This window comes from Bidens hawaiensis, unplaced genomic scaffold, assembly GCF_021521415.1.
Source record: "Bidens hawaiensis isolate Kalapana, Puna unplaced genomic scaffold, B.hawaiensis_p1.1 tig00011610_1, whole genome shotgun sequence".
NCBI classification, from domain to species: Eukaryota; Viridiplantae; Streptophyta; class Magnoliopsida; order Asterales; family Asteraceae; genus Bidens; species Bidens hawaiensis.
Genome location: NW_027491906.1, coordinates 80,669 through 151,834, shown reverse-complemented (window position 1 = coordinate 151,834; position 71,166 = coordinate 80,669). Strand labels below are relative to the sequence as shown.

Here is a 71,166-nt window from a genome sequence, read left to right as displayed (position 1 = left end):
AAACATGACCTTTGGGTTCAAACTCGAGCATTTGGTCTTTATTTTCAAACTCGAGAAGCTGCTCGCTTTCGTTTTCGTGATCATCGGTTTCAATATCGAGGACCAGCTCACTGTCGTTTTCCATGTCGTCAGGTTCAATCCCGAATAATGACTTGGGTTCGAGTCCTTCGTTTTCAATATTAAACACTTGCTCATTGTTGATGTCATGACCGCCACCATCGTCCTCGAGAAGCTCTTCGCCTTTATCAGAGCTGTCTTTCATCTTGAATGGGAGTTAACCCAAACAAGCAATAGCTGATTATTTTGATTAGAAAAACGTAATATGAAGTTCCATATAATGGTAATGTGTATCAGGTAAACTATTTCAAGCTCTTAAATTGGAATCTACTCTTATTAATTAAAACAAAAAAAAACAAACTGAAGTTTGACAGCTTTCAAAAGCCCAACAAATTGACTAATTTACGCGTTCAAATCTAATGATTGAGCAAATGGATGAAAAAACATAACCTAAATGCCAATAGATTAGCAAAACATAAATTAGGCGTTAGCAATTAAACAGGCATAAAAAGTAGATCTTTGTAATCAGGTGAGAATGAGAAATTGCAGCAGGTGATTGTCGTATATAATACAAGCGATGATGAAATCAAAAGACAGAGTAAGCAAAAGAAAGAATATGGAAGTAAAATAAAGATAAAGAAGCATACTTGAATGCGTAGATCTAGGGTTCGACGGACAAACGGTATACCGACAGAATTTGGGAGAACGGGTCTGTGGGAGTGACTCCTTACTTTGAAGCTTTACGGTTTACCCTAATAATATCCGACCATTATATTTGGGGTCTCAGGGAAGTGGACACGTGGTAATAATATAATATAATGTCCCCCTTAAATTCTAACTGCCTTTTGAGATAATCTCAGCCGTTTAAACTCTTTAACTTTAAATCATCACCATTCAAATTGCTAAAATAGCTTTTAGAAGGGGAAGTTGAGAGAGGTTTTACGCCCTCTCTCCTAAACCCTAGATTCACGCGTAAATCTACCCCACTTCCCTGTTTACTCGGCTTCTCTTTCTCTCCTGTTGATTACAAATCAATTGGTTCTTCATCTTCTTCAATTAATATCATCAATCATGAGTTTTGTCTTAAAAAAAAACCCACCTTTTCATACACCCATCGTCCCACGCACCCGTGTTCATCTCACATCAATCTGTGACATCGTTCATTCATCATGAACATCACCGTTTCATTCACACATCAACAACTATGATTTCTGCACTGGTATTGTTATATAATCGTCTCTGTAATGTCCTTAATTGGATTAAGGATAGTATTTGTATAACAATCTAACCCAAATTTAATATGGTGATTTTGTGGGTTCAGGAGGGGAGTGCACACCAGTTGTTTTTTAAATAAAAGTTCACTCCTTTATTTAACAATTCGCTGGAGTTAATGTTGCTTAAAGGTACAAAGCCATATTTCCCTAAATCGTATACAATAATTACATGTAGACAATGATTACACCAAGAAGTAGCCACTTCGAACACAAAATTTATTCTAGTAGAAACCGGGAATCTAAGGTACTAGAATAGCTAACTAGGTACAGTAAGCATCACATCCTCATTGCAAAAGTTATTTTTTGTGCAATTATGCTCTTAAGTAACTTGTAGTTTCTTTGTTGTGTGCAGAACAGAATTGGAGCATACATTACTACAGCTCTTGATGCTATAGTGAAAACCACAATTACAGGTCTTTGTTTTGAGGAAGTTATGTGTCGTCGTACGCATTGGATGGACAAATGCATATCAGGTAAAGATTTTAAAGTTACATTTTTATTAGTACGTAGAAAAGGAAATAGCAAAAAGCTTAAACTGAGATGCTTTAATATTAGTGTTATGCTATATTCATTACATGTTATATGTTTTAAAGCATTACGATTATTGCGTGTAACAATTTTTATACTGCACCTGTATCAAAAAGGACTTACCAGCAATTCCTAATCCTAGGATCAGGGGTATCATCAGGGGCGGACCCACATAGGTCTGATCGGGGTCCCGGGACACCGATGTTTTTTAAAAATTACTTAGAGACGGTATATTAAATTTTGTAAGGACCCCATAAAAATTAATACTTGGAACCCATACTATTAGGATTGAACTGGTACAGTGGAAAGTCCCTTGTTTTACTTGTGAGAGGTTGTAGGTTCAAGCCCCACCATACTCCTTTTTTTGTTGTTTTTTTAATATCCTAGTCTTAGTTATTCAGTTAGGGTATTTGTGCTTTTTGTTAGTTTCTCTCATATAGTCATTATCACCATGCAACATATATAATGTTAACATGGATTTTGCATATTATTTTATTATTTACCTTGTGTATGTATATTATAATTAATCATTTATTTGTGTTAGAGTTATTTTTCATGTTTTGGTCAATTATGTAAAACCATATATATAGATTACGTTCATGTTTTTCGGGTATGAATTAAAAGTGTATGTTTCATCTAGTTTCTAATTTAGATTATTTCTACTTACTCGTTTCCAATGACACCATAGTTCCGTGTTTTATTATGTTCCTCGCCTCGACCCGACCCGAATAACGACCGACCCGAAAAATTTTGTAAACCGAAAAAATTGGGACCCCATTGACAAAAAATCCTGGGTCCGCCACTGGGTATCATACATGAGTGCGGTGGACTGGTGGCAACATGCACATGGAAGAACAACAATGGGCAAGAGCAACTACCAACTTTTTAAAGCTTTGAGAATCTATGACGAAGCTGAAAATTATAGAAGAAATCAGTCTATTAAATATTTTATGTTTTAAGCCTTTTTGTGTTTCTGTAATTATTATTTAGATAACTTGGCCTATATGTTGTGTTATACAAATAATTGATACTGTTAGCATGCTTGTGCAATCGAAGGTTGATCCATTTGATGGCAAGAGGTTATTATTTATTTATTTTATTTTATTTTTTACATATGGTATTAAACTACCCGTCCGGTAGTTATTTTAGGCTTAACGAAAAAAAACATGGTTTCGTTGGTGGAAACCATGAAATCATATTGATGGTAACGGTTCGGTTTAGTTCAGTTTCAAAATTTAATGGTTCGGTTTCAGTTTTCAATAACAAAAAGAACGTAGCCAATAGTTTGGCTCGCTGTTTGACCTAAAAACCATAAAAAAAAACGTACCTTAAACACCCTTAAATTTTAGTTTTAGAGTAAAGCATTCACAATTTTTTATATTTTAGTTGTTTGTTTCAAAAATAACATTTTTTAAAAAAATATATTACTTTTATTGAGAAAAAAACATTTGTTATTAAATTAGATCTTTAATTTTTTCTCGTTTTTAAAAAGTCGTAGATCTGTCTATATTATATCATGTCAAGCTTATCGCGTTTAAATGGGTCAAGTTAAAATAAGAAGTATGATATTTGTAGGAAGGATAAGAAGTAATCTTATCCATTGATTTTAGATTTGAAGGGTTAATATTAGTTTGTGAGAAAACTAAAGATAAAATAAAGAAAAGGGCAAAAAAGGAATACCACATATTGTTAGCTTTCTCTCTCCACATGCAAATTCCCCCATCATTTTAAAACGCCCATAACTATTTTATATGACATTGTTTTTTTTAAAAAAAAACCCACCATAATAACGAGTGTTTTTGTATCTTTAATATGAATATCATATTACTATATAAAAATAAAAAAAAAATTAGTGGGTTTTTATGCATTGTGTTGTAGGTGTTGACTATTGTGTTTTTACTTCATTGTGTTTTACATTGTTTTTTTATTGTGTTTTTTTTTTCATTACCAAAAATGTGTTTATTCATTGTGTTTTACTATAGTCTGTTTTTTTTAATTATGTCTTAGCATTGTGTTTTACCATGATATTTTTTTATTGTGTTTTTTAATATTGTGTTTTAGAATAATGGTTTTTTCGTTGTGTTTTAACATTGTGTTCTTGTTAATTGTGTTTAAACATAATCATTTGTATATTGTGTTTTAACAAATTAATTTATTTTCTTCGTTATTTTTTACATAATATATTTTTATTTTGTTTCTTTATTTCAATCAACCCAAGCATTCCATCAATTCTTTACAAATTTTCATTTTCAACACAGCCACTACTTTCAACTCTCTCTCTCTCTCTCTCTCTCTCTCTCTCCCTTTCCCTCCCTCTCTCTCTCTCTACATCTTCTCATTGCAACGTACTATTATAAAAAACACACTATAAAATAAAAGACACAATAGAGTTTTAACAGAAGAGGGAGGAGTTGATGTCGCCATTGGAAGTAACCGGAGTCTGAACAGTCGTCGGATTTGGATCTGCAGCTGAAGGCGGGGAGAGGACGACCTGAGTTGGAGCGGAAAGACAAAATGGTGTTGGTGGTTTCTGGCAACATGGCCTGAGTCGCCGTATTTGGATCCGCAACCGTCGACTTTTGCTGCTGCCGGAGCAGTAGCGCTCTTCTGTTATTACGCCGAATGCCGGAAAATCGAGGTAGCGGCGGTGGCCGGTTAGTTATGGTGGTGTTTGTTTGTGTTTAGGGTTGAAGGTTTGGCTGGAATTACAGGGTGAGGGTGGTGGGCGACAGTGGCGAGCAACAAAGTTGGGTGATGGAGGTTGCATGTGATAGCGGTGGGAGAAAGGTAGAGGATAGGGAGAGTTATGTGTTTTTTTTAACGAATGCTGGGTTTTAATTTTTATGGACAAAAATGACGTCCTTCTTAGACTTCTTAGGAAAATGAAACTTCTTATTTGAATTCAACCCTACATACTAATAAAACCAAAAATAATTACATATCAAATAAACATGTTAATGACTTTCCTATAAAATGATGTTCAAAGTTCATCCCGAGACTAATCTTGATTAAACGTCAATTTGCGTAGTCTTTGTTTGAAAGTATGTATCACACAGTGAAAGTACGTATCGTTATTCACATGCACACGGGAATTCATACCACGTTCACCTACTTATGGTGATGCAAATTTTTATTCACCTATACATGGTGATTTAACGGTGCTCACCCCATGCTAATTAATATTCACTTGTCTACAATGGCTTACAACTATGGTCACTTACCCACTGTGATTCATAACTATGGTCACTTACCCACACTGATACACTTAACATTCACCTTACCCACAACGATTCATGTTTGTGTCCACCTACCCACATTGACACACGCTATGGTTATCATTAGACACGTTTAAATTTAACAAATAATAAACCCAAGATATGTAATCTACAAAGTCCTAACACTTTATTAACCCAACAAATTGCCCTCACTATTTAGCTTCGGCGGCATTTAGCTATGAGGGGATACTATGCGTGTAGGCAACGATCACTAGTTCAGCCCTTAGCTGAACGGATTTTATCTCACTGCACTGTCATGCCTTTGAATGAATGTTCACGAGCGCGTTGGCCTTAGATGAGAGATTTCCTCAATTTAAAGACAAGTGTATCCTGATTTGGGTTTGTTTGTTGTTCAAATAATGATAAAAGGGAAAATTCCTAAAATAGCCTTTTTAGAGAGAGAAAGCCCAAAATAACCCTTTTTTTCAAAAATTTTTAGAATTTGGACTGTCAAGACACATTGGGAAAAAATAAAATTAAAGAGGGAGCAGGCCAAATTTCGAAGGAAAGTTAGGGAGGGGACGAGATTTGGAAAATAATGAAGATAAAGTCCAAATTTTTTTGAATCTTGAGAAAAAGTTCAATTTTTTCCAAAACTTTTTTTCTCAAAATACTGTCTTGAAGACTATTTTTTTATGTTTCATACATTTTTCGTCCATATTTTTCAAATTCTAGGAAAAAGAGATTTTCAAATCTCGTCTTGAGAGACGAGATTCTACCACCACCACAATTTTTTAGAATTTGGACTGTCAAGACACATTGGGAAAAGATAAAAATAAAGAGGGAGCAGATCAAATTTCAAAGGAAAGTTAAGGAGGAGACGAGATTTGGGAAATAATGAAGATAAAGTCCAAATTTTTTTTGAAATCTTGGAGAAAAAGTTCAATTTTTTTCAAAACTTTTTTTTCTCAAAATACCTCTTGAGAGACTGTTTTTTTCATGTTTCATACTTTTTCCGTCCATATTTTTTCAAATTCTAGGAAAAAGAGATTTTTAAATCTCGTCTTGAGAGACGAGATTCTACCACCACCCACCGTTCGCCTTCTACCACCCCACCACCCACCCACCATCCGCCACCGCCATCGTCCGCCACCACCATTCGTCACCACCCACCACCATCGTCCGCCACCACCATCCGTCACCACCCACCACTATCGTCCGCCACCACCATTAGTCACCACCACCCACCGTCCTCCACCACCACCGTCTTCTCTATCATCTTAATCTTCATCATCATCATCATCTTTTTCATCTTCATCTTCACGGTGGTGGTGGAGGACGGTGGGTGATGGTGACGGATGGTGGTGGCGGACGGTGGGTGGTGGGGGTGGATGGTGGTGGTGGCGAACAGTGGGTGGTGGTGGATGGTGGCGGTGGTGGTGGTGGTAGAATGTAACATTCATTAATTTTCAAACCCAAAACCTGACCCGTTTAAAATGTTTGATGTAATTCGGACCTTCAGTTATTATTAAAGATGGTAAATATATTGAATATGATCATTATGTTTATGATTTTCATGATGTTTTATTAATATTATTATCTCAAGCATTAAATTTAAATCAAGATCAATTCAATTCGTTTAAGTTTTGATTACATTTCAACTATTATTCTTTCATTAATTATGATTAATTGCATATTTTGAATATTCAACTATATTTATTTATTTTGACCAATTCCATGACTTTTACCCATAAGACTTGTCTGTTGACTTGGTTTAGAAGATTTTTAATTCACCTAAACTATATAATGTATAACATCTTTACCTTCATCAATTCTTGGTCAAATCATTTAATTTCATCATTAACTTTTACTTAAGACTTGGCTAAAGACTAGCTTGACCAATTAATATGGTCAAGCATTGTTATTAACGACTCTTGCACTATAAATTCATGTCCTACCTTTGCAAATCCTTCGCCACAACCCAATTAACTCTCACTCATGCTCTAGCTCTCTTTTGGTGTTAAAGTCCAAGTTTGACCAAGAAAGTCAAACCGTTCAAGTTCTTTTTCTTTGTTATTCCATCCTCGGGTAATTCATTATTTTATGTAAAACACATCATGTTGTCATCACCACGTTGTCACCTTATGTCGACAGTCATGGTTGTGTTTCACTATCGCTTGTTGGCTCGTTTAATGTTCGGTTAAAAAAAAGTTTTATGTTTAAAAAAAAAACTAACCTTTGCAAAACTAATAAAACCAGGCCAAACATTTTCAACATGTCACTTCATCTTATCATTTCAAATATGTTAGACATAAACCCGACTCAAAACCGAGTTCATGTTTGACCAAAAATGAACCACTCGATTAACTTGTTTGCTTAACTAATAATCGGTTCGACAACAAACCGAACTCATTAAAATTAACTAATAAATATTATAACATATATTTTCCCAAAAATTAAAATAGATTGACTAAAAGTTAAGAAACTAACTTGTTTTTCTCTTAACTTACAAAAATATAATAAAATTTTATTTTTAACAAACTTTTTATTCATGAATTTATAAACCGAACATATCGGCCATCTTTTTTTTTTTTTATCTTTTCTCAAACTCATTTTTGACCCTAGTTATTTTATTATCTAAGGTCGCTCATTGAACCGAACTTTGTCGGTTCACTCGCTTAAGACATCTTCGCTTATTTTCTCTTTTCCCGCTAAGTAACAAGCGAGTTTTCATAACCCCTTTTTACCTTTACACGTTTTGGGGTGTAGCACGTCCAAACTTGGTTTTCTTGTGTCAAACTACAATTCACATGTGTGTCTTGTATGTGTTTGTTTTGTATCATATTGCTTGTAAACCGTGTGATTATGTGCTAGTTGTTTACTGTTTTTGTTGGTGGATACACATACTCATAGTGGGAGTGTCCGACGGGACGTACCTACGCTGTCCATTTGTTAATGGCGGTATCATACACATACTCATAGTGGAGGGTCTGACGGGGCGTACATGCGCCGTCCATTTTTAAATGGCAGTATCATTATCATTATTCTATACTCCAAGTGGCTCGGCGAACGTGGGTTCCTTAGTAGATTTGACTTATGTCAAACGAACGGTAATATCATGTATTTACTTTTCTTTTGTTTTATGATTGAGATGACACATCTTGACTTGTGAATTTTTACTCTTTTCGTATTATATATATGCAAAACTTATGAATTCTCACCAACATTATTATTGACAAAATATATTATTTTAAACGTGCTGCAGGTTAAAATTTAAGGATTGAAGACTAGATTAGTTGGACCATTAGGTTGTTAGAAACATATTATAATGAAATTTCAAAGTTATTGTATTTTGTATTTGTGATGTAATGAAATGAAATGAATATAATTATTGTCGCTTTAATAGCGTAACGAGCTTATGAGTGATCTGTACGTTATACCCAGGCGTATTCCGCTTAAAGCCGAGGTGTTACATAGAAGGCGAACGGTGGGTGGTGGTGGTAGAATCTCGTTTGTCAAGACGAGATTTGAAAATCCCTTTTTCCTAGAATTTGAAAATATGGACGGAAAAGGTAGGAAACATAAAAAAACAGTCTCTCAAGACGATATTTTGAGAAAAAAAGTTTTGGAAAAATTTGAAATTTTGCTCCAAGATTTTAAAAAAATTTGGACTTTACCTTCATTATTTCCTCAAATCTCATCTCCTCCCTAACTTTTCTTCGAAATTTGGCCTGCTCTCTCTTTATATTTATTTTTTTCCGATACGCCTTTCATTCCAAATCCTAAAAAATTTTGAGAAAAAAAAGCTACTATGACAAAAACAAAAAAACAAAAAAACAAAAATATAGAAAGAATAATAAATAGCGAAAAAATGCGCGTAAGCGCGCGTGAAGAGTTTGATTCACAAACAGAAGTTGTAACTGAATCTGGTGGTTGATGGCTCTCTCTCTTTCCTCCCAACCACTTCATTTTCCGGCCTCATATTCTTCATCCACCGGCAACAGCCGCACCGTCGCAACCACAACCAGGAGACTATCACTCACACGAAAACTCGTCGCAAAAGCTTCCGAAAAGGACGATGAAGCTCCGTCGTTTAATCCTTTCGGTTTCGTAACGGATAATCCTTCGAGCCGGAGCGCTATTCAACTTCCAGAAGTGCCTGCTGAGGACGGAAACGTAGGCCAGATGCTCTATGTAAGTTCTATTATATGATATATGCACTTTGAGATTAATTCAAGCTGATTCAGGTCAATCGTTTATGTTATCTAATTAGTTAGATTCAGAGAAGTGATTTTTCATTAACTGCTTATATTGACATTAACAAACTAATCTTCAACTAACTAATACAAGCTTCCACATCAGCATCGGTGGTACACGTCATCACTGAGTATAATATCAACAAAACCGGAGCTCAATTGTTACTGTTTTGTGTTAGTGATCTGTGCACTTTGATATTAGGTCAGATTTTAGGTAAATCGTTTCTGTTTTGTAGTTATTTAGAAATCGGAGCTCAATTCCTACTAATGTGTGGTTTGTTGAGTTGCTTAATGATCTAGCCACTTAGAGATTAGGCCAAATTGATTCAGGAAAATCTTCATTTAGAGATTGGAGCTGAGTTCTTACTATTCTGTAGTTTTTAAGTTGCTTAATTATATATGCACTTTGTGATTAGGTCAAACTGATTCAGGAATATTGTTTATGGTTTGTAATTATTTAGAGATCGGAGTTCAATTCTTACTATTTTGTGGTTTGTTGAGTTGCTAATGATCTATGCACTTTGAGATTAGGTTAAATTTACGCTGGAAAATAACAGAATTCGGATACTTTTGTTAGAAATTAAGCATCTATCGAATAGTGAACCTCTGGATAATGATCTGAAATCTGCTTACACTGATGTTGCGTATAAAGTGCATTAGGTTAATTCTGTTTTTATGTGAGCATCTACTGAAATTTTGCACAAATTATTCATAACTGAATCGCAATTGCAAAGCCTTCAAAGGCTAGCTCATTCAACACTGAAACTGGATTAACACAACGATCGGAATGTGTAGATAATCAAGAAGTCATTTGTGTTTAGGTTAACACTGGATTTCTTTTCTTCATAATGTGATTTCTTATAAGTTATCTATATCAGCAAAGATGCTACGACTTCTGTTAATAGTATGCGATTATGATTGTATAGAGAATAGAAGATAAGGGAAAGGAATATGGTAAAACCATCAAATCTGGAGGCTTTAGATGGTTTGTGAGAGAAACAGGTATAAACTGTTAGGTAGCGTTTGGTATAAGAGAATGAGAGGCGGAATGGAATGTGTCATTCCAAAGGAATGAAAAAAACCATGTTTGGTTGTCATGTGGTAATGGAATGAACCATTCCATAGTGAATGAAATTCCTTCTAAATATAGGATTTTCATTCCTTAAGGAGTAGGTGCTTTTTTTTCATTCCTTCAAGGAATGGAATCAACAACAACAACAACAATAATAATAATAATATTATGATTATTATTATATTATAATTATTATTACATTATCGGATTATTATATTATTGCTATTAATTTTATTATATTATCATTATTTTTTATATTATAATATAACAAATATTAGAGTTATTATCACATTATCAATATTATTAAAATTATTTGACAAGTCAACGATTCATAACACGCATACGTGATTCAACATTTTTATGATTATTTTTATTCGTTTTTGTGGTCTCGTTGAAACGCGCAGGTCTTAAAAATGAGTTAATACGAATATTCATATTATTAATATTATTTATTACTATTACTACTGGAATAATAATAATAATAATAATAATAATAATAATAATAAAGGGATGTTCATTCCATTCCTATATAGTAATCAAACATGACAATGAAATGGTAATGGTCCATTTCATTCCTTGGTCCATTCCATTCCCACATCCATTCCATTCTCTCATCCATTCCATTACGTCATACCAAACATACCCTTAGATAAAAAAAAATCTTATAATATTTCTGGTATTTTATTTTTGAATTTTACAGGTTCATCTGATGCTCGGCTTGGTTCACGTGGAACTGTTGTTTTCCTGCATGGTGCTCCAACACAGTCGTTCAGTTATCGGGTTGTGATGTCTCAGGTTCTGTTTCTGATTCTTCCATGTAAATGTTTGATTATTCAACTTTTATTCAGAGATAATTACAGGTTCTGTTTCTGATTCTTCCGTGTAAATGTTTGATTATTTCAACTTTTATTCAGGGATAATTACAGATAACATGTTAGCATAATTTGAATTGAATATGTCTATTCTCTAGTAATTATTGATATCTTTCGTATGAACATTTAGTTGGCGGATGCTGGTTTCCATTGTTTCGCGCCTGATTGGATAGGATTTGGTTTCAGTGACAAGCCACAGGCAGGATATGGCTTTGACTACACTGGTGTGTGATTTTCTCAGAGGAGAATTAATATTTTAAGATAAATTCATATTGTATGATGTGTCATAAATCTAACCAAGTTTTTGTTGACAGAGCGAGAGTACCATGAACAACTGGATAAATTGTTTGATGTGCTGGAGATCAATTCTCCTTTCACATTAGTGGTTCAGGTTTGAACTAATTTCACACGTTGGTTTATACATGATGTGTGTATGTGAATTTGAATTTTTTGGGCTCATGCTGACTTTTTTACTTCAAATCTTTATACACCTATTTAGGACATCAAATAATTTCATATTTATCTATTGGAAATATATCCCCTTAGACCACCAATATACAGAATATATCAAACAAACCAATTTTGTAACAACTATGAACTATGGGTAGACCCCATATACTGAATGTTGTCAGTTTAAAGAAATAAAGGTCTTTTTGTTTGGATAAATTTGAGAAAATGTAGTTAAAAATAGATAGAGTGCAACTATTTGCATTTATTATATCAAACCTTTACATAGGTATTGGGAGTTAGTGTAGTTATTGGAATCTAATTATTTTCTTAAGAGAAAATGAGTAGTTTATTTTTAAAATTGTTTGCTGTATATACTACTTATTACTTAAGAATCTATCAATAAATCTTTACTCATATGTTTAAGTGACAAATTCTTAAGTTTTAGTCAATTAAGGTCTAATTTTTCTTTACGCCGTTATGGCTTTATGCACCACAAAGTATAGCTTCTTAATGCCGCACCTTTTTAATTGACAATACATTCCCTTCTAACAACTCAAAAAAGGATACATAGACATGGCAATATCAGGCATAAAATTAACTGATAAGGCCTTGTTATGTTTGTAAGCCATTCATATCATGCCACATCATCAGATAGTCAACTAATTTCATATAGATGATCTGCCAGACAGTCGTCATACTGTTTATCTCGTTGTCTATGTTTTGAAGAGTGATATTTTCTTTATTTTATACGTGTTAGTCCTTACCTATCTGTTAATCTAAAGTTTTTACACTTTTATTCTAGGGATTTCTTGTAGGTTCCTTTGGATTAACATGGGCCTTAAAAAATCCAAGCAGGATATCCAAACTTGTAATAATGAACACTCCTTTGACAGCTTCATCTCCTATTCCAGGACTGTTCCAACAACTCAGGTGCAACTTCTGTGACAGTTTTTTATTTTTATTTATGTAGCATCAGTAAGTATATTAATAAGACTTTTTAATTAAAACATGCATCCTCATTTCAACTTATCATACCTTTCATCCTGCTTTCTTACTTTGACACATCAGTAAATAAAATGTTGCATCAGATATAAAACACTGACAATATTATTATGACTCTTATTTATTTACAGAATTCCGCTGCTTGGTGAATTCACTTGCCAAAATGCAATAATGGCTGAGCGGTTTATTGAAGCAGGTAGCGCGTACGTATCCAATAGTGCATTTTATTTATTATGGACTTATTTTTAGTTATTTAAAATGGTTAAAATATACAAAAATAAGACAGGGGAGTGCTCAATTAACTTTTAGCATATTTGAGCAAGTGTAAGTTATGTTAAAAAATGTGGAAAACACATTGATTATCAATCTTTATGAATGCTGCTTCACAAAACTAAATCAGCACTTTTTTTTATTTTTTTTTATTGGGCTTGACAATTTAAGTTTGCTATTTTCTTATGTTTACTGTTTCTTGACAGTTATGTCCTGAAGACTGAAAAGGCTGATGTTTATCGGCTACCATATCTGAGAAGCAGTGGACCTGGATTTGGTTTGTAATTTGCCTTCTTCCTTTTCTTCTAGTCGAAGTATCATAATGGGCAGGCTGGGCATGTTGGGTAACTCATCAAAATAGGTTTTTGATGAATATAGGTCGACCTACAAACACTTTTTTTTCTTCGTGAATCTTATTATTATCAGTTGGTTAAATAAGAGGTTTTAACTTTTATGCATTTGAACTCATATGGATGATTGTCAAACCATTTGACCTGTTTTCTTTCTACATTTTAGCTTGAGCAAATTTGAACCCTTAAAGATATTACTGTATTAAAAAAAATCCTTCTTTTTTTCTTTTTTTTCTTTTTTTATGTTTTAGCTTTGCTTGAAGCTGCCAAAAGAATCAACTTCAGAGGGACCGCAAGCCAGATAGCCGATGGCTTTGCATCTGGGAGGTAAAACTATATTTCAAATATCCAAGTATTAATATTATTTTGTTATAGATACCCATTGTACTTCCCCAATTTTGCAGATAAGTCCCTAAATAAAAGCTTGCATGATTCCGGTCCCCAAACTAGTGTTTTTGTCAGATAAACCATCGTACTTTCCCGTCTTTTGCAGATCAATCCTTGAACAAAACCTCAGGGGCTTAACTGCGCAAGACGGGGAAGTACAATTATTTTTGTTCAGAAACTTACCTGCAAAATTTATACAAAGATTATGGTTTTTTGTAATAGAAACATCATGTATTTCAAGTTATAAAAAATTAGCTTTTTTGGAGATAGGTGGGATAAACCGATATTAGTTGCTTGGGGTATATCGGACAAATATCTTCCTCAATCAATTGCAGAGGAATTTCAAAAAGGAAACCCGTCTGCAGTAACTCTGAAGTTAATTGAAGGGGCTGGTCATATGCCTCAAGAAGACTGGTAAATTATTTAAACGCTTTTCTGCTAATCCATTCATACTGAAATGGGTCAAGTCGGTTTATAAATTGTTATAACAAGTTAAACGGGGCCAAAAATGCCTAATGTGTTTTATAAAATGTTTACAATGTCCAAATTGTTTTATTAACAAGATACTATATTATTATATTAGTAATATAGATTTATAATCACTTTACTTAGAAGATATCAATAATATATTGTTTTATAGTGTTTATTTTAGTATTTGTTAAACCAGTTTATTTGCTTAGCAGTTAAGGTGGCAGTCTCTGTGTATTTTTGTAGAAACGTCGATGACATGACAATACAAACTAAAAAAATATTTATTTTTTTCAAATTTTTGCTCAACCGTACACATGGACTGCCACCTCAATTTCCATCACAGAATTCTCCTTGTAACACGGTGTGTGTCTGTGTGTGCACCGGCATAGCTCTGACAATAGATTGAATTTGTTTCAGGCCTGAGAAAGTTGTTGATGCTCTCAAATACTTCCTCTGATTATGACATGTAGATGAGGGTATGGGTATATATTTCACCTGATACTGGAGATTGTTTTGTAAGGGAATGCATATTAATAGTCACTATATGTATAGTTTCTGCATTTATTTTATATATATGATGTCTTATTGCAAAGCAGATGAGGGCAAACAATTCACATGAAAAACTATAGGGGTATTTAAAAACAATTCAAATTTATCGAATCGTCCAAACCAAAGCAATTTCTGCTTTTCATTCAAAATGTGTAGTCTTAATCTTGTGTCTGCTGTAAATTACATTCATTAACTACCATTTTCATTTTTTTATTTTGAATACAATCTAGTTTTTAAGAAATGTATAAAAAAAACCAAATTCAGAGTGTCAAAATCTAACCCTAACACAAACAAAATGGCCAATCTGGCTTTGTCGTTTTTTGACACAACACTAAGCAATGAAACCTGAAATCTTCATGAAAACAACCTAGACATAAACACCACTTAAAAAGTTAAAACTGGTTCCCCGTGGTACAAAAACAAGGTTACAAGTTCCTTAGCTGGCAACAAACATAATGGTTACAAAAAATAGAAGTCAACACATGCTCCCTTGCCGTTTCACATGTTTTTCCCCAACCTAAAAACCGAAGCAGTTAAAAGACTATTTTGCCCTCTTCCTAGTCGGCCTACCAGTCTGCGCTTTCTTAGCGACCGTCACTTCCACCACCTCATACTCATCCTCATCACCATCATCGCTCTCACTTTCCTTTGACTTCTTTCTAGCAGTTGACTTTTTATTTCCCATACCACCCTTTGACTTTTTTTTCGTTGCAGGTTTTTCCTCATCATCGGCATCATCATTATCCTCATCACTCGTGTCAGTCTTGCGTTTTGCAGGAGGCTTCTTAGCTTTACTTTGGGTCGTTTTCTTCCCTCCTTTCGGTTTTGCAACTTCATCCTCACTACCGCCTTCATCATTGTTCTTCTTATTGCTAGACTTCTTCTGTAGTTTGGCCACCGCTTTGACTGCTTGGTCTCCACTTAGCTTTTGTAACTCGGGTACATATGCAGTTGTCTACCAAACCAAAAAAAATAGCATATGCTCCAATAATCAATCAAAGCGTCATGAAAAAGTAAAACTGATTTGGAACAGACATACCCTGCCTCCAGCATTGATAAAGTCAATCGCCTTTCCTGCCATAGAATTTAAAAAGTAAAATCTTCAGTTGAAAATTTTGACCGGCTTTATCAAAGCTAGTTTGGCGCAGAAAAAACCATCAACTGAAACAAGAAAACTAACAGCTGCTTAAGAATTTTGACTGCCTTTTTTAAAGCTAGTCATGAAAATACCAAGCAAAAACATGGTAGGGGTGGCACGATAGTAGAGTATTAGAGCGGGTGACTTATGTTAACCCGCAAAAACTTTCGTGTGCACTCCAATAATGATTACAAAAATATATTATTGCATTAATATTCTAAATCTGCGAATGATAATTGATCAAAAAGATTATCTTTAAGCATAAAAAATTAACATAATGTGACTTTCAACTTGCAACTCACAATTTGCTTGACCTAGTTGACGGTTATGATGCAGGTTAGTTCAGGATGATCAACGGTTAGGAGTGTTCATGAAGCCAAAATAACCGAACTGAAACAATAACCAACGATTTGGTTTTATGTTTTCGTAAAGATTGAACTTTCGACTCAGTTTGGTTCTGCATGTAACTAAAAACCAAAATTTCGGTTTGAGCCTAAAACAGCCCATGCACACCTATCGACGGTTAATTATGATTCAAAACAACTTTTTTTACAATAATAACCTAGACACAAACTATTTTAAAAGGCTGTTTGCATACAAGATTTTTGGCCCGTACCCCTTTTAGACAGAACCCAAATCAATCCCTTCATAAATAAACGTGTTAAAATGGTCACAACTACAACAAATAACCCTCCCGTAATGTGATAAAAAGAACAGTTGAAGAGCCAAACCATCTACAAAAGCCTTTTTGGGCTTCTTTTCTCTGGAATGAAAAATCCAGTTACTAGGAAACTGGCTACTATCAGCCCCAACTTCAACAGCTTGCTCAATAACCTGTAAATACAATAAGCGTTTGTCAAATACAATCTTACCATTTATTTTTCCAGGTTTTTTGCCCCATCTAGAATGAAACAACCAATCAGCAGGAAAACGACTGCTGTCAGCATCAACTTCAACTGAATGCTCAATAACCTACAAATAGTATCCTCTATACTCACTGTAAACTACATAGATTAACAGTAGAAGTAGCAAAAAAGGGTATGCCAAATGAGTTGGGTTGACCTGTTAACACTTTTTGTTCAAGACAAAATTATTATCGTCTAGTTTCTGAAGAAAATGATTTAAGAGAATAAATAATGTTTTATACTTTATTACTGTTAATTAATGATACTTTTATTTTGTATTTTACATTAACTAAAAAGGTGGTGTACATGTTTGAGCAAAAAGAGAAAAAAAATGGAACCATATGTGAATAAGTAAATAAGATCCCTTAGTTTCTACACTAATTTAGTGGTAAGATTATAGTGTGCACACTGAAGATGCTTTGACGCTAGCTCTTTAAAGAATAAAGATTACCTATTGGTTCCATCAAATAAATAAAGATGGCCCAATTGGGCCACTTGTAAGCAAAATTGCCACTTCTTTATTTAACATTTAACAAGTTAAAAATAAAGCTAAAAATAATTGTTTACTCACCTCTTTAAGGGACTTGTGGAGTGCTGCACATCCTTCTTTGGGAATGTTGGCAGCACTCTGTAGTGGATGGATTTTTGCCTGAAAATAAGTTAATTATTACATAAGTACTAACAAGTATCATCAGATACAGATCATGTTAAGAGCACAATGAGATTTGTGACAGAAAATAAAATGAATATTAGATAGAACTGTAAAACAAGGATAACAATAAAACACAAGTAAATGATAGAAGACACATGAATACCTAAGAAGCTCAACTTTTTATATCCCATCTTTGACCCGTTTATAGATAAAACATAACCCAGTTTGACCAATAAAAAAATTAACTGATTGAAATTGTCAACTCTTAAACTAGAATGAAAATTTGAAACGAAAGAACAAATGTATATTGTGTTCAAAAGATAAGTTTTAGGAAACAAATAAAACCTGATATAGCACTTCATCTGCAATCCAATTGCCAACACCTGAGATAAAGCTCTGCCAAGATGAAGACATGATTAATTTTTTTTGCAAGTTTTAATAACTAAATGATCATTAAGACTCATGCATAGTCCCAACCTGATCGAGTAAGAGAGCCTTTATGGTAATCTTCTTCTTACTCAATGCTTTAAAGAGTTCATCTTCTGTCATTGGCTCCAATAAGGCATCTGGACCAAGTTCAGATATCGGGGCCACAATAGCCGGCTGTCATTAGATATCATCAAAAGAATAAAAATCCAATAACTAGTTGTTGCCTAAAGCAAAATAAAAACGAGTGATATATGTGTAACTAATATCATCATACATTTTTAAGTAAACGGACTTTTGCAAATCGCCTTTTGTCAGTAAACGACAGCTCCAAACCATCATCAAGCTGGCATTATAAACCAAAGAAGAGTGTACAGAGAGAACAAATATTAACATCTTCCAAGGGCAAAACTAACATTATAATAATTCAAAGTTCAAACAAATGAAATTAGTTGTTTAAGATAAGGTACTCATGTCTTACTTCTATAAATACTTTGGAATATTTGGAAGGCCACTCATCTGTATCACTAACTGCAGACCTGTAAGCAATAAACCAGTCTAGGTATCAACTTTACAATTAAGAAAACCAAACATCATATTTGGAACATAACATCAGCCAATCTAAATGCTACAGTTTGTTTTAACTTATAAACTTATATTTTAACAAGCAAGCTCTAATTGTTTCTACACGAGTTGACCTTGAGCTCTTTAAAGCTATACAAGTCATGCTCGACCTCGAGCTCTTTAAAGCTATACAAGTCTTTTACAGAATATGTGAAACCATGTGCACAAAAACATACCCTAATCGTTTCTAATAAATGTAATTCAACTAATGAAACTCTAGAATAACTAAATATTTCAATCTTTTCTCCAAACCAGTGCACTTCAATATTTCAGTGCAAATAAACTCACAAAATAATGTTTTGAGCAATCAAGCCCTAATTATTTCTAGAGGTGTAAACGAGCCGAGCCGAGCTTAAGCTCGACTCGTTTGTTATTTATTAATTAGCTTATATCTATTTTTTATTATTTTATATACTCTGAGAAAAACCTTAAACGAGCCTAAGCTTGGCTTGACCTAATTTAGTACCTCAAGCGAGCCAAAGTTCGGGTCGAGCCTGGCTGTGAAGTGTTAATACATTGAAGTCCAATATAGGTAAAACTTAAATTACACAAGGCTTTAGCTTGGGCTCCATATCTATATGAGCTTTATTTGAGGCCCGGGCTTGACTTGAGCTTGAGAAAGTTCGGCTTGTTTCAAACTTTCTATCGATCGGCTTGTTTGCACCCGTAATTATTTCTACTATAAAAATAAACTCGTTACCTTTTATACTTGGTTACAGCAACACCTTTAATATATATAGCCCCAGCCATTCCTGAAACACAGACCTCAAAATTAACAAACATGTAAGCATTCAACATTCAACTATCCAGAAAACCTAATTCTAAACAACCAGCCTCCAATTCACACCAGCGAATCGGCGATTCATGCATCTCGTTGCTACGAATCTTTGTTATATAGTGAGCAATAAAAAAACCATTAACCGAAAACCGACAAAACTGAACCAAAATAAACCTTTAACCAAAAGCAGTTATCAGTTATTTCTTGTACCCTCAATTAACTGAACGAACCGTTCTATTTTCATATATTTGAAGTTTTTATACCTCCATTTCATGTATTTCATATTTTATACCACCATTTCCTGTATACATACCTACATTTCATGTATTTATACATTCAATTTATGCATTTTAAGTAATAGTTTTAGCACAAGTTTTTGGTTATTAACCGAATAAACCGAACGGATTAACCGAAAAGTCGAAAACCAATTGGTTGAGGCTAATAACCGAACAGAAGCTAAGTGCACACCCCTAACTTACACATATACCAATGCACGTGTGAAATTGTAAGTATCTAGGGTTTGTAAAATTGGGCGTACTAACCGAACTGGAAAGACGGATACGGAGGAGAGTCAAGCTGGATCCACATATTCTTCCCCTTACGGTTAGCCGCCACGATTGTTTTTCCGGTCAGCGAGGCTTCAAACTCGGCACGTGACACGCCGTCGATGACCTTACTGTCATCCGCCACGACGGATCGCTTGATCTTCTTTCCGATGCAGTTTTCCGCTATGGCTCTTCGAGCTGCCTCCACCTCTGGAAGCTCCGGCATTGTTTTCTTGATGTTCGCGCGCTTTTTTGGTTTAGGGGGGTGTGTGTGTGTGTGTATGTAAGTGTAAGTGTTGCAGGTTTGACACCGTTGCATACGGTACGAACAGTGAGCTTGTTTCGTCGAATTATATGATGCCACGTCAGCAACGATTATTAAGTGGGCTTGCTAACTACTAATGGGCCACCCCTTAGGTTGCTTTTGGGTTAGGCCCAACCAAAACAAAATTTCCAGTAAGAGAATCTTCTCCCTCGAAAAACTTACTGTTAAAAACCTCGTGGCTCACTTGAAATCATCTCCTCAAATGAAAGTAAGTTCGCTCGTTGGCTTGCTTGACAACTCACTCATCTAAATTTAGTAAACATTATAGCCGTATGTTGTATGATGTTACACTTTCTAAATTCAAGTTTTGCATAATTACATCAATCTAAGTTCGTATTATTAATTTTTGCTTTTATATTTATCAAATTTTGTGCGTCTTTATCGAACTTGTGTATACAAAAGAACTTGCTCAGCTTTTTATGAGTTGAGCTTGAACTTAAATTTCAACTCATTTAATGATATATTTACTTATTATATTACACTAGATTTTATCCCCTGTATTACAGGGGTTGTTTTACATTATTCGTTTTTAATATTTATATATGTATATTTGGATTTTTAATTTTATTTATCGTAAGAAAGTTAACAATTAATATACTTGAGTTTTGATGATAAAATGGTTTCACAAATAAATGATATGTTATAATCCGGTTTAACAGATATCTGGGTTTGGTGATACCAATTATCCGTTTATTTTCTTTATTATAAAATTTTGTTTCTTAATTATAAATAATATTTTTTTAAAATAAAATAGAATATTAATTTTTAGTATATCCCTATTTTGTAGGATTTTTATATCAAATATTTTCTAAGATTAATTTAATATAATGAGGTGTTATAACCCGTTTATGTGACATCTGCCCCGATCCGACCCGACCCAGGTACCCGTTTTCCGATCCGATTCTTTTTATGATTTAAAATTTAATTATTTTCTTTTAAAACTTGACATTTAAAATATATTTTCCCTCCCGCCTCTTTCTCTCTCTTCCTTTCCGCCGTCCCGTCCCTCTTCTTCTGTTTCTTTCCGCCTTCTTTTCTCTCTTGTCGCCGTCCCGCCCTAGTCTTGAACCCCTTTTTCTCTTAACTCTTCGTCCTTTGTTTCTTCCCGCCTAAGGATGTCTGCGCAGCTCCACGCGCCAGACTCCTTACAAGGAAGCCTGCGTGAAGACCGTCTGTTGCTGCGATACGCGAGGCGAACTGTCCCCGCAGCGCGCTAAGGATTATAGTTCTTCCCGCGACGCGCTTAGAATTGAAGTTCTTCCCGCGGCGCGCTTAGAATTGTAGTTCTTCCCGCGGCGCGCTAAGGTTGGTTCTGTCTGCCTTCGCGCTCGCGCACTCTTGACTTTCTGTGTCTGCCTTCGCGCTCGCGCGCTCGAGCCTTCTCGCGCTAACCCCTTTGAGTCTTTTCTTCTGTTTAATCCAGCTGTTTACTTTTGTGATGTCTTATCTTCTGTGCCTTTGACCTGACCTATCTTATGTCTGAAAAGCCACTTTCGGCGCAGCATGCGCACCAACCCCATTGGTTGACAGAAAAAGTGACTGACATTATCTTTTGAGATCTGCTTTTCCATGCTTTGACCAGTACCTTTATCTGACCCTCCCATGCCTGTTTACTGTTCCCTGTCAGCTTTCTCTTGTCCCATGCAGCTGCCATATCTTTTGGTATCTTTTGCTTTTGGAACCTTTTTGCTTTTGTTATCTTTTGCTTGATCCTGTTAAAGATCTTTTCCTCTTTTCTAGGGATTGTGTTCCCTAGGGTTTCCCTATAAATAATAATGCTACTTTCTTAACACTACACACACAAACACTTATTATCTTTCTCTTCCTTGCTCTCTACCGTTGATCCTCTGCCATCTCCTCTCTCTGCCTTCGTCTTCTCTCCTGTTCTGCCCTGATTTCCGGTAATATATAATATATAATATATAATAATTTACTTATTAATTATGCTAACTTATAATCAAGACTTAAAACAAATCATTAAAACGATAATCTTTAATTATAGGATAACTTTGCTTGTTAAGAGTTGGTTCTTGCTTTATCTTACACCGCGCCGTTATCAAGTGAGTAATCTCGTACCTAATCCCTTTTTATTTTTAATGTTTTGGGATGTTCATGTGTTCGTACAAACTTGAGTCTTAAACTGGTTTATGAACTTTAGTCGCACAGTATCCCATGTGTTGAGGACGTTTACTTGGCTGTTTATTTGTATGTGTGTATCATTAACCGCTTTGTTCGGCCTATTCCGAAGTTTTCATGGATCCATTAGATGAACACGGGAGACCTATCGTTTACGGTTTTCTTTGTTTACACTTGCACAGATGTTTTCTTGTTTTTGTGCTCAATTGGGAGCACGGATTGAACTATGAACTATGATCTATTTAGGCTTGATCACAATCTGATTACACCCTTGTTAAACACCAGACATACACGTGTTGCGCGCAGTGATTATTGTTATCTATTATTATCTATTAAACTTGATTTCTCACCAACACGCAAGTGTTTGACGTTTATTTTAACACATGTTCAGGTTTGCTGTAGCTGTTTTTGGAGCTTGTGGACACGTAGGACGTTTTTACTTTTGGACCTAGATTAAAATGTATCAAGACAAGTTATTGTTGTTCGAATATTTTTGCCTTTTAAAATATTGATTTATGTTATCTTGTGTTTACGTTGCGCGTGCGTGAATGAATATATTTATTAAATATTGACACCCAATAGTGTCACGAGTAATGAAACAATATGTGGCGCCTCGATGTATAATCCGCCTTTGGTCGGGGTGTTACAGATTGGTATCAGAGCTCGTTGACTTTTGGATAGGTGGTTAGACGTAACGGCCTAGAATACCTATGAGTCCCTTCTCGCGCATGAGAGAAATCTCATGTTTGCGCGCTTATTGTTAATTACTCGTTATTTATAAATATGCTTGCGCAGACGCAGTATATGATTTTATGTTTTATTCCGCGATATTTCGATTTTTGTTGAATTTCGATTTTTATTGATTTTACTTACATATTCGTTTGTTGGGATTGAAAATCCGAAAAGTCATGGTGATACATGAATAGTTGATTTTCAAATTCCATTTACGATTATGTTCTGAGGTTGGAGACTTGAAAAGTCATGATGATACATGAATTGTCAACCTCCAATACTCATTTTCTTGAATATTTTATATTGAGGATTGAAAAGTCATGGTGATACATGAATCGTCAATCTCCAATACTCGTTTACTAGTCATTTTAAATTGAGAATTCGGAAAGTCATGGTGATACATGAATTGTCGATTCTCGATTCGATTTTGTTATCTGTATTAAGTTTGCATTCAAATTCATGTTTTACTTTAACTGTTGATGGTATCTAACCCCGCGAAACCAAGCTTTATAAGATTATACTTTGCGCTAAGATATTAACAAAACTAAAACTTTTATAGAATGCCTCCGCTATCTCGCCGACATCAGAGGAGAGAAGCCTCGCGCAGACGCAGGCAGCAACGTTCCCAGGAAATGGCCGCCGCAATAGCTCAAGCTTTGAGCCAAAACAATACCAACACCTCTGATTACAACATTAAGTCCTTTAACGCGGGTAACCCTCCAAAATTCACAGGCCTTGAAGGAGCCACCGTGATGCTCCAGTGGCTTGAGAAAATAGAAAACACTTTCCTCCACACCCAATGCCCCTCGGACAGACGAACCCTATATGCTTCCAGTGTCCTGGAATCTAGAGCGCTTACATGGTGGAATGGAGTAGCTCATGCGCGTGGCGCAGAAGCTGCTTCCAGCATGCTCTGGGAGGAATTTAAGGAAATTCTGACGCGAGAATTCTGCCCTCCCTACGAAGTTAAGCGCCTGGAGGAAGAATTTTGGAATCTTAAGCAATACAGCGGTGAAGCGCGCGAGTACGCGACGCGCTTCCATGAACTAAGCATGCTTGTCCCTCACCTTGTTACCCCTTCCCGCCGAGCCATCGAGAAATTCCTTGGGGGTCTCCCCATGGAAATTCAAGATTCTGTATGGGCCAGAAACCCAGTAACCCTCTCTGACGCCATCGAATTGGCCGCTGTGCTCAGCGACAACCATGTCAGAGCAGGAACCCTGTTCCTGCGGGGATCTGAGAAGACCAAACTCACCAAGACTGTCCCTGAACCAACAGAAACCAAACCAGAACCCTCAAACCGTAACAACCTCAAGCGCAGGCGCAAAGCCTATGCGCTTACCAACCCGCCCATTGTCCAGCAACCCATCTACCAACCTCCAGTTTACGCGCCTAACCCACTGTCAACCTACCCAACACCTCCTGTAGTCCATAACTATGCCTTAACCAATCCCGCACTCCCTGCCCCGCCACCTAAGAAACCTTACACAGGAAATCAACCCTTTTGCCCAACCTGTAGACTTCACCACCCAACCCAAACCCCGTGTCGACAATGTAACCGATGTGGCCGCGTTGGTCACTCTGCTGAGTACTGTAGAGTCCCTTCCGCCAACCCAACTGCGCAAACACCACCAGCCTACCTGCAGAACCCACAACCAACATACCAAAACCCACGACCCAGGTCGTGCTTTAACTGCGGTGATCCCAGTCATTTCCGGAACGCGTGCCCAAGGCTACAAGTTCAGATTACGCAAGCGAATCCGGTGAACCAGATTTCGAACCAAGTGACACGCGGACGAGCTTTTAACATAACCGCGCACCAAGCGCAAGCGAATAATGACGTAGTTAATGGTACATTTTTACTTAACGGATTTTATGCTTCTGTACTTTTTGATACTGGCGCCGATCGAAGTTTTATTTCTCGCGCATTTGAGCAGAAGCTTGCGCGACCGCGCATCGATTTAAAAGAAAATTTTTCAGTTGAATTGGCTAATGGCGAAACTGTTTTAATTAACTCAGTGATTAAAGATTGCACGCTTAACCTTAACGAAAGCGATTTTCTAATCGACCTCATCCCCATGCCTCTTGGAAGTTTTGATGTTATTATTGGTATGGACTGGCTCTCGAAGAATCGCGCCGAAGTTATTTGCGCCAAGAAGATGATTCGCATACCTCGAGAAAATGGTGATCTTCATATCTACGGCGAGAAACCCTCCCGCGGTCTTAAACTTATGTCTTGCGCCGAAGCCCGAAGGCTCATGCGGAAAAGGTGTATTGCATTCTTAGCCCATGTGGTTAAACCTGCTGAAGAAAAGAAGCTTCGCGATATCCCTGTTGTGCGTGATTTCCCTGAAGTCTTTCCTGATGATCTTCCTGGTATCCCTCCCGCTCGTGAAGTCGAGTTCCGTATTGATCTTGTCCCTGGTGCTTCCCCCGTAGCTAAATCTCCTTACCGTCTTGCGCCCGCTGAGATGCAAGAATTGGCAAGCCAACTTCAAGAGTTGATTGCTAAAGGATTCATTCGCCCTAGCTCTTCGCCCTGGGGTGCTCCGGTGTTGTTCGTTAAAAAGAAAGATGGATCGTTTCGCATGTGTATTGATTACCGCGAGTTGAACAAACTCACCATTAAGAACCGGTATCCCTTATCGCGTATTGACGACCTCTTTGATCAACTCCAAGGTGCCTCTTGTTTCTCCAAGATTGATCTCCGCTCTGGCTATCACCAGTTGCGCATCCGCGATGAAGATGTTCCGAAGACTGCTTTTCGAACTCGTTATGGCCATTTTGAATTCTTGGTCATGTCCTTCGGTTTAACCAACGCACCCGCCGTTTTCATGGATCTAATGAATCGGGTGTGTAGGCCTTTCTTGGATAAATTCGTGATTGTGTTTATCGATGACGTTCTGATTTATTCTAAGACCAAGGCCGAGCATGAGCAACATCTTCGGTTGGTGTTGCAAAAGCTTCGAACTGAGCAACTCTATGCTAAGCTTTCCAAGTGTGAATTCTGGTCTGTTGAAGTACAGTTTGTTGGCCATATTGTGAACAAGATGGGTATTCATGTCGACCCATCCAAGATTGAAGCAATCAAGAACTGGATTACGCCGACCACTCCTTCTGAGATCCGTTCCTTTCTGGGCTTAGCTGGTTATTACCGGCGCTTCATTTCGAACTTCTCGAAGATCGCTTTGCCTTTAACAGCTCTAACGCACAAAGGTAAGCCGTATATTTGGGGCTCGAAGCAAGAAGAAGCCTTTCTAACGCTCAAGCGTTTGTTGTGTGAAGCTCCTGTTCTTGCGCTACCTGAGGGTAATGATGATTTTGTCGTGTATTGCGATGCATCCAACCAAGGTCTCGGTTGTGTTCTTATGCAACGAGGCAAGGTTATCGCTTACGCATCAAGGCAACTCAAGGTTCATGAAAAGAATTATACAACTCACGACCTCGAACTTGGTGCAGTTGTTTTTGCCTTAAAGATCTGGAGACACTACCTTTATGGTACTAAGTGTATCCTCTACACTGACCATAAAAGCCTTCAGCATATCTTTGATCAGAAGGAACTTAACATGAGGCAACGCCGATGGAACGAACTCATCAGCGATTACGATTGTGAGATCCGGTATCATCCTGGTAAGGCTAATGTGGTAGCCGATGCGCTCAGCCGAAAACCCTGCCAGCTTAACTGTATCTTGCCGCGCACGCAGCTTCACTTCGCGCCGATCCAAAGCAACCTTGAATCGCGCATTCGTGACGCGCAGCGCGCATCCATCAGTAATGGTAACCTTCGCGCCGAGTTAGCGTGTGGCGCGGAAGCGCATTTTGTCCCTAATCTGAGTGGAATTCTTTGTTATCTTAATCGCATCTGGATTCCCTTTAATGAGAATCTTCGCGCTGATATCCTGAGTGAAGCGCACAAATCTCGGTATTCTATTCATCCTGGCGCTGATAAGATGTACAAGGATTTGCGCATTACTTATTGGTGGCCCGGTATGAAAAAGGATATTGCTGTGTTCGTAGCTAGATGCCTGACATGTTCTAAGGTAAAAGCTGAACATCAACGCCCATCTGGTTTGCTCGAACAACCAGAAATTCCTACGTGGAAATGGGAATGTGTAGCGATGGACTTTATTACCAAGTTACCTTTGACAGCAAGCAAACATGATAGCATTTGGGTAATAGTGGATCGTTTGACTAAGTCTGCTCACTTTCTGCCCATTCGTGAAAACTACCGTGTTGAGCATCTCGCGCAGCTTTATGTCAAGGAAATTGTCTGCCGCCATGGTACTCCTTTGAGCATCATATCCGATCGCGATGGCCGTTTTATATCTCGCTTTTGGAAATCTCTCCAATCTGCGTTAGGAACTCGTTTGGACATGAGTACTGCATATCATCCTCAGACTGACGGACAGTCTGAGCGAACCATTCAAACCCTTGAGGATATGCTCCGATCTTGTGTTCTTGATTTTGGAGGTAATTGGGATTCGCACCTGCCTTTAATCGAGTTCTCTTATAATAACAGCTATCACTCCAGCATTGGTACGGCCCCATTTGAAGCACTTTACGGTCGAAAGTGCCGTTCTCCGATTTGTTGGAGCGAAGTGGGTGAAGTACAAATCACAGGACCCGAACTAGTTCAAGAGACAACCGATAAGATCGCCAAGATCCGTGATCATCTGCTGACTGCCAGAAGCCGACAGAAGAGTTACGCAGATCGCAGGCGGAAGCCTCTCGAATTTCAAGTTGGTGATCTTGTTCTCCTCAAAGTGTCGCCCTGGAAGGGTGTTGTCCGCTTTGGGAAGAAAGGTAAGCTTGCTCCTCGATATGTTGGACCATTTAAGATCCTCGCGCGTGTAGGAAAAGTTGCCTACAGACTTGACCTGCCGCCCGCGCTCAGTAATGTGCATCCAACGTTCCATGTATCCAATCTCAAGAAGTGTTTAGCCGACGAGAACCTTCACATTCCACTTGATGAAGTTCAAGTTGATGAATCTATGCATTTCATTGAGAAGCTTGTTGAGATTATGGATCGCGAGGTTAAGCAAACCAAGCGCAGTCGCATCCCTATCGTGAAAGTTTGCTGGGAGTCCAAGCGCGGAGCCGAGTTTACATGGGAAAGGGAAGATCAAATGAAGATCAAGTACCCGCACCTGTTCTCTGCGCAGCCTACTTCGAGATAAATTTCGGGACGAAATTTCTTAAAGTAGGGGAGACTGTGACATCTGCCCCGATCCGACCCGACCCAGGTACCCGTTTTCCGATCCGATTCTTTTTATGATTTAAAATTTAATTATTTTCTTTTAAAACTTGACATTTAAAATATATTTTCCCTCCCGCCTCTTTCTCTCTCTTCCTTTCCGCCGTCCCGTCCCTCTTCTTCTGTTTCTTTCCGCCTTCTTTTCTCTCTTGTCGCCGTCCCGCCCTAGTCTTGAACCCCTTTTTCTCTTAACTCTTCGTCCTTTGTTTCTTCCCGCCTAAGGATGTCTGCGCAGCTCCACGCGCCAGACTCCTTACAAGGAAGCCTGCGTGAAGACCGTCTGTTGCTGCGATACGCGAGGCGAACTGTCCCCGCAGCGCGCTAAGGATTATAGTTCTTCCCGCGACGCGCTTAGAATTGAAGTTCTTCCCGCGGCGCGCTTAGAATTGTAGTTCTTCCCGCGGCGCGCTAAGGTTGGTTCTGTCTGCCTTCGCGCTCGCGCACTCTTGACTTTCTGTGTCTGCCTTCGCGCTCGCAGCGCTCGAGCCTTCTCGCGCTAACCCCTTTGAGTCTTTTCTTCTGTTTAATCCAGCTGTTTACTTTTGTGATGTCTTATCTTCTGTGCCTTTGACCTGACCTATCTTATGTCTGAAAAGCCACTTTCGGCGCAGCATGCGCACCAACCCCATTGGTTGACAGAAAAAGTGACTGACATTATCTTTTGAGATCTGCTTTTCCATGCTTTGACCAGTACCTTTATCTGACCCTCCCATGCCTGTTTACTGTTCCCTGTCAGCTTTCTCTTGTCCCATGCAGCTGCCATATCTTTTGGTATCTTTTGCTTTTGGAACCTTTTTGCTTTTGTTATCTTTTGCTTGATCCTGTTAAAGATCTTTTCCTCTTTTCTAGGGATTGTGTTCCCTAGGGTTTCCCTATAAATAATAATGCTACTTTCTTAACACTACACACACAAACACTTATTATCTTTCTCTTCCTTGCTCTCTACCGTTGATCCTCTGCCATCTCCTCTCTCTGCCTTCGTCTTCTCTCCTGTTCTGCCCTGATTTCCGGTAATATATAATATATAATATATAATAATTTACTTATTAATTATGCTAACTTATAATCAAGACTTAAAACAAATCATTAAAACGATAATCTTTAATTATAGGATAACTTTGCTTGTTAAGAGTTGGTTCTTGCTTTATCTTACACCGCGCCGTTATCAAGTGAGTAATCTCGTACCTAATCCCTTTTTATTTTTAATGTTTTGGGATGTTCATGTGTTCGTACAAACTTGAGTCTTAAACTGGTTTATGAACTTTAGTCGCCCAGTATCCCATGTGTTGAGGACGTTTACTTGGCTGTTTATTTGTATGTGTGTATCATTAACCGCTTTGTTCGGCCTATTCCGAAGTTTTCATGGATCCATTAGATGAACACGGGAGACCTATCGTTTACGGTTTTCTTTGTTTACACTTGCACAGATGTTTTCTTGTTTTTGTGCTCAATTGGGAGCACGGATTGAACTATGAACTATGATCTATTTAGGCTTGATCACAATCTGATTACACCCTTGTTAAACACCAGACATACACGTGTTGCGCGCAGTGATTATTGTTATCTATTATTATCTATTAAACTTGATTTCTCACCAACACGCAAGTGTTTGACGTTTATTTTAACACATGTTCAGGTTTGCTGTAGCTGTTTTTGGAGCTTGTGGACACGTAGGACGTTTTTACTTTTGGACCTAGATTAAAATGTATCAAGACAAGTTATTGTTGTTCGAATATTTTTGCCTTTTAAAATATTGATTTATGTTATCTTGTGTTTACGTTGCGCGTGCGTGAATGAATATATTTATTAAATATTGACACCCAATAGTGTCACGAGTAATGAAACAATATGTGGCGCCCCGATGTATAATCCGCCTTTGGTCGGGGTGTTACAGTTTAAGAGCTATCTGGGTATGGTGAGATCTTTACCCGTGAATTCGAGTCAAATGCGTGAGAAACCTTCATTTACAAACAAAGCAATCTGATAGCTTGAGAGAATGGTTGTTTTACATTTTTTCGTTTTTTAATATTTATTTTTTTTATTTTAATTTTCTTTATTGTAAGAAAGTTAATAATATACTTAGGAGTTGATGATAAAAGGGTTTCATAATAAATATGTTATAACCCGTTTAAAAACTATCTGGATTTGGTGACCCATGACCCGCTTATGTTTTTTACTATAAAATTGTTTATTAATTATATATAATATCCTTTTCTTTTTAAATTGAATATTAAATTTTAGTAAATCCCTATTTTATAGGATTTTCATATCAAATAATTGGTAAGATTAATTTTTAATTTAATGAGATGTTATAACCCGTTTAAGAGGTATCTGGTTTTGGTAAGACCCATATCCATGAATTTAGGTTAAATCAATGAGAGACCACCATTTAAAAATCAAATAATTTGATGGTTTCCATAAAAGAGGGGAGCGACCACATTGCGACACATAGGATTTTGGGGTTTCGTTTATATATATTATAGATAGATTTGTGAAAGTTAAAATAAATGGTTTCAATGGTGGATCCGTAAATCGGGCTGAAAACAAGACAGGCCAAAATGATTACATTAAACCCTATAGTAAGTAATTAATTATTCATTAGTTCGAAATCTAAAGATGTATGTATGCAACACAAACAAACATGGATCCAACGGCAGTTTATTACACAAAATAAAACAAAGAAACAGAAATAAAAAATAAAATAAAATACTGAGTGATTCAGAGTGAGAGATCAGCCAAATCAAAAGTTCTTTCAACCGCTTTGGTCCACGAGGCCCACTTCTTATCCCTCACCTCCTGACTTAAAACCGGCTTAAAAGTTGTATCTTGCTTCATTCTCTCCGCGTTCTCAAATATTGTCGCTTCTGTCCAAACTCCAACAGCTAAACCCGCTGCATACGCGGCACCCAGAGCTGTCGTTTCTATGTCCGCTGGTCTCACCACCGGGTTACCCAGCAAGTCGGCCTGTGAATTAGTTATACACAATTTACAAATATTAAATGACATGACAAGATTAAAAGACCAAATATTAAATGGGTTGAACCCATTAGTCCATTACCCTACTTGCCCGGCCCGCCCATACCTGAATCTGCATAAGCAAATTATTAGCAGTAGCCCCGCCATCAACCCGAAGCAAAAACTCCCCCTTATCATTCTTCTTCTCCCCCTTTTCACCCGCATCTTTATGCATCGAAGCCAACACATCCTTCACCTGAAAACACATACTCTCAAGAACCGCACGCGCAATATGCGACTTATTCGTAAACCGCGTCATCCCAACCAACACACCACGCGCATCATCCCGCCAATACGGTGCAAACAACCCGTTAAACGCTGGCACAAAATACACCCCACCTGTCGAGTCAACTTTTCCCGCCAAATCCTCAATTTCCCGAGCCGTCTTAATAATCCCCAAACTGTCCCTAAACCACTGAACCGCTGCACCCGCGATCGCAATCGAACCTTCAAGCGCATAGTTCGTGGGCGCGTCTTTTCCGAGCTTGTAAGCCAGAGTGGTCAACAACCCGTGTTTTGACTTGATCACTTGCTCACCCGTGTTTAACAGAATAAACGCACCCGTTCCGAACGTGCTTTTCGCTTCACCTGTTTTACACGATTGGCCCAACATGGCAGCATGTTGGTCGCCTAAACAACCCGAAATCGGGACACCGGGAATCAACCAGCCTTTGGCTATGTGACCTATAACCTCGGCATTGCTTATGATTTTTGGGAGGATGTTTTTTGGGATTTTTAAGGTTTGTAGTGTCGACTCGTCCCAGTTGAGGGTTTTCAGGTTCATGAGCATGGTTCGTGAGGCGTTTGAGACGTCGGTGACGTGTAGGCCGCCATTAACACCGCCGGTTAAGTTCCAGATTAGCCATGAGTCTATGGTTCCAAAAAGAGCATCCCCTTTGTTTACAGCTTGTTTTACAGCATCAACATTTTCAAGAAGCCAAAGGAGCTTGAGTGCACTAAAATATGTGCTTATTGGCAACCCGCATGATTCTAAGAAGTGGGTTTTTCCTCCTGATAATTCTTTCTCTAGTTTCCTGCAAAGATAGATTATTTTTTGTGATGAATGCATATTAATAATCCTTTTCTTGGGGCTAAAATATGTCTGCTAAACGGGTCGTGTTTGCAGATTAACAGTTAATAAGGGTGCGCAAAAACCGAAATAGCTTAACCCAAACAAACGAACCAAACCGAATTCATAGATTTACATTTTCTATTTTGGATTTTAAGTTATTTATATTAATTTAAAAAATAAAGTAAACTAAATATTTTAACCTAAATGTATAATAGTCAATTAATTATTAATTAACAAAAATATTAGGTCTCAAGTTCATTACTTTGGGCCACTTTTCTCCTAAAAGAATTTCAAGCCCAAATGGTTAACCGAAACATCCAAAACACAAAGAAATTTATTTTTTTGATATATCTCATTTCTCAAGCAATTATTTTAAACTAAATCAATTTGATTTTAAACTACTACACCTGGTCATGGGGAGATTAGTTATTTATTTATTTATTGATCGTCTTTAGTCTTCAGTGCATACTTCAAAAAGGCTTACAACCCGCATATTACCCACCATACCCCAGTTCAAAACCTAGAACATGACGTTTTTAACCATGTACCTTTTCAAAATCGTTAGTTTATAAAGGAAGAGTTGCGAAATGATAAACTATGGTTCATTAATATAATATATTTACATAAGTTAACATACCAAAAACGAAAGAATAAAAGAGGAATAAAAAAGTTAAAGGCTTGGGGCGGTCACATTAATACACATTGATTTTTAAGTCAAGAAATTAATCAACTCTTATAACTGGGCCCAATTTTTCGACGAAAACAAAGTTCTTTGTTATAATCACAAGAACTTGTCCTCACACGACACCTTTTGAGCCCTAAGCTTAAAAGGTTGAACAGATGAACGCAATTTTTTGTATTAACTTTAATTTTAAAAAGGTGAGTTTTTTTTACCAATGAGTTGAAGACTGCAAGGGCTCAAATTCGAATCCGATCCCGCTCTTAACTGCGCACCAACCGGTTTGGTTTTTACATATTCCAAACCGGTTTGGGTCAAACAGGTTCGGTTTTGAAACCGGTTTAAGCATAGAAGTAGCCAAACTGATCTGGACCGGTTCGGTAGGATTTAAACAGTTTTATCCGATTTAAGACGGAAAAAAAACGATTTTAAAACCAGTTTGATTGAAAAATACACAAACCGCTATATGTACCAGCAATTTGGTTCAATTTGAGAACCGGTTTGAAAACCAAACAAGTTCAGTTCTCGGTTAACTGGTTTATTTATTGATATTTAAAAAGGAAAAATAAAATCCATTTCCAAAAGCAAAATCCGTTTTTAACTTTTGAGCAATTACCAGCATAATCAACGAACATGAATAATAATAATGGGTTAGGTTCAAATAAAAAGTTTGATTTTCCTAAGAAGACTAGAAAGGAGGGTATTTTATTCTAACACTTTAATATCAAAACCCACTTACTTTAATGTCAAAACCCACTTACATTAATTTTCAAAAACCCACTTACATAAAACCCAATTACATCTTTACTCATCTCCTACAACCACCACCACTCCACCGCCCACCGCCACCACAACCGTCACCCACCGCGATCACCTCGTCAGAAAAGTCCAAAAAAACACTATAAAAACACAATGGAAAAAAACACTATGAAAAAAAAACACAATGATAAAAACACAATTGTATGACACAATTTAAAAAAACAATGGAAAAAACACAATAAAAAATACTATTGCATAATATAAAAGATAAAAAGACACTCGCTATTATGGTGAATTTGTTTTTCAATAAAAATGTAGTAAAAAAAAGTTATGGACGTTTTAAAATGGCATGTGACTTTCATGTGGAGAAAGAAAGAACAAATGTATTATTCCTTTTATGTCTATACCCTTTACCTTATGTTCACACTTGATTTCCCCTGTAACTAATCTCAACCCTACATTAAATCAACGGATAAGATATTGCTTCTTATCATTCTTACAAAAACTACACTTCTATTCTAACCTAACCCAAATAATAATAATAATAATAATAATAATAATCAACCTGCAAATAGATGTGGTTCTAACGTCCATCCAAACAATGGCGTTATGCAGAGCAACCCCCGTTGATTTACTCCAAACCACCGTCGTTTCCCTCTGATTCGTTATCCCGATCGCCTTCAAACCCTTATCAATATTATGGCCGTCAGCTGTGGCCTTATCAACCGCCTTCGATATGCACATCTTCACACTCTCGATGATCTCCATCGGATCATGCTCCACCCACCTGCAACCATTCAATCAATCATCAAACAAATTGGATCAATCAACGAAGTGGGTGTTAATAAATTACCCTGCTTTAGGGCAGAACTGGGTGAATTCGACTTGATGGGATCCGACGGATTTGGCGGTTTTGTCATAGATGATGAATCGGGTGCTGGTGGTGCCTTGATCGATTGATCCCACGAATGATGCTGCTTCGGTTTTCGCCATTTGGGAATTGAATCAATGAATGAATATTGTTGAAAGGTGTCTGTGAATTTATAATTTCTTTTGTTGAGACTTTTGGGGATTTTTTTTTTTTAAATATTTTATCTTTTTTTTTTTTTGAAACAACAAATCCCTCTAACCTTGCATTTGCAAGGATTTGAACCCACCACCTCCATTTTAAAAGGTGGACACCATACACCACTAGACCATTAGGTCATGGGTTAAATATTTTATCTTTAATGGTGGTTTTTAAAATAGTCATGGTTGACTTGTAGATAAGATTTTGAACTTAAAAGTGGGTTATCCGTGAAGGAAATTATGTGTATTAATGAATATTTAATAAGGTTAGATAAATGTTTGTAAAATTTCGTAAATTAGCTTATGGATATTTATAATTTAGAAACAAAAATTATTCAATATTTGTTTCTATTTGTATTTATGATATGATTAGATTAGATAAGATTATAGGGAGCGTAACCAATATCAAATAGTCTATTTGATATAGAGATAGAAATTAAATATGTTAAGGGAAAGAGATAAAAATGGTTAAAAAGCAATCGTACCCTTATTTTCTAGAAAAAAGAAATAAACATATTTAATGGATATAGAGATAAGCGTTTGTGTGGTTCTTTAATTAAAATATGTTACTTGTTACTTATCTCTTAAACGCCTTTATAACTAATGACTTCAGGTTTATAAACTTTATTAGATCATGTATAGGGCTTCCGCAAGAAGGTGTGTTGCTAGTCACAATGATAATTAGCAATGTGAACACCACCACGTGCATGAAGGAGGGTGCGAGGGCAAGATATTTGAACGTCCACTGGGTGTAAGGCGATGGCTTTAGGTTTTCTTTAAGTCTTTAAATTATTGACTAATTATTAAAACAATTATTTATCTCTACCTCACCTCACAGTCAAATTTCACCTTATCAATACACCATACTTGATCTAAAATGTGAAATCCGCACCGCCTACGTGACGAACTTACATCTTACAATTGACACCTCTCAATTCCCATAGCATATAACCTTAGGGTTTTTTCATATTATGGGCTTAGATGTCATTAGAATTTTACTACTTAAAGTTATCGAAAATATTTCACCTTAAAAGTAAAAATAAAGGGAGTTCATACAATCATAACCATTCAATGTTTATAATATTCCAATTATTAGTGGTTATCGCTCAAATATAGTTTGGTGGTGTTTGAAGCCTAGGGTGTTAGACTGTTAGTAGCTAGGGACGTTGACTGGTTTCCAATTAGGTAACCTCAACTCGTATCTCCAAACCACCCCTAATACGAGTTCTTCATTCGGGTAAGCGATTCGGTTTCATGAAGCCAAAGACCAAGAGAATAGAGAGAGTGGGATTGACCAATCAAACATTTCTTTATTTTGTATTTTGTATATTTCTCCTTCAAGGCTTTAACAATTTTAATGCACCCTTAATAAATCTTCATATGCACTCTTAAGTCTGAGATGATTCTCTCATTAGTTCATTTATCTTCATAAATCTCCATCACTCTTATACAATTTAAAAATAACTCTAAGAGCAAAAATTTTATTTGATGAATTGTTTAAAGTATTCAAATTCAAACTATCTTCTTCATGCCATATAAAATAATTTCATTTGATACCTTAGATTGTCATTTAAGAAGCTTTTTAAAATTCTAACTATGTACTTCAAACATAAATTAATCATAAGCATTTATGGATCATTTATAAGAAAAGTATAAAACCAATACAACACTATGAAATTCTGTCAACAACTAATTGACTATGTGTTTATGCGCAGGTCTTTTTCTAATAAAATAAAAAAATTAAAAATATATGCATGCCAAGTGAAAATTGGACGATAAAAATTAGTAATCAATACAATTTATACTAGTGATAAACTATATAATATCCATATTAAATATAGTTATTGGTTGAACATAACTTCCCCTATTTATTATTTTTTATACTTTTTTCTTTCATATTTTCTTTTGTTTGATATATTTTTTAAGCTTTTTGTTAATTTAATATTTAACATTAATTTATACGTATTCTTTCTACTTGGGTCTATAAAATAGATCTTATAAAATAGATACCTTTACCATAACGAACCGACACGAACCGATTCCGATTAAACGACATCAGTACCAGAATCGATACTATCAGATCCGGTATCAATATTCATTTTTATAGTTTCCAGTCGATGTAAAATACATGTTGATATCCTTTTAATCATATCATAATTTTATTATTAGGATTTTCTCTTTGGTTGCTAACTTACTATAGCAAAGTAAGTACTGATATTGTAACGAACTAACCGATATCGTCCGAATTCCTACCGCGTCTATGCTATGATGGGCGGGTTCAATTCTATTAGTTAAAATTAACAATAAAAGATAAAAATATGTACGTCATGATTTATAGATCACAAGAACCTTTGGCTTTAAATCTGTTTTTCCATGAAAGTTTGGTGTTTGGCTTTTTGGGTTACCTTTTCATGACATGTGATAAAAGGTTAGATCATCTTCCCCACCAATTTATCCGCTCTGTGTGATATAAAAATAATTATGAAAATGACCCAAAAAAAAGTGTCAATAGTTATTTTATTTTATATTAAAAACATGTTTTGTTGGTTAAGGTAAAGAGAATATTCAATTCAATGATAACAAGGCTTTTGCTAATATACCACAAAATCACTCGCATATTTTTCTAGAAAAAAACGCTAAAAAATCATTGTTCTGCTTGTAAACTTATAAATGTTTAAAATGAAGTATTTTAATGAAACACATGAAACTTGTTGGAAAAAAATTTGGATCAATGTAATTTTCGTATTTTGGACATAGTTAAAATATATATAACTGCAGTTAATATAATTGTTAACTATCTCGTTTGTGTTCTATGTTGTGAGAGCTTCTTAACGAACCAAACCGTGTCCAAAACGGACATAAGATGAATGAGATGTCGATGTCCGAAGTTGGGTATTTGAAATGTTAAGTTGTCAACTTTAACAAATAAAGCAAAAGAAGTGGGAACTTGTCCCACATTGGTAGAGCCGATTGCTTGCAATGCTGGTATCTGCATTCCGCTGGTCTATGTACGGATCACATGCTAGCATGCATCATATGAAAGGTTGGGAGTTGATTGAATTGATTAAAATAATAAAAGACAGACGTTTAATGTCACTTATTATTATCATCAATTTTGTCCAACTCAAGAGCCTTAGGAGTTAGGATTGAATTGATTAAAATAATAAAAGACATTAAAAACGTTTAATGTCACTTATTATGATCATCAATTTTTGTCCAACTCAATAGTCTTATATGAGCAAGATGAGTCTTGCGAAATATATTACTTTTAGTTTTATAAGATCATCAACTTATATCAAAATATAAACACTCGTGAAGGTTGTGACGATTCTGCATCTGCTCCTTTCTTTGAAGTTTCAAGTTCCAATTTGGGTGCCCGGTCCTCCCCGACAATACTAACTGCTTTGGCTGATGTATCCTGAGAAACAGACGGATTCTCTTAGGAGACCCACAATCTGTTTTAAGGAACCCATTTAAACACAAATCCTCAGCCCCATTTTACTTTTTCATTTATTTTGTTTCCTTGTACTTGTTTAATTAGTTGTAACTTTCAGTTCAAAATATTATAATTTACCGCTTTCGTTATTCTGTATTATAGTTCACATTAATAAAAAATTGTGTTTTATTGTTATTCCAAGAACGGATTTCCTACAAAACTTTTTATTTCTTCATTTATTTTTTCAAGATTTACCTAAAGTACTAGGAAATTTTGAAGGAAAAAAATAACCAATTTATTCAATAAAAAAATTACACAGCAACAATACAGTATACATGCATGACATTGTAGTACGTGTATGACATTGGATCCAACTATACATGCACTTATGGCCTGAACGTTGTCTCGTTAGACCACCTTATCCATCAAATGGTTTCAAAATCACTCAAAACAACTTTAAAGATATGACACTGGTTTACACAGCCAAAAAGGAAAATAAATATTTCACCATTAAACCCTAGAATCATTTCAACATTCACCTCAACATCTACACACACACACCAAGTTAGATCTACTAGAACAACCACATGTCAAACAACATAACTAAATCTTTAAAACCTTCCCTCCAAGTTAAACAAGTGTTCAAAAAACTGTGTTGCGGGACCCACCAAAGTTATCTCTGCCCTTGTTCCGACCCAGACCCACGTGCAGGTGACTCGGCAGCTACATTGCTAGTCGACGCGTTTTCAGCCGGTGGTGGGACCCCCCATTTACCTTCTGATTCTAGTGGTTCAAACACATGAACCGCCCCATCTGAAAGCCCTAGTGCAAACTGATTCGGTTCTTGTGGGTGTGCTGCGATCACCATCGGGTGCACATTTAGATTGCTGCAACAAACATAACCAACCGCTTTTAAAACCGTTGGTCAAACTGGGTCAAACTGCTATTAAGCTTTAAAGAAATATACCTGAGAACTGAAGGGGAAAGATTAACGGATGGATTGATGCGACACCGTAAACGTAGGTTAGATGCGGTGAAGACACACACAGTTGCGTCCATGAAACACGCGTATATGAGTTGACTATCGCATGAGAATGTGGCGTGTGATATTTTGACGGATGCTTCACGTGGGACCCACTGAAGAAGTAAACAGAAAAAGAACATAATGTCAATGATAAGATAATGTCACAGTTTCAACCCGTTTACTTGAAAACCGTTATATATAAGATCAAAACTTCAAAATCAAAACTTAATATAAGCTTGTTTAAAAAACGAGTCCAAGCTTCACTTGTTGAGATCAAGCTGGCTTGCGAGCCTAAACAAGTCTATAATTTATATAACTTTTATTTAATATAATAAGTATATACTTATATGATTATAACTATTAGATACAAAGTTCTGATAAAAATAACAAAATAATTACTATGTTACAACAATTATATATAAAAATATTTAAAAAAATCTATAAACTAGTTAACAAATATGCGAGTCAAATCTCGAGCTTGATACAATTACCACAAACCGAGCATAGCCCCACCTCAAATAAAAGATGTGAAATAAAATTCTGACCTGTTTTACACAGTCTAGTTTTGATGTCTCATATATAGCGAGTTGAGCCTCGTGTACAACAAGAAAATGGATCTGATCTTGATGAAACTGAACCCGAGTGTCTGACAATGACTGTGGCAAGTATTTTGACTTTTGTTTTTCCCATCCATCAGAACTCCATACACAAATCTAAAACAATATCATTTCACAAAAAAAAATATTAATAATTGTTTTCATTAAAATTCAGCTAAATTCGGAGAAAATGTTACTAACCAACCAACCTGTTGATCTGCACCAGATGACACAAGAACATTGAGCACATTAGAGAAAGCAAGACCCGTAATTCTTTGCGAGTGGCCTTTAAGTTTGCTTTTGACCTTCACGTCAAAAACCATTAATTAGAATTAAAACAAATAAGAAAAAGGTCAAACTGATGGGTCAAACAAATTAAAACAAGTTTGGGTCAAAATAAGTCTTTTTTATGTGATTCGGGTTGGGTTGTTCAACCCATTTGAGTAAGAGTCTGCACGGGTCGGTTTAGGTCGGGTTTGGGCTCAAATCGAACCAAAAACTGAAAGTCTGCTTTTGGGTTTTTCAAAATCGCTTTGTTTTGTTTTTTCGCTATTCAAAATGGGTTCGCTTCCATTTTGGTTTTTTCGGTTTTACCATGTCACTTGAAAATTTTTAGCTGAATAAAGATAGCCCAAAATAATAAATTTGGTCTTAAACTTTGGGCCTATTAACTTTTAGGTTACCACATTTATTAATCTCTTAATAATCACTTAAAATCGGTTTTTCAGATCTAATCACGCTTTTCTGTTGATGCAAAATCGAAACCGAATCGAAAACTCGGTTTTTTAGAGCACATAAAACCAAACTGTTAGTTTTCCTATTGGGTTCGTAACGCCAGTTATTTCAATTACGGTTCAGTTATTTCAGTTTCGTGCACAGCCCTACAATTGACCTGTTTCATTTTAACCAACTCTTTTATATTTTACAGAATCCGTCCACTTATAAGTCAACGGGTTAAAATTATCACCTTGATAAAGACATTTAAAAAATAAAATAAATAAAGCCAAACGTCTATGTAATACTTTACCTCATCCACACGAACATTATATATTTGAATTGTGGAATCATCCATTCCAATAGCAATAATATTATTATCTTGAGGATGAAAAGCCAGAAATGTGGCTGTTGGTGGTGGGGACATGAACGTTGTCATTGTCTGCGTTGACCAATTCAATAAGTCAATCAGGTTGACCTCAAAAGTCAAACTTTATTTGTTTTTGCAAAATTAGAGAAGGTAAAAAGGAAAAAATAGCATTACCTTGAATGTCATCATGTTAAATAAAGAAATCTTTCCTCCTGATGCTGACATCACATATGAATCATTCTTTGATAAAGCAAAACATGAGACTGATTCTTCAGGGTTCATGTCCGCCACATCATTCGTCATCAAAATCCCACTTGAAGGTTGCCATAATTGTGGTGAAATACTCGCTGTTGCCTGCAATTAGGGGTTGAGAGTGTTTATATAACTAGGCCTATAAATAGACCGAACATTCAGTGAACTGTGCGTGAACCGTTCAGCGGGAAATTTTTTATTAATAATCTCACCTTGCCACTTGAGTTACGCTCGCTACGTTGCCATTTCCATAACAAATGAATCGCATTTGATGCTAATGCCAAAATGGCATTTCCCGAATTTGTATATATTAATCTTGATATCTGCACAATATAAAACAGCAATTAAATATTTCCACCCAAATTTATTATAAATCAGAAACAAACCTTTGTTACTCTCATGTTTTTCGGAAGCTTCAGTGACCGACACTCAGAAGATTCACTTATTTCGGTGAGCTTCCAAATCTTTGATTTGTCATTAGACTCTTCAGTGATTCTTGGTTTCACATCTGTTAAGTTTCTGGTATCTCCATTCTGGAAGAATAATGTTTATAACCATTAATATGAACAGAAAGCAGGTGCAAATATTTTTCTAAGTCAAAACATGAACACTGACCATTCCAGAGATAGAGCCGACTGAGGCAACCCTTTCAGTTAATCCAGCACTAGTAGGCGTGGCAGAGGCGGTGGCAGCCGATATTGCATTGTTTATAGCAGGCTGCACAGTATAATAATTATATAAATAAATGTTAAAAGGTAAATTTTAGAGGTGAAATTTGGCGCATTTCAATAGGAACGGGTTCATTCGGGTTGATGTATCCCAAGTCCCAAATGGGTCGAGCCGCGGGGGGGATGGGTGGGGTGTGTGTGTGTGTGTGTGTGTAGGATTTGGATCTCATCAGAACTCCACAAATTAAAGTAATGTTGATTTACCCATCTTGCCATTTCAAGTAATGTTGATTTACCTTTGGAGCTTCGGGTGTTCTAGATGCGGCATCATAAGAAAGATTCTCAAAAGTGCGAAGCAGTCTAAGGCCATCAGAATTTGCCAAAATCTTGATTCCATTTTCATTTGATGAAACAGCCAATAAGGCGCCATCTTTATTAAATCGAATACGCGGGTTTGCCTTCATTTAACAAATTATAATCAACAACAAATTAAACTTTATAAACTTATAATAAGTTAAATAGTATTAGGATGTTTTTCTGCAATTTAAAGTTGTAATATTCAGAGTTTGGGTGTCTGACAAATACTCATTGTTCCAAGAATTAATAGATAAATGACCAAAGAAACCTTTTTATAATAAAAAGAGAGTATGCCATGAACTTAAACAAGCTCGAAGCCCGAGCCCAGGCCTAAAAATAAGCTTGTTTAATAAATAGGATTTGAACCTATACTAAAGGTTTAGAAGACCTCTGTCCTATCCTAACCATGAACGCCCTCGTTTCATAGTCCTACCCCACATAATGAATTTTATCACTTTGATAAGAATAACAACGAGCCCGAGCCTGAACTTCACTTATAGAGCTAGACCTGGCTCGCGAGCCTAAGCATGCCTATTATTTAGACAATTCTTATATATAACAATTATGATTAAAATTTATGAAAAAACAATTACAAATGTAAAGAAAGTAATTAACAAATAATGAACGAGCCAAACCAAGCCCGAGCCCGAGCTGAAGCGGGATCTAAGCTCAGTTCAAGCTTGTAAAACAACTCACGAGCCGAGCTTCAGCCTTAAAGTATCAGTTTTGATGCAGTTTTTATTAGATCAATTATCTAAACTATGATTATTCGATCCCTAAATACTTTCATATAAGTAGAAATCAAAAGCACAATTACTTCATCCAAACAAAAAAATATTATTATTATTATTATTATTATTATTATTATTATTATTATTATTATTATTATTATTATTATTATTATTATTATTATTATTATTATTATTATTATTATTATTATTATTATTATTATTATTATTATTATTATTATTATTATTACCGGAAGACCTCCATCGGCATCCACGCTCATCAAAAGTTGAGTATTATCCATATCCCAATATTTAATAGCAAAATCATCACCAACTGCCAAAAATCGGTTTTTTGTTGTATCGAATTGAACAACACCTAAAGATCGTTTACGGAACCCGAGATACGTTCGTTTAACTGCTCCTTCACTTTCATTCCATTCCACAATATGTGATTCTCCATCTTTGCTTGTCCCACACGAAAAGAGTCCAAAATTTTGATTGAAAAAATTAACAAAAAGTTAAAGCCCCAAACATATAAAGGGCCGAATAACAGAAAAGTAGTTAATCTAGATTAAATGTGACATTTTCAACCCGTTTACTTATTAATGGGCAGATTCAGGTTATTTTTTATCAACGACTTAAATCCGTAAAGTTTCAAAAAGAATTAAATACATTGATGGTCCTTGTGGTTTGGTCATATTGTAACTTCAGTCCCTAAGTTTCAAAAACTACAACTTTAGATAAAGGTTAACTATTTCCATTAAGTGAATAAGTGCACATGAAATTACCAAAACAAACTTAACATTATATATTAGGCAGGAAGTGTTTCGGGTCAGCCATACCAAACCCGCCCATTTTGTGGATCCATATGAAACAAACCTGGTTCCATCAGCACTATACGCCATTGTTGTACACCAGCGACCAGGTGCCTCATAATCAACTCGGGATCCCATGTTATCATATAACCAAGCTTTTATCTTCCCATCAAGAGCTGTTGAAAATATAAACTGAAAAAAAACAGTTAAAAAAATTAGTTAAGAGATACAAAATTGCTTTTACCGATGATGATTTTATCACAGGTAAGCGATAGCATGTGATATGTGTAAATCACAAAATTAGCTAATGAAAGGAAACTAGTGAATTTTGTAAAATTTGTTTTAAGAAAAACCAATATTGTAGAAATACATAATGTTATTTGTTTAAGAAAAACCAATATTGTAGAAATACATAATGTTATATGTACAGTTTGTAAAAAAAAAAAAAGAAAAAAGAACAAGGACTAGGTGACTCCTAACAACACGACATGAAAATAATCGGGTTTTGGGCTGGTATATCAGATATACGGTCATGTTCAGGTTGACCCAACAACACGACACGAAAATAATCAGGTTTTGGTTTAGAAATTGCGCCGTGTTCGGGTTGACATTTTTAACTAAACGGGCACATAATGTTATATGTACAATTTGCAAAAAAAAAAAAAGACTAGGTGACTCCTAACGGCACGACACAAAGATAATCAGGTTTTGGGTTGGCATATCTAAACCCATTTAGAAATTGTGTCATATTCGGGTTGACATGTTTTACCTAATTAACCTGTTTAGTTAAACATGTCAGCCCACTAATCCACTTTTTAACAACCTACTAACTCGATTAACACGTTTACAACTTATTTGACCCCCGTCGACCCATTGGCATGTTTGGATAAATCATAAATGGATTAAACGGGTCATGACCAGGTAACACAATTTTAAATGTGTGCGAGTTAGGGTTGATGCTGTTTGGTCATGTTCGATTTAAACAATTCAACCCCCAAACCCGACACGATTGACACTCCTGCTTTAAACCATTTAATTAAAAAAAAAAAACTGTAATCATCTGAAACTTATTTTTTTTTTTTAAATCCACTCTTTTTACTTAAAAACTACTCATTTTGCAAAAAGTTACCTGAATATTTTCTTTATAGTGAGGGCACACGGAATATACTGGAGCATCATGACCTTCAAAAGTGTACTGGCGTGCACCCGTTGCAGCATCCCATACCTATGAAACAATATAATATTCATTATCATCATAACTAACCATTAATGTATATTATTAATTTGATTGGAAATATGTTCATATATTAAACGAACCTTGATGGTTTTATCATCCCCACATGTTATTACACAAAGTTGCTTATTGGGATGAGAGAAAGCAAGATCATTTACTCCACCAACATGGGCATCAATCTGTAATAAAACTAATAAATCAATTAAGTTAATGTAATTAAAGAATATGATTATATACGAATAGAAATAGATAGACAGACCTCTAGATGCTGTCTAACATCATCAGCACCATGATATGAATATATTTGTACAATGTGTCTTGAATATGCAACTCCTGTTCATATGAAACAAAATAATCGGTACCACCTTTTTTTAGTGCAAAAAAGGTAAAAAAGAAATGAACTTTTTATCTTTTGGAATTAATTTATATCACTAAAAGCTCAAAGCTTTATATATATCCTCCATAATATATATCATATTTACTCATTTCATAGTAAGGTAAATAAAAACAAATTGTTTCACTTGAATAAAATAGAAAATATTGTATATCATACGAGTACATAACGTTCTCTTCGTTTATTCAATGAAACAAAGTGTTGTAACTTATAACTAACTGATATTATTTTATTACTCATGCATGAGTAATATGATATATTAGAAACTTTTGACTTTTGACCCGTTTGATCCATTAGAAATTAGAAAGAAAACATAACTAGAATTGACCCATACATAAGTAGACGGGTCGAATTGACTTACCAAATAATTGACCATCTGGGCTCCAAATTACACGGTTCACAGAGACACTGGGGTCTTTTACAAGAGCAGCCTGAATTTAATAAAATGAAAACATTACCTACAGAACTAAAAGAAACCTTAATGAAATCACAATATTTAAATGTTATAAACACCTGCATAGGCATTGAACATGCACTGAGATCCCAAACTTTGAAATTTCTAAGAACCAATATTTCCCGGGAACCAACTTCCCACAATCCAATATCACCTACATTTGTTCCAACTGCATGCAACCACAAAGTTAATATCCAATTCAAAGTCAACAAAAGGTCAAAATGTTGACTCTGGTCATTTGACTTCAGCAAAAGAATACTGAATCTGGGGCTGTAATGAACCGAATGAGGCATTGTTCATGTCGCTCGTTAAGCTTTTATCGCAAACACGAACGGTTAACGAACACGTAACCGAACAAAATTGTGCTTCATGTCCGTTTGTTAAGGAAATGATTATGATTGTTTTCGTTAGTTAATTCCATAAACTTACATAAATAAACAAACATAAACGAACACAAACAGAACATAATAATTTAAAATAAAAACAGCATTCTTATTATTTGGGAAGCTGTTATAAAGGCCATCAACCCACATCAGCCTTTTTATAAATTCTCGGGGTAAAATCATTTATTAATCAATCTTGAAAAATATAGTGGTTTTAGTAATTATTTAAGTTCAAATGATTTTTAGTTTGATAATCCTTTCATAAATTATCTGTAGATCTATTTATTCAATGTCATCATTGATAAAGACCAATTCATCATATTTAAAAGGTTACAAGAATTAAGTAAAAAACAGATGTATTTCTATGAAGAACTTCTTATGATTCAAACTTCATTATTGTATGGTAAATATCATTTCGTTTAGTAATTTCATCTTTTTCTTCAACTGCCCGTGTAACAAGGGTCCATAAACTAGTATCCATAATAATTATATATCTAAAATCTAAATCATCCAACTTTCAAACCACTATGAAGATCATTCAGCCACATCAGCACTTTATAAGGTTTACCAGTGATAGAAAGTCCAGTGACCAAATTAGAAATGAAGTGAAAGTAAATTTCTATTGACTTTAATTTGACGACTTACAAAAAGTTAAAATATTTGACTTTTTATAAAGTTTTGTAATGATTTTGAAAGTCCGGTGACCATATTAGAAACAAAGTGAAAGTAAGCTTCTATTGGCTTTACTTTAGACCATTTATGAAAAGTAGAAATTTTCGACTACCTAATAGTAACGTTTGTTGAATTGGATGAAAATCCATGCTCATAGGAGATGAACCCTGGTTTAACGTTCGTGCAACGGTTTTGGGCAAATCATCAGGTGCACTAAAAGCTTGCGTATGACTATTATGCCCTTGGAATGCGGCGGGCAACACGATAATCGGTATATTTGCCTAAAGAATGTGACAAAATAGAAACAAGAAATAGTTTAATGTAATGCTTATAAACTAATAAGAAAAATATGATGAGAATAATAACGATACTTTGTAATACCTCTTCGGTTATGCCCATGGGTCTAGTTCTTTTGCTCATCTGATCCGAATCACCAGTCGGGAAGTCTAAAGAAGGATTTGTTAGAGTTCTTGGATGCTTCAAAGCGGCTGTAAATATTTTGAAAAAAAATCAGTTATTATTGTGTTTCCAATATTGTTGTAACTAGTTATTTTATTCAAAGATTTAGGTATTATTGTTTTTCCAATATTGTTGTAACTAATTGTTTTATTCAAAGATTTAGGTATTATTGTTTTTCCAATATTGTTGTAATTAATTTTTTATTCAAGTATTTAGGTTATTATTGTAAAAATATTGTTTTTCTAAAAATAATACTGTTTATTCAAAAAATGCATATGTTATATCACCACTTTCAACTAGGGGTGGCAATTTTTGACACGGCACAAAAATAATTAGGTTTTGGCTTGCCATATCTAACTTGTTTTAAAAAACAGGTTGTGTCTGGGCTGATCTATTTATTGAAATGGATTGGGTTCGAATTGAAATGTTTAACCCGTTTAGTTAAAATGGTCGACCCAACAACATGTTTTGTTAAACAGGCCAACCAGAACACGATCCGTTTATGACCCATTTAATAAACAGAACGGTTTAATCCATTTAGTTAAAAAGATTGGCCCGCCAACCTTTATAGTTATATAGGTTGACCCACTAACCTGTTTAACCCATTTTATAACAGCCCACCAACTCGATTAACACGTTTACAACGTGGTTATCACCCACCAACCCATTTGACAACCCTCTTTTTAACACGTTTTATGACAGTTAATTATATTATTTGAACTGTTATAAGATAACAAAGTAACCTGGAATAGAGGGCCCACCAAGCCCAATTGCACTGCCGGATACACTAGGATGAGCTACTTGAGGAGGATTAGACATCCAACCAGCAAGTGGGGTCGGAACGGTTGGTTGAAACGGCTGCAAATTTATATGTTAGTTTAGTCAAAATGCCCAAAAAAGACAAAATAAAGTCAATTAACAAACCCCGTGTGCACCCAAAGGAGGAAAGCCTCCAGCTTTAGGTAATGGCCCAAGCAACGGATTATTTGCAGGCGATGGGGCCCGTGCACCGTTCGGCTGACCACACGAATGGTCAACAAATAGCGTTTTGATATCAGGATTCGGTCTAGGGTTTTTACAAAGTTGATGCTGCCAATTCAAACTAGCACAAAAAATAAATAACATCAGAGTCTAAAGTTAATTATGATTATGCCAAAATAATAATGTTTATATCACTCACGCACCTTTGATTAATTAAGGTTCTTAACCTTGAATTTTTAAGGTTAGGAAATTGTAATTTGTCACGAAACAAAGGATTTGCTTCGATAAGCTTCTTGAGCTCAACTAACATTATAGCTCTTGCTGATTTTGTATCTCCATATTTTGACAATTGCTCGTTTTCCCTTTAAATACAAGAAACCGACATCAAACATTCAAATCCATTCTAGATTTAATTAAAATTTATTATTTAAAGTACCTGAAATTCTCCAATGTCAATAATTGAGTTATCTCCTTGAAAAGGTCTTCATTAAATGAAGCAAATACTTTAAGATCCTTTACAAGAATCTCCACCGCCTTCGATCGATCATGCCTAAAACAGAAATTCGATACATTTATATTTTAAATTATCATAAGTAGCCATTGATTTGAAAAAGAAAAACAAAAGCACTTACTTATCCAATGCTTCAAGATACTTCTGCTTCCTGATTTCGAAAAATATCTTCATCGAATAGCAGTGTTTATTGACCTAGAAAAGGCCTATGACAGTGTGCCACGACAGGTGCTCTGGGAGTGCTTGGAGGGTAGAAGAGTGCCCAGGAAATACATAGAGATAATAATGGATATGTATACCAGGAGTGAAACAAGTGTCTGTGCGCCAGTGGGGGATACTGATTTCTTTCCTGTAGAGGTAGGTCTTCACCAGGGGTCATCGTTGAGCCCATTTCTTTTTGCAGTAGTCTTGGATGAGTTGTCAAAGTCGATTCAGGGGACTCTCCCGTGGTGCATTATGTTCGCAGACGATATTGTGTTATTTGCTGAGAAAAAACAAGATCTAAACATGAGGCTTGAGGAGTGGCGAACAACCTTAGAGACAAAAGGTTTAAAGATTAGCCGATCTAAGACGGAGTACCTCCACTGTGATTTTAGTGGGATAAACGACAATGAAGACGCACAGATCACAATTGAAGGGCAGGTGGTCCCGCAGGTAACGAAGTTCAAGTATTTAGGATCATTTGTACAGAGCGGTGGGGAATTAGACAGTGATGTGACCCACCGAGTTCAGGTAGGATGGTGTAGATGGAAAGCAGCCACATGTATATTGTGCGACAAGAGTTTCCCGATTAAACTAAAGGGAAAATTCTATAGGGTGGCAGTTAGACCTGCAATACTATATGGAACAGATTGTTGGGCCATCAAGAAGGCACAAGTGCGGAAGATGGAGGTAGCAGAAATGAGAATGCTACGTTGGATGTGTGGGCACACAAGGCTAGACCGAATAAGAAACGTTGTGTTTCGCGAGAGATTAGGGGTGGCGAACATAGCAGACAAGATAAGAGAGTGGAGATTGAGATGGTTTGGACATGTAAAGAGAAGACAGACGACGAATCCTGTTAGATCCGTAGAAAACATTACTATAGAGTGGAGGAGGGGTAGAGGACGACCGAAATTGACTTGGGATGAGAGGATTAGGCATGATTTGATAGACCTAAACCTCTCCGAGGACATGGTTGAGGATAGGAATTTGTGAAGAAGTAGAATTAAAGTTAAGGATTTTTAGAGAGAATTGAATACCTTAGGGCTTAGACTTAACTTATTTAGGTCACATACCATAATGGTATTTTCCTTACATATATTATTATTATTATAATTATTATTAGCTTTTATATAGCTGTTAAACTGTGATCTTATTATTAATATTATTATAATTAGTAGTAGTTTTTATATAACTGTTAAACTTTGATTTCCTTTATTTTGCTTCATACACATGTACTTAGAGCCGAGGGTCTCTCTGGAAGCCACATCTTTATTCCTTTGGATAGAGGTACGGTGTGCCTACATCCCACCCTCCCCAGACCCTACTTATAGCTTTGCTGTCGGTGGGATTAAACTGGGCATGATTGATTGATTGATTGATCTTCATCGAATAACGATTATCATCAACTTTCGTAAACCCCGAAAGATACTTCTCGACATCATCCCAGTTCCCATTTTGTACCTCATCCTCAAAATACTTCAAGTTAAAGAAAAACCCTGATTCTTGTTCCAACCTATAATATATAAAACCATACAAAATCTTTTTAAAAATCAATTATTTAATTATTGCACCAAAGCTATTACAAACCCCCTTTTGGATACCAAACCCGAGCCTACTAAAAATTACATATGCCAAAAATACCCTCTTTGTCATGACATTTTATTATTATATAATTTAGGGGCAACTAATTTAGGCCAAATAGCCCTAACTTCATCTTACTAAATCCATACATAGCAACACCTTTGATCATCCAGTACTAAAATAATAACAATAAGATGAAAGTTGAAAGGCTAATTTGTTTATTTAAAAAGGAAAATGTGAAATTAAGGGCTTACTTGTGGACAGTTTCTTTAAATTTTTCTTCATCAAGAAACTGTAGGATCAAGAAGACAAGCTCTCGGCTTAAAGACGACATTGGCGTATGTAATTAAATTAGGGTTCAGATCTGTGAAAACCCAGCAAGCAAGAAACAGTCCGGGTCGGCTTTACCCAAACCAAACAAGATGATCAATCAATTATAAAGCTAAAAAAAGTAACTTAAAACATAGTATTTGAAAACCAACAACTATCTGTCCGAGGACAAAAGAATTTCACGTCACGTGTACTATGATATAAAATATTATGGGAAAATGTTAACATGCTAATTGTGATAATCAAGTATAGTAATTATATATACGGGTAGAGTAATTATGTAATCCATAACAAATTTTTATAAAATCAAACCGCTTTCAAACATCAAGACTGATAAAGATAAAATTAAGTTTCAAACAAAAATTGAGTTCCACAGATCAAAATGAAACCAAAGACTGATGAAAATCAAGTTATAAAAATAAAAGAAGACGTAATTCGATCTTAGTCATACAAGCCAGAGATGAAGCTATCATTCCATAGGAGGTGATGGTTATCAGTGAAGCTTCAATTTTGCACGAGATTTCAATAGTGATGTTGGTGGTGCTATGAGATTGAGGTTGTTAAAATTTATGTGACGAAGAGATTTGGTGATGGTTGCAAACGCGGCATCTCATAATTGATAGGCGATGTTAATCCCTGATTAAAAGCGTCGGAACATGCGAGAGGCACGCTGTAATTGTTTCAATGCACACAGCATTATTAAAGTGATAGTATTTAAGCAACTCATTCATTTCATTTAACATCAACACAACTTGTTCATTACAAATAAAACAAAGTACAAGAATATAAGTAATTCATTTCACTAACAACCTAATGGTCCAAAATAAAAATAACGTCTTCAAATCGTCAATCAACCAATAATCAAACCTGTAACATTGCACAAAATATATTTTGTCAACACGCATGTTGGTGAGCAATTCCATGATTTTTGTATATATAATATGTGGCAAAAAACTCATATGTGAAACCGTAAATAATGACGACAATTATGGTATGTACATCATAAATAAATGAGGCTCGTTTCTAATAGTTAAAAACTACCAAATTGCAAGGAAGAGTGTATGATCATACTTATTGAGGATGAGGATGAGGTCAACCAACAAAGAAATAAGCATTTAGCAATTAATCATATGAGACATATAACAGACAATCGAGCAATTATTCTATGTAACACATAAACTAGAGTTTGCGGTTTGAGGATCCAAATCTTAAATCATTTTTGTTTGCTTAAGTATGCAAGTTACCCCCCAAATTATAAAAGATAAAACGGGGATGAAATGACTCCCGTGGAATAAGTGGCTTTGATGAAGAAATACTTAGAATAAAACCTTCAAGAAGCGAGTCCAACGGCTTATCGTGCGCGTTCTAGATTGAAAGATCTTGAGTTAATATTGAGTCTTAAAGATAGAATACAAATGATAAAATAATTCATAAAAACAAGGCTTGGGTTTTCGGGATTTTTATATTTTACAAAATGCGGTTAATAAAGTATGTATAAAATGAAATGAGTTTTACATGAAACCGGGTCTTTGATGTTTAGCTTTGCTCAACCTTTGTTAAGTTTTACATAAAGGAGTTGGTTTAGCCTAGTGTGCACGATCCCGCTAATGTACATCAAGATCCGACTTTTAACGGTTTAGTCGGTTTGGGACTTGCTAAAGTACCAAATCTTAATCCAATTACCAAACAATTTAAATATATGAATTGCTTCAATAAATCATTAGCTTAAACAAGTTTGAGAATTTTTATTAATTAAAGTCTCAAACCCAGGTTTAAGTGAGTGTAAGTTGGCATGTCTTAGTATAATACCAAGTTTGGTTTCGACATGTGGCATTCGTCATTTTTATTTGTATTTGGATTCGGATTTGTATTCGTTAAACTGACCCGATTTGTTGTTTCGATGTATTTATTTATCATTTTATCATTAATAAAATATTTTCGACGATTTAAGTATGTCGTTCATTCATTTCCTAACATTTTCGACCAATTAACGAAACTCCGGGATTTAAAGTTTTATGTTACTATTCGGACATAATACGAAAAATTATTCAAGTTATATAACTACTTTCTATTCATTAATTACAACATTCCAAAGTACAAGGTTCATATTGTAATTATATTTTCAATCTTTAATTAAAAAGAAATTCAAACTTAAGGGGCCAATTTAGTAATTATATTTAAATTATAATAACAAAATAATATAACTACCCCAGCCCTCCCCCTGCCCCGCTTTTCCGATGCACTAGTTTTCCAGCGACCCCTAAATCATAAACAAAAACGCGTATTTATCCCAATCAAAGATCGTAACAACTTTCTCCACTAATGGCTAGCAGTAATCATCCGTCATAACACGTAATAACAACCTTTAATGGCCAAATTAAAGTCATAACTGCCTAGAATGCTAATAATATTCAATTACGACCAATAAGCGATATAATGTTAAATATATAGGATCCCTTGTATGGTTTATATAATATTTTATTATTTTTTGTTTGGTTTTTATTAGAATTTGTATGCTACTAATATATTTGTATAATGTAGGTCCCGGGATTTTATCGCGGCTAAAAATGGCGAAAAACGAGCTAAAATAAGCCAAACCGGAGAACCGGAGGATCAGGAAATAAACCGGACCGCATCAAAATTGAACCAGACCGGGCCGATGAGTCCCCACCCCCTACCACGCCGTGCTGTGCAATGAGGGGGTGCAATCCTTGTTGCACGACGCGAGGAGCACCAGATTCTAGAAGTTTCCTTGTTTTTTACCAGTTTTAGGCCTAGAAAACCTATATAAACACCCCTAAACTTAACCTAAGCATACCCTGAGAGAGCCATCCGATTTTGGAGATTTCCCAAGCTTAGGATTGCTACTTTTTCCTTGTTTGAAGGCTAGGAATCATCTGGTGAAGTGCTTATCGATTGAAGACAAAGATTACATGTTTTATGGCTTATTTTCTTTTGTTTTCTATTATTCTCACAATGAATTCCTTTAAGATTATTTTGTTTGATTTTGCAATGATTTGCTAGATATTATAGACTGCCTTGGCACATGATGAACCTTTTTGTTGACATTTGATTTTGATTTGGGATTTATTTTACGTTATGGTTTTATGAATTAACTAAAAGGTTTGATTATGTTTAATTGATGCATATGTGTGCTTAGGATTGCTTAATTGAGTTTTATTATTCCATAGTTGTACTTGATTATTGTATGCCATATGATAGGTTGCTATTAGGTCATCTACTTTGTGTTTTACACTATTTTATGATTGATTTCGAATAAGATCATAGGAATAATATTATTTAATCAAATAAACCTAATGTGCTACTAACCTAAATAGCTATAAGGTGCTAGGTTATTGGTTGGTCTTTGTTAATCAAACTTGCTAGATTTAGTTCTTCGTAAGGAGTCCCTCTAGGTTTGGTTGGTTAATTTTGTCTATCGACTCAACTGAGTATATTAGACCGCCTTTGATTTCCGCAATATAAGGTAGGATTTCGTATAAAGGAACTTGTTCATAACTAATTAGGTGACCGTAAGAAAACCTGATTTTCAAAACTGGTTTGCGTTAAAACTTATTATAAACCTATAGGTGTCTTCTTGAGAAGGATCAGGGGTCCTGTTCGGGTTTTCTTTTAAGCGCCTGTTTTACGATCTCAATTCCATAACTAAATATTTTCCCGGTTAATTGATAACTGAAACTAAGGGGATTCTAGCCTAGGTATTTTCCGTTATCATTTCATTAAAATCAACAAAGGTTGTGTTTGTTTTTTGCTTCAAATGTCTTCAACAGGCTTATGTCTGCGGGCGCGCAGACATAAGCCTTTGAAGACAGTTTGTTTAAAAAAAAATGATCTTAAAACTCCTTCTATTGTCTTAAGAAATAATCTATTTTCATTGGTCTTCACACATCTTCACAACAAACATATCCTCTTATCCACTCTCTGAACATAATACGATGTTGAAACCCTAACCACACCCACAGCCGCACACGTCACCGGCCTGCCGCACCACGTCGCCGAACACCACCGCACTCCACCTGATCTCCGCTCGGTCATCGGACACCCGCATCTACACCTCTATTTTCCTAATTTCTTCTCATAGGAACATGCATTTGTAAAACAGAAATTTGGTTCCTTTTGCTAATATGATACTTGTGTTCTTTCTATCGAAGATTGAAACTTAGGAAGACTTGTTAGGTTATGGCTGCGTTTTTGGTAATTTTGTTATACTTTCGGTTGGTTTGTTAACTATTCATGTTAAATTTAGGACTGATCAAAGGGTCGGGTCGGTTTGGTAATTTTGGTAATTTTGTTATACTTTCGGTCGGCTTGTCAATACAAACTTACAAAATGTTTGTTTTATTATTTATTCAATATTATAAAGATATTAGGCTTTAATTTAAATGAGCGAGCCTCAAGTCGAGCCAACCCGGGCTCGGGCTCGACTCATTTACAGACTGAACCGGCTTGGATTGTTACAAACAAGCTGATTTTGAACAGCCTCTTTTCAAATGAGCTGCAAGATTTTCAATCAACCATATATTTAGGTAGATGGAGTTGGAGCTGCAATTGAGTTGGTAACTGTTTTCATCATTCTACAAACCAACCCATCTAGACACGGTTTGGTTTAATCAAGTAGACCAAACACCAAACTGATAAAAAGCTTGGTTTTACTGAATTGACTGTTTTGACCAAAATATATCATACATCAAAACTCCCATAGTAAATTGTGAACTAAAAATACACCTCAAAGTCATAATAAACCACAGTATAAAGTCATAATGGTAAAAAATTATTCATTAAAACAACATGCAACTTGTAGATAACCGATTATAAATTTATAATTAACAAAAGATAAATTAATAATTTATTGATTAATAAGAACTTATGTTTATGAAGAGTCTTTGAAATTGAATTGATGGTAGATGATGAATAGTTCTGCAGAATGTTGATGAGATGATGATTGATATTATGGATGGTAGGAGTATTTATAAAGATTGATGCTAACATATTTGATTTTGAATTCAATTAGGTTTAGGATTCGTTTAACTGGCTCACCCATAGTTAAATTGGTTAATGGGTAGACATGGCAGTTTGTTAATGGTATTGAAACGACATAGTTCTATACTTTTATTAATTGTAAGTTTTATTATTCTTTTATTTACGAGCCTAGTTCTATAAACTAGGTTATTATTTTTAGCATTAAATAATCATTATTTGTGACTTAATTCTAGATGGAAGATAATGATGGTCGACAACAATGGACGAATGAGGCTATCAGATGCATGTTAGTTACATGTCTTGAAGAAATAGGGAAAGTAGGTAGAAATGGACAAAGCTTGCGTAGAGAGTCTTGGGTTAGGCTAGGAAAGAAACTTAAGGAAGAGTTTAGCATGGATTTGTCTCAAAAGCAGCTTAGAAATGCTTTTGATACTTTGAAAGCAAAATATGTAGGATAGTGTTATTTGAGAAACAAGACTGAAAATCTCTACAATCCACAAACAAACATGTTCACTTTAACGCCTCAAGAATGGGAAGATTTTAAGAAGGTGTGTTTTTAGAACTTCAATATCTTGTCATGTATTAATAAGAATAATGAGAATAGAAAAGTATTTATTTTAGTTCCTATTAATTTGGCGCAGGGTCACCCAAGGGCGATGTCATTGAAAACGCGACCATTGCCTCATCATGACCTTTTCATAGCTGTGTTTGAAGGCCTTAGCGCAAATGGTAGTAATCAATGGGCATCTACACAAGTCCGAACACTTCAGATAGAAGCTACTAGTGTTCATTTAGAAGATGCTGACGGGGACTCTCATGAACAAAGTTATCAGGATGAAGATCCGACCAGTAATGAGGGACCTAGTGTTCGACCCAATAATAAGGCTAAACCCTTTAATGATTCAAAAGTTAGGCCCAAGAAAAAGACTAAAACCTCCATTACCCTAGATGACTTGGCTAGTGATATGCATGATGCACTTAAGTATATGGCGAAAACCATGGAAGACCATCGGTTGATGAATGTTATGAGAAGTTAAAACTAGTTGGGTTAGATCCTATAGATCCCTTGTTTTTGGCAGCATTTAATATTTTTGGTCAGTCAACACAAATGAGACAAGCATGGATGACATTACCATCGAACCCTGAGGTGTTGAAAGAGTGGATTAAGATTACAGGGATGACATTCGGGATGTTCAAGTAGGGAGGGATATGAGTATGTGTTTTGTTTGTTTTGTGTAATTTGAACCATTATGTGTTTTGTGTGTTTGGTGTAATTTGAACCATTATGTGTTTTGTGTGTTGGCTTTATTTGGATGACATTGGCATCGGACCATTATGTGTTTTGTGTTCTAAACCATTATGTAATTTAAACTATTATGTGTTTTATATTTGGCTATTTTCGACAAAAGTTTTTTGGCAACAAATAGGGTAGTTTTTGAGCTTTTTTATGCTTGTTATTGACAGGTTTCTCATGGATTATAATCAAACGTTGTTGCTCCTCATTGTGATGTTCTTGTTTATTCGATACTTTTGGCCGAGACGTCTTAAAAGAAAAAGAGATAACACTTCGGTTATGTCCGGACACCATTTTACTTTAGAGTTGTTGCAAGGGAATGATACACAATGCATTGAACTCTTACGCATGTCGCATGATTCATTTGGTCGAGTTTGCATGCATTTTAGACAAAAAGGTTGGTTAAAAGATAGTAGACATGTATCCCTTGAAGAAAAAATGGCTATGTTTTTTATGATGCTTGGTCACAATCAACGTTTTTCAGTTGTTAAGTGTAGATTTCAACACTCGAAACAAACAATTTATAAGTATTTTCATGAAGTATTGTCAAGAATGATGGAGTTTGCTAAAGAGGTTATAGTACCAACATCTTTTAATTCTAATCGAAATATTTCGGGTCATCATAAGAGATTATGACAAGCTTTTAAGGTACATTATACAATTACTTTGGTGATTTCTTTCCACGTATATTATTAACTATTAAACTCTACGTAGGGAGCAATTAGTGCACTTGATGGAACTTTGATACATGCTATTGTCCCTATTGAGAAACAACATTTATATAAAGGAAGAGGAAAAGGCGATTGTTATCAAAATGTTTTGGCCATATGTGACTTCAACATGATATTTACGTTTCTCGTGGCCGGATGGGAAAGAGTGGCACATGATTCTAGAATATTGTCCGAATCTTTAACAAATACAAATACACCATTTCCATTTCCTCCCCCGGGTATATATTTATGTGAAGAAACACTAAGTGACCCCGGGCAGATTATGGATAATCTGGGGGCTAGATAATGTTTCCCACGAAGGTTAGGTCCAGCAGAGTAAGTTGTACTTTAGGGAACCTGCAAAACAGACACCGTAAGCTCGTCACTGAGAAGGGGGGGGTTCCTCCTTGTGACCACCCTCCGGCGTGAGAATCAGTCTATATTGCTCTTTGAATATAAAAGTATATGAATACTATTAGAGCAATTATCAAGTAAGTTATACGAGATAGTAGATGATCTTACCATTCCAAGATATTGGAGTATTTATAGCCGAAGGTAGGTTTTCTAGAAGGTACAGCCGGCTGAATAGTATTCCTGTTCAACCAACAGTGGATTACGCACAGGCCATACTGGTTGGTGGGTAGGTTACAGCCAACAGTAATAAAGTCGGCTGCACTATTCCACCAACTGTAGACCATGCACGTCCCACTGACTGTGGATTGTACGCAGGCCATGCTGGTTGGTGAATAGGTTACGGCCAACAGTAATACTATTCCACCAACTGTAGGCTGCGCCTGCTCCACAGTGAGGGTTGGTGAGTAGGCAGCGGCTAATAGTGACAAACAGTACTAGAGGGTGCTCCTCCTCGCACTGTTGTCGGTGAGCTGTCACCCTGTGATTGGCTCATGGGCTGTTCTGGTCAGATCGTCTGTCCTATCCATACCTTGGTAGGTATGGTACAAAAGATCTTTCAGAATCAGACTGGCTCATTTGGGCGGGATTGTTCCCGCCTTGCTCATGCCTTCATGTGACTGCTGAAGTAGCTAGTCTTGTACGTGTAGCCCTGCTGTCTGCGGGTAGCCTTCCCTGATGGCTTGTATCCGCAACTGCGGGAACAGGCGGGGTACTTCACCATTGGGAGGCTTTCCCTGCGTGTACAGCTTGCGTACTGCGCGTAAGATTCTATGAGCATGGTGGGTCCTGCGGGAGCAGATGGCCTTTGCGCAGACAACCCTGTTGAAGGTGAGTCTTGCGGGACCAACTGGTCTCTGCTGGGACCTACCTCTTCAAGTCCCCCCAGTCCAATGTTCTTCTCATGCGTGTTTAATAAAGTGAGGTGAACTTTTGGACTTAAGCAAAGGGTTTTGAAAAGGGTTTTGTAAGGTTTTCCATGGGAAGTCCTTGTCACTTGCAGAAATGCCCGAGTTTCCTGCTTGGTCTTTGGGTATGATGCGGGTAGGTCTGTAACCTCCTCGCAAGTCAGGAGCATTGAGTCCCAGTTGTATGTATTTTCCATGAGGTTTTGGTAGTTTCGAACATAGTGATCAATTATGTTAAGACCACCAATTCCATCTTGGAGCTTCAAACAACGTAGTTCTCGACGCTCCCGCTATGCGGGGATGTTATTTCCGTTTCCGCAAGCATTGCCCAGAAGATCCTTCTTGGTTTCAATTCCCAGCGGAGCGCTAGGTATGTGAAGGGTTTTGCCTTAACACTGTACCTGCGCTCGTCTTACGGTTACTTTACTTCCAAGGTATTCCTGGCGTTAATTCCCTGCGGGTGCTAGGTATGTGAAGGATTTTGCCTTTACACTGTACCCGCACCCGTCTTATAGTTACTTGGTTGCCGAGGAATATTTGGCTTCAATTCCCTGCGGGTGCTAGGTATGTGAAGGGTTTCGCCTTAACACTGTACCCGCATCCGTCTTATGGTTACTTGTTTGCCAAGGTTTTCTTGGCTTCAATTCCCTGCGGGTGCTAGGTGTGTGAAGGGTTTCGCCTTAACACTGTACCCGCATCCGTCTTACGGTTACTTGTTTGCCAAGGTAAGGGGGGATTTTCCCGCTTACTTTTTAATATTTTCGAATTTTGAATTTTGAAATTCGAAGAGTTGGTGAAAAGATAAGAACAGTCCAAACCTCTGAAACGTCGCGCGTCAGTTTCTTCTGACTGTCAGGACGTGCAGGAAGTTATGGTGACGTGACAGAACATGGTCATTCCAGTCGCTTTTTCAGGCGCGTGGGCGTGATTTTTCTGGCGCGTGGCCGCGAAATTACTGGCACACGTCCTTTCAACAGCTGTTGCCAGCCTGCTTTTTGCCACGTGTCATAGTTTCACTGCACCTTTGATTTCTCTCTCCTCCGCATTAAATTCACCGCATTAATTGCGATTACTATATAAAGGGGAAGAGAGTTATCTGTAATTCACACTTTCACCTTTCTTCTTCTTCTCAAGTAATTTCCGGCAAATTTTTCTGTTCAGTAAAGCCTTACTCTGAAATCTTTTTCTTTTTTCCACCATGTCTTCTCATGATACTGATGATCAGAAGACTGCTGGCGAATGCCAGTGTTCTCTTCCTGTCGATCTGTACCAGTATATCGTCAGGAAGTTCATGCTCGAGTCTCTCGAGCCTGAGTTTCCTGAACCCCACCATACTGTGTACGATGCCCCTAGTGGCAAGATCGGGGTTTATGCTGCATTCTTTGTCTACGGAAACCTTAGGTTTCCGTTGACAAAGTTTGTGTACCGTGTCCTGGAGAGGCACGGTGTGCACCTGACAGAGGTGCACCCCATGGCCATTGCCAAGGTCCGGCACTTTGAGTGGGTGTGCCGGATACTGGGCCTTGAGCCCTTTGTTGACCGTCTGATGACCTTCTACACTTGGAGGTGCATCCAGGGGTGGTACACTCTTACAACCCGTATAAAGGGTTTAAAGATTTGTACCACCGAGCGGAGTCTTCGCTCATGGAGAAGAGAGTTCTTCTTCATATCCGCTCGCGCCGTCCCCATCGCCATGAAGTTTAAGAATGGCCAGGCGCTTCCGAACCTTCCCGCCCTTAACTACGAGGAGGCGGAATGGTTTTCGAAGATATCCCGGGTCCAGTCCCCGGTTTTTCGTTTTCCGGAGTCGGCGATGGTGATGCTGGGGATGAGCCGGGTGTGGAAGGCGGCGAATGCGGATAAGGTTCCGATCGTCCTTGAATATGGTTCGAACTCTACCCCTTATGGTATGTCTTGTTTCTTTTTTACTGACTACGATTTTTTCTAACTTTTTTGTTGATTTCAGAGGGTAACGATCTTCAGTCGCTCCTGAATCCGCGGGAGGAAGATGGTCCTGCGCGGATGGGTACTCGTGCTCTGGACGAGAACGAGTTGCCCATCCTCGAGCAGACTGCGGGTCGGTTTGTGGAGGTTTACCCGCCAGGCCAAGAGATCCTGAGCCACCGTCGGCCAGGTAAGCCTATCTTCCACCCTGAACCTCTCAAAGCTGTGCCTGCTGCTGGAGTTCATGACATTTCTTCTTCTGAGGAATCCGCAGAAGGTCCTCCACTGGTGCGGAAGAGAAAGGCTGCCGTCGCGAAGGGCAAGGAGAAGGTGGCCTCTACGGCCGACCCGGTAGTCCTATCTGACTCGGAGTCAGATAATGCAGAGGTGGCGGGGAAGCCCGGTGGTGAAGAGACCACCGCTCCGGAGGCTGCAGGTGTCACCTCCGAGGAGGCAGCGGCAACGACGGTTACTGGTGGCAAGAGGCCGGCTCCATCGGGTTCGCCCCCGCTCGTCCGTGCGTTCAAGCTCAAGAAACCCCGTAAGTACCCCCATAATTCTTGTCTAGATTTGTTTAAAATAAATTTTTCTAACACTTTTGCTTGTGTAGGTGTGGATGTTGACGCATTCCAGGGTGGAGTTGGAGCAAGTATTCCCCCGCCAATGACGGTAGGCTCGGTCAGCCTTCCCGAGGCATCGACCCAGGCGTCTACGCCTGCTTCCGCTGGTTCCAGCCTTCCTGAGGCTGTTCCAGCTGAGAAGGTGTCTCCGCCGGCCGTGAGTGCAATTTTTACCGCATCTTTCACGGAGCCGGCGGTTACTGTTGCTGAGGAGGTGGCGCCAACCATGGCTACCACAGCGGCTGCCACTATACCTGCGCCACCGGCACCGACGGCCGGACCTTCAGGTATGCGCCAGGCTTCCCGCCGATCTATGCCACCTTCCCGTCTGCCTGACCTGTTGGATGGATTTCCTTTAGGTTCAGGTGATGGGTTTGGCGGCTATCGGCCTGTTATTGACCCTACAGGTACGTAGGGTTATTTTTCCTTTACATATTTTTATCATCTTTTCCTAACTGCCTTTGTTTCTTTTGCAGTGTCGGATTCCAATGAAGTGTATGTTCCAAGATGGAACATACGCCGAGGAACAACCCTTCGCACCCCTGTGGAGTGCGTGGACTGGGCTCGCCACGCTGCTCCTCATGGTGCGTTGGGGGAAGCCATGGCTAGCTACCAAGAGGGTAGGCTAACCAATGAGCTTCGGGTTCTCCAGGCCCGAACGCAGCCCCGCGTCGAGCTGCTTTGTCGTGAAAACGACAAGTTAAAAGCAGCTCGCGCCAAAGATATATCTGAAGCGCGGGCTCTTCGGGAGGAGAACCGGCAGTTGGCCGCTGCCGCAGCCGAGAAGGAGAAGGCATTCAAGGCCCTTGAGGTTGAAGTCCAGGCGCGACTCGAGGCCCGCTCCAAGGCTGCCCAAGCTGTGAATGAACAGCTTCGGCTGGCCAAGGAGACTGCGCGAAACTCAACTGAGAGGGCTGCCAAGGCTGAAGCTGTTGCTGAGCCACTTCGCGAAGAGAATGAGCAGCTTAAATGCAAATTAAAGGCTCTTCAGCATGCTCATGACGCCTTGGCAATGGAAGATGCCAAGAAGCTGCAGGAGATCCTTGACCAGAGGGGGGTGCTTGACCGTACTGAAAGGAAACTCAAAAGCGTCGAAGAAGCTGCCGCCAAGGAAGTTCAACTTGCCAACCTTGATAAAAGCGGAGCCGAACGTGCTTGTAAAGAAAGTCAAGCTACCCTCCAATGGTTGCTTCGAGAAGCGTTGCCTCAGGTATCCTCTTTTTCTTTACGCTTTCTGCTTGTAATTAGAAAATGTTCTAAGTATTCTTTTGTAGGTTGTGCGTCAGGTCCTCTCAGAGACCTCTTACGACGATGCAATGAGCGCAGCCCTCAACGCTTCTCATGAGGATGGGCAGAAGACTGGCTTCCTGCTTGGTCTAGGGTTTGCTGAGAGAGGCTTTCCGCCCTCCAACTTCCCTTTATTCAATGTTAATACTGAAGCTGCTTATGACCAAGCTGTGAATCAGTATGCTGCCTTCCCGCATCCAGTGGTGGAGAAGGTGAATGAAGTCGCTGCTGCTGATGATGGGCTAAACATCCTTAAGGCTTTCCTTGGGCAGCCGCGCTCTGATGGTGCTGGCCCAAGCGGAGGTGGCCCTGAAGCCTGATCCTGAAGATCCCTTCCCGCTGCTAGGATAGACTTAGCTTTGTATAGATTTCTTTTAGGCGGGTAGTTACCCAGCCCTTGTAATTGATTGTGAAATATTAATCTCTTTGCGTATAAGATTGTTATTTCCTTGGGTTCTTTGCTTTATAAACTTATGACTTGCATACTTAGTTTAAATTAGCAATTTCCCAAGTGCTTAGAATAAGAACCTTTGAACGTGGTTGATAATGGGTTAAAGTTTCGCCTCCTCCTTCGTGATTGTGCGGGTAAAACCGTCACTTGCACTTGGTAGGATGGCTAATCTTTACCCTTTATCTGACCTGCGTGTAGGTTTTTCAAAATTTCTAAGGCATTAAGTTAAACCTTTGAACGTGGTTGATAATGGACTAAAGTTTTCGCTCCCTCTTTCGTGATTGTGCGGGTGTAACCGTCACTTGCACTTACTAGGATGGCTTTAACTTTAGACCTATATCTGACCTGCGTGTAGGTTTTTCTTGTCCTTTTTTTTTTTTTTTTTAGTGTTCATAAGTTAACCTTATAACGTGGTAGACGGTAAGTTAAGTTTGGCTTCCTTGTTCGTGATTGTGCGGGTAAGACCGTCACTTGCACTTCCAAGGATGGCTAAACTTTACCTACATCTGACCTGCGTGTAGGTTTTCCTTAGGAACTTTAACATTTTGGCGTTGTGTTTATGCGGGTATTGCCGCCTTCCACACGCAACTACTTCCCGTAAGGGAAGTTCATAGGTTACAAGCTATCAATACATCGTGAAAGGAGAATCATTTCCATTAGAAGTGGCTCTAGGCCTTTTCTTTACAAGTTGGAATTGATCTACATATAACATTTGCGCAATTGAGCTCCATTCCATGTTCTAGGGATGGGAGTGCCATCGAGCCTTTCGAGCCGGTACGCGCCCTTTCCCAGAACTTCTTTGATGATGTATGGCCCTTCCCAAATCGGGGCCAACTTTCCTGGGCGTTGTTGGTTCGAAGCCTCGTTGTTACGCAGTATGTAGTCTCCTTCCTTGAAGTTGCAGAGTTTTACCCGCGTGTTGTAGTACTTTTGCATTTGTCGTTTGTAGTTTTCTTCACGCACGGCGGCTAAGTCTCTGCGCTCTTCGGTTAGCATAAGGTCTAACCGTCTTTCCGCATCATTGTCTTCTGGTTGGATTAAGACCCTTGGTGAGGGTAAACCGATTTCGACTGGGATCATGGCTTCAGTGCCATAAGTGAGACTGAACGGGGTTTCTCCCGTACTGGTCTTCTTCAGCGTTCTGTTTGCCCAAAGGACGTGCGGAAGCTCGTCCACCCAGCCGGATCTGTGTTCCAAGAGTCTTTTCTTGATGCCTTCGACGATGCTCTTGTTTGCTCTTTCTACCTCACCGTTACCTTGCGGGTGTGCCACTGAGGTAAAGGTGTGGGTGATTTGAAGTTCTTTCAGCCACTGCTGTAGCTTCTTGTCAGCAAAGTTGGTGCCATTGTCGCTTACCAAATTCTGTGGAAGTCCAAAACGGCAAATAATAAATTCCCAAATAAATTTTTTGATATGCTTTGCGGTTGTTTGGGCTAAAGGTTTCGCTTCTATCCATTTGGTGAAGTAGTCAATGGCCACCACTAGGAACTGAACATTCCCAGCTGCTGTTGGAAATGGGCCTGTCACGTCAATGGCCCACTTCTGAAATGGCCATGAGGAAGTGACAGGAACAAGTTCATTTTTCGGGCGATGCGTGTTGGGTGCGTAAAGCTGACAAGATCTGCATTTTCTGATGTATGCCAACGCGTCCATATGCATACCCGGCCAGAAGTATCCCGCGTTGTTTAGCTTGGCTACCACAGCGCGGGGGCCTGCGTGTACTCCACAGATGCCTTCGTGAACCTCCCTTAGGAGGTAGTCAGCATCTTGGTTGTCCACGCATCTTAACAATGGGCCAAGAAAGTTACGTCTGTAAAGGGTGTCATTGACCAGCTGATAATTCAGTGCTTTACAGCGTAGTTTTCTTGCCTGTGACTTCGACTCTGGTAACGTTCCTGCTTCAAGGTATTTTATTATTGGGGTCATCCATGTTTCTGTACCGGTTTGGATGACACAAATTTCCTTGTGCGGGACTGATGGTGTTTCGAGGAGTTCCACGCGGATGTCCTTACCCAAGTGGGTGAAGGCCAGTGATGCAAGCTTGCTTAACGCATCCGCAGATTTGTTTTCGCTGCGCTTGACATGTATCACTTTACAATCATTAAAATCGCGCATGATGGCTTTGGCCTGGGCAAGGTACAGGGCCATTGTGTCATTTACAGCCGTGTACGTCCCGTTTATTTGGTTTGCCACTAGCATGGAATCTACATGGGCTTCCAAATTTTTTACACCCATTTTACGCGCAATCCTCAATCCGGCCAGGAATGCTTCATATTCAGCTTCGTTATTCGTACTTGGGAAATCCAGCCGAATAGCATAAGTATATTCCTGGCCTGCTGGGTTTGTTAATTTTAACCCTGCGCCTGAACCCTCGTTACTAGCTGCTCCATCAGTATAGAGTCGCCAGACCTCATCGATTTCGTGTGCTGGGGAGGGTTGAACCTCCTCCTGGCACTCTTTCTCCCGCGCAGCGGGGACTTCAGCAATAAAATCAGCCAGGACCTGGCCTTTAATGGCTGGTCTCGGCTTGTATTGAATCGCATATTCTCCCAATTCAATTGCCCATTTGGCTAGGCGTCCCGATAACTCGGGTTTGCCTAGAACATTTGAGAGTTTGAAGTTGGTGAGAATAGTGATTGGGTGACCCTGGAAATATCGTCTCAACCTGCGTGAAGCGTGTATAAGTGCCAAGACCAGTTTTTCCAGGGTAGAGTACCGGGTTTCCGCGTCTGCCAGCACGCGGCTAACATAATAGATTGGCATCTGGATGCCTTTTCGTTCTACAAGCAGGACTGCCCCGGTTGCTCTATCTGTTGCGGAGAGGTATAGGATCAACTCCTCTCCCGCTTGTGGTGCTGTGAGTGTTGGGAGTTCGATCAGGCGTGATCGAATCTCCTGGAAAGCTGCTTCCGCTTCTGGTGTCCAGCGGAAGTGCGTTTTCTTTAAACAATTTCTTAGTGTTGACACAAAAGGGAACGACCTATCCGCATGATTTGCCAAAAAGCGGTTAAGCGCGACTAGTCGTCCATTAAGTGTTTGAGCCTGTTTTATGGTGGTAGGTGATTCCATTTTGACAATGGCTTCGACCTTTTCAGGGTTCGCTCTGAAGCCATCTTTAGTAATAATGACCCCTAAGAACTTCCCTTCTTCCACCCCAAATGAACACTTGCTCGGGTTGAGCTTCATGTTTATCTTTCTGAGCGTGTTGAAAGTTTCCTCAATGTCTTTCAACATCGTCTCTGGCTCGGGGCTTTTGATGACCAAATCATCCATATAGACTTCCAAGTTTCTCCCAATTTGGGCGTGAAACTCTTTGTCCATTAGTCGTTGGTACGTGGACCCCGCGTTCTTAAGTCCGAACGGCATCATTTTATAACAAAATGTGCCATCGGGCGTCCGAAAGGCGGTTTTGTCCTGGTCATCCACAGCCATGTGGATTTGATGGTACCCCTTATACGCATCCAAGAAGCATTTAAGGCGAAATGGTGCCACCGAATCCACCTTGAGATCAATTTCTGGCAACGGATAACAATCTTTGGGGCATGCTTTATTCAAATCTTTGAAATCTATGCACATGCGCCATTGTTTGTTATTCTTCGGTACCATTACGGGATTTGCAACCCATGTTTGATATTTGCTAACGCGCACGATGCCCGCATCAAGGAGTTCCTTGACTTGGGTTCTGCACGCGTTGGTTTGCTCGGGCCCCATTACTCTGCGCTTTTGTACGATCGGCGTTACGGCCGGATCGCATTTGAGCTTATGCTCTGCCTTTCCCCGGGGTACACCAGTCATGTCGGCTGGTGTCCACGCGAAGATGTCTGCGTTTCGCTGCAGTAAGCGCTTGAGTAAGGTGCGTGTTGGATCAACAATTGTCGGGCCAATGGTAACGGCCTGATCGGGATATTTCCCATTGAATGCCCACTGTTCAGGCTCAGTGATGGTTTGTTTGGCCATCTTCGGTTTGGGTTTAGAGGAGACAGATGCGATGCATACCTGGGGAATGCCCGTGATCATCGCTACGCCTTCAGTTGTTGGCCATCCCATCATGCCGTGGACTGAGGATACCACAGCGTTGAATCTTGCCATCCCGTCTCTCCCGAATAGGATGTCATACGTATGATGTGGTTTTTTCATCACAACAAAATCCACATCCTCCGTGCGTGAATAATTCCCATCAGTGAGAGTGACGGGGAAAGATAGGATGCCCAAGGGAGTGTTCATGCTGCCGTCAAACCCTTCCATTGAAGCGTAGACCGTCTCCAGGCGTTCCTTGTCTTCATCATCGAGCTTGTCGAAGAACTGCCTGTACATCACTGTCGACGATGCGCCATTGTCAACGAGGGTGCGGGAGGTGATGTAGTGCCCCAGCTGGCTTTTAATGACAATGGGGCCTTCTTTGTTTGGGCCTCCCGGCACTCGCGGGAAGCGCACTTCTGCTTCCTTCCATGCGCATGATTCGGTCATTGGTCTCTTTCTTCCTCTGACCTTACCATGGACCATGTTGATGCTAATGTCGACGGGCTTCCGTCCGTTACCCCTGTACCTGTTGTCGTTCCTTCCTCCCTTCTTGATAGATGCCACGAGGTGTGCGAGCCTCCCATCCTTGACGAATGTCTCGACGATGTCCCTCAAGGATGTGCACTCCTCAGTGCTATGGCCCTTTGTCCCATGGAAGTCACAAGACTTGCTTTGATCCGCATTGGGTTTCTGTCGGATCACTGGAGCTTTTGGCCATGGCAGTTTTTCCGTGGCAAATATCTCCGTGACGCTCTTGGTGAGTGGCGTCCAGCGGTTTTTTTCGGTTCAAAGGGTGCGTTTTGTCCCTTCCGCCAACCAGAGGGCGAGAGCTTGAGGGGGCGTCAAAGTTTATCCTTGACTGCCAAATACCTTGCCGCCTCTTTTTGTTTAGCCGGGCGGTTCTTACATTATTCTCCCTTGTCCTCTGCGTGTAGAGGTTTGTATTGTGGGGGAGATCTCTTCCCAGCTGTTTCTCTGTTTCGGCAAAGCGCTTGGCTGCCGTCATTATGGCATCCCACGTGGATGGCATACCGTCTTTACCCGTCAGAGTGCGGATGAGTTCTGGGTATTCAGCGCCCTGAATGAAAGCGGCGCGAACGAGGTCTTCACTGATGTTGCCCAGACTCACCTTCTTGGAGTTGAAGCGGGTGATGAAGTCTAGTAAGGATTCATCCTCTTCTCTGACACAGTTGAGGATCGTCCACTGCTCCTCAGTGTGTTTCCTCTGTTGACTAAACTGTTGACTGAACTTGTTCTGGAAGTCTGCCCAGTCATAAATGTGGTGGACCGGTAAACGGTCGAACCATGCTCTGGCTGCTCCTACCAGAGTCATCTGGAACATGTAGCACCACGTGGGTTCCGTCCAGTTACTGACGGTTGCCCCCGCAATGAACCTGTTCAGATGGTCATCTGGGTCGGATAGACCATCGTATGTGCCAACGTTGGACATTTGTTTGGCACTCCTCGGGGCGATTGCTTCTGCAATGTCCCTTGCAAATTTTGACCTTCCTGCGTTTGTAGCAGTAGGTCTAAAGGCCTTGGAGAAGTCGCGAGAGCTTTTTTCCGTGACTGGTTGGAATGCTTCCCCAAAGTTCCTTTTTGGCTGGGGATCCGTTTCCTTACGCTTCCCTTTCGCCCTATGGCGAGGGTTCGCGTCGGTGTCGGAGTCTTCCCCCTCGCCGTCTGAGTACTCGTGCTCACTACTCATGTTGAGGTGCTGGCGAGTACTACCGAATTCCTCAGCTTGTTGGACTGAACGCAAGCGTTCGTCCAACTCAGCCTGAAATTCTCTTTGACGTGCCTCGGCCCATGCCTTCACTTGATCAAGTGTTTGGCGAGGGGCTCGAGGTCGTTTTTCCAGCTGGGCATCAGTGAATCCCAGTGGAATATTTACTCCACTTGCCCCTACATGAGTGACTGGGGTAGTGTTCGTAAAATGTATTTCACTTGCCCCAGCTTGGGTGGCTGGGGTAGTGTTTGTAAACATTGTGTTGCCGGTGTTAACCCCAGTGGCTGGGGTTGTGGTTACCGGAATTTCTCTAGTCATCTTGGAAGTTTTGAAAAACTGGAGAAAGATGTAGTTCTAGCTTTATGCACGGATGGCGCCAATGAAGAAACACTAAGTGACCCCGGGCAGATTATGGATAATCTGGGGGCTAGATAATGTTTCCCACGAAGGTTAGGTCCAGCAGAGTAAGTTGTACTTTAGGGAACCTGCAAAACAGACACCGTAAGCTCGTCACTGAGAAGGGGGGGGTTCCTCCTTGTGACCACCCTCCGGCGTGAGAATCAGTCTATATTGCTCTTTGAATATAAAAGTATATGAATACTATTAGAGCAATTATCAAGTAAGTTATACGAGATAGTAGATGATCTTACCATTCCAAGATATTGGAGTATTTATAGCCGAAGGTAGGTTTTCTAGAAGGTACAGCCGGCTGAATAGTATTCCTGTTCAACCAACAGTGGATTACGCACAGGCCATACTGGTTGGTGGGTAGGTTACAGCCAACAGTAATAAAGTCGGCTGCACTATTCCACCAACTGTAGACCATGCACGTCCCACTGACTGTGGATTGTACGCAGGCCATGCTGGTTGGTGAATAGGTTACGGCCAACAGTAATACTATTCCACCAACTGTAGGCTGCGCCTGCTCCACAGTGAGGGTTGGTGAGTAGGCAGCGGCTAATAGTGACAAACAGTACTAGAGGGTGCTCCTCCTCGCACTGTTGTCGGTGAGCTGTCACCCTGTGATTGGCTCATGGGCTGTTCTGGTCAGATCGTCTGTCCTATCCATACCTTGGTAGGTATGGTACAAAAGATCTTTCAGAATCAGACTGGCTCATTTGGGCGGGATTGTTCCCGCCTTGCTCATGCCTTCATGTGACTGCTGAAGTAGCTAGTCTTGTACGTGTAGCCCTGCTGTCTGCGGGTAGCCTTCCCTGATGGCTTGTATCCGCAACTGCGGGAACAGGCGGGGTACTTCACCATTGGGAGGCTTTCCCTGCGTGTACAGCTTGCGTACTGCGCGTAAGATTCTATGAGCATGGTGGGTCCTGCGGGAGCAGATGGCCTTTGCGCAGACAACCCTGTTGAAGGTGAGTCTTGCGGGACCAACTGGTCTCTGCTGGGACCTACCTCTTCATTATGATTTTAACTTTATTATCTATATTATATACTTCGAAGATTGAATTGTGTTTTTTAGATAAATATTATCTATGTGATGTTGCTTATGCACACACTCAAGGATTTATGGCACCATATAGAAATGTGAGGTATTGGCTAGGAGATTTCCGTCGAAGGCGTGCATTAACCGACAAAGAAAAATTCCACCATGCACATGCAAAGCTTAGAAATGTTATTGAATGTGCTTTTGGTGTGTTAAAGGCACGTTTTCCAATATTAAAGAAAATGGCTCCCTTTTTGTTGATTACACAGCGAAATATTACCATTGCATGTTTTGCGCTTCACAATTTAATAAGGAAAGAGGGTTTA

At 38.1% G+C, this 71,166-nt stretch overlaps 4 protein-coding genes and 1 pseudogene across 6 annotated transcripts; 1 reads left to right on the top strand and 4 right to left on the bottom strand.

The window, feature by feature from the left end:
• LOC143538339 (protein FAR1-RELATED SEQUENCE 8 pseudogene) overlaps positions 1-262 on the bottom strand; it is a 2,350-nt pseudogene extending 2,088 nt beyond the window's left edge.
• Positions 263-9,010: 8,748 nt separating this feature from the next.
• Positions 9,011-14,727, top strand: LOC143538338 (uncharacterized). 2 transcript variants are annotated; one of them, XM_077031918.1, is made up of 11 exons: positions 9,011-9,268; positions 10,257-10,332; positions 11,103-11,197; positions 11,405-11,498; positions 11,589-11,665; positions 12,527-12,654; positions 12,858-12,929; positions 13,203-13,273; positions 13,598-13,673; positions 14,004-14,147; positions 14,622-14,727. In XM_077031918.1, exons 1-11 carry the CDS (start codon positions 9,011-9,013, stop codon positions 14,659-14,661), a joined length of 1,131 nt encoding a protein of 376 aa, XP_076888033.1. In that variant the 3' UTR covers positions 14,662-14,727. The 2 variants fall into 2 exon arrangements, with proteins under 2 accessions (XP_076888033.1, XP_076888034.1); XM_077031919.1 differs by lacking the exon at positions 13,203-13,273 and having other exon boundaries at positions 9,119-9,268; positions 12,858-12,922.
• Positions 14,728-15,082: 355 nt separating this feature from the next.
• Positions 15,083-20,077, bottom strand: LOC143538337 (formamidopyrimidine-DNA glycosylase-like). Of its 2 annotated transcripts, none has more exons than XM_077031917.1 (10): positions 19,819-20,077; positions 19,199-19,250; positions 18,356-18,413; positions 18,152-18,220; positions 17,926-18,051; positions 17,794-17,844; positions 17,368-17,445; positions 16,764-16,863; positions 15,793-15,827; positions 15,083-15,708 (listed from the first exon to the last, which is right to left on the bottom strand). In XM_077031917.1, exons 1-10 carry the CDS (start codon positions 20,045-20,047, stop codon positions 15,295-15,297), a joined length of 1,212 nt encoding a protein of 403 aa, XP_076888032.1. In that variant the 5' UTR covers positions 20,048-20,077; the 3' UTR covers positions 15,083-15,294. The 2 variants fall into 2 exon arrangements, with proteins under 2 accessions (XP_076888032.1, XP_076888031.1); XM_077031916.1 differs by lacking the exon at positions 16,764-16,863 and adding an exon at positions 16,623-16,725.
• A 10,909-nt stretch (positions 20,078-30,986) lies between these two features.
• LOC143538367 (glycerol kinase-like) lies at positions 30,987-34,786 on the bottom strand. Its single transcript, XM_077031941.1, has 4 exons — positions 34,647-34,786; positions 34,359-34,580; positions 31,351-32,317; positions 30,987-31,232 (listed from the first exon to the last, which is right to left on the bottom strand). Exons 1-4 carry the CDS (start codon positions 34,784-34,786, stop codon positions 30,987-30,989), a joined length of 1,575 nt encoding a protein of 524 aa, XP_076888056.1.
• A 4,136-nt stretch (positions 34,787-38,922) lies between these two features.
• LOC143538366 (protein TOPLESS-like) lies at positions 38,923-51,080 on the bottom strand. The gene is made up of 26 exons (XM_077031940.1): positions 50,949-51,080; positions 50,521-50,626; positions 49,031-49,104; positions 48,835-48,948; positions 48,602-48,760; positions 48,342-48,519; positions 48,161-48,275; positions 47,340-47,446; positions 47,071-47,239; positions 45,963-46,072; positions 45,811-45,880; positions 45,315-45,388; positions 45,139-45,234; positions 44,951-45,046; positions 43,887-44,013; positions 43,258-43,493; positions 42,218-42,379; positions 41,863-41,970; positions 41,640-41,786; positions 41,466-41,576; positions 41,176-41,355; positions 40,945-41,073; positions 40,127-40,222; positions 39,867-40,034; positions 39,265-39,434; positions 38,923-39,184 (listed from the first exon to the last, which is right to left on the bottom strand). Exons 1-26 carry the CDS (start codon positions 51,026-51,028, stop codon positions 38,971-38,973), a joined length of 3,396 nt encoding a protein of 1,131 aa, XP_076888055.1. The 5' UTR covers positions 51,029-51,080; the 3' UTR covers positions 38,923-38,970.
• Positions 51,081-71,166: the final 20,086 nt, after the last annotated feature.

What these genes read in the sequence shown, in the direction of transcription:
- LOC143538338 (XM_077031918.1), top strand. Translation starts at nt 9,011, where the DNA reads ATGGCTCTCTCTCTTTCCTCCCAACCACTTCATTTTCCGGCCTCATAT. An exon ending in CTTTCACATTAGTGGTTCAG is followed by an intron (nt 11,666 to 12,526) that starts GTTTGAACTAAT and finishes CTTTTATTCTAG; the next exon opens with GGATTTCTTGTAGGTTCCTT. An exon ending in TTTATTGAAGCAGGTAGCGC is followed by an intron (nt 12,930 to 13,202) that starts GTACGTATCCAA and finishes GTTTCTTGACAG; the next exon opens with TTATGTCCTGAAGACTGAAA.
- LOC143538337 (XM_077031916.1), bottom strand. Translation starts at nt 20,047, where the DNA reads ATGCCGGAGCTTCCAGAGGTGGAGGCAGCTCGAAGAGCCATAGCGGAA. An exon ending in ATTCCAAAGTATTTATAGAA is followed by an intron (nt 18,221 to 18,355) that starts GTAAGACATGAG and finishes TTATAATGCCAG; the next exon opens with CTTGATGATGGTTTGGAGCT. An exon ending in CAGATGAAGTGCTATATCAG is followed by an intron (nt 17,446 to 17,793) that starts GTTTTATTTGTT and finishes ACTTATTTTCAG; the next exon opens with GCAAAAATCCATCCACTACA.
- LOC143538367 (XM_077031941.1), bottom strand. Translation starts at nt 34,786, where the DNA reads ATGGCGAAAACCGAAGCAGCATCATTCGTGGGATCAATCGATCAAGGC. An exon ending in AGAACCACATCTATTTGCAG is followed by an intron (nt 32,318 to 34,358) that starts GTTGATTATTAT and finishes CTATCTTTGCAG; the next exon opens with GAAACTAGAGAAAGAATTAT. An exon ending in ATTTGCTTATGCAGATTCAG is followed by an intron (nt 31,233 to 31,350) that starts GTATGGGCGGGC and finishes ACTAATTCACAG; the next exon opens with GCCGACTTGCTGGGTAACCC.
- LOC143538366 (XM_077031940.1), bottom strand. Translation starts at nt 51,028, where the DNA reads ATGTCGTCTTTAAGCCGAGAGCTTGTCTTCTTGATCCTACAGTTTCTT. An exon ending in TTTAAAGAAACTGTCCACAA is followed by an intron (nt 50,627 to 50,948) that starts GTAAGCCCTTAA and finishes TATATATTATAG; the next exon opens with GTTGGAACAAGAATCAGGGT. An exon ending in CTTTCCCCTTCAGTTCTCAG is followed by an intron (nt 39,185 to 39,264) that starts GTATATTTCTTT and finishes TGTTTGTTGCAG; the next exon opens with CAATCTAAATGTGCACCCGA.